General features: G+C 35.9%; 1 long non-coding RNA gene across 1 annotated transcript; it reads left to right on the top strand.

The window, feature by feature from the left end:
* Positions 1-62,441: 62,441 nt before the first annotated feature.
* On the top strand, positions 62,442-66,126 carry LOC111552612. Its single transcript, XR_002734682.2, has 3 exons — positions 62,442-62,527; positions 62,632-62,683; positions 64,848-66,126. It is a non-coding gene; the product is annotated as an uncharacterized LOC111552612 (long non-coding RNA).
* The last annotated feature ends 5,963 nt before the right edge of the window (positions 66,127-72,089 follow it).

Raw genomic sequence — 72,089 nt, 5'->3', positions numbered from 1 at the left:
AAAGCTTGGGAGTGAAAATAAAACATGGATTTCTCTTGAAGTTTCATTCTCCATATGTCCATACTGCACTTTTTCTGTTCCCCTAACCCCTCACTTGGGGACTAGTCTTGAGAGAAAAAAGAAAACTGAAATGCTCACCTCCAACCAGGTCACATCTCTGTTTTGACATATTTCCATCGTCTACTTGCTTCTGTTTTCTTTCCGTGCTTCCAGGTATCTGTTTTTGCATTTTGTCCAGCAGTTTTAGTTCTAATCAGCAAAAGTTATGGGCTTATGCCATCACATAATATCTGCGGAACTCAGAAACTAATATTTAATGAAAATTAAGTGATATTGCAGCAGATGAGATATAGTAATTGTGTCAACCAATAAAGTGAGGAAGTGTTGTGAAGCACTACTTTAGAGTAACTTACAAGCATCTTTTTATATCAATAACTACTAGATATCTAGTTATGCCTGTCATATCTTCATTGCTGTATGCCAGTTTGGGGTACTGAATAAACTACAGTCTTTACTGCAAATGGAGTCATATTAATATAATTTTTTTTTGTTTTTTTGAGATGGAATCTCACTCTTGTTGCCCAGGCTGGAGTGCAGTGGTGAGATCTCTGCTTACTGTAACTTCTGCCTCCTAAATTCAAACTATTCTCCTGCCTCAGCCTCCCTAGTAGCTGGTATTACAGGCCTGAGCCACCATGCCTGGCTAATTTTTGTATTTTTGGCCAAGCTGGTCTCGAATTCCTGACCTCAGGCCTTGGCTTCTCATAGTGCTGAGATTACAAGCTTGAGCCACCACACCCAGCCTATATATATATTTTTTCAAATTTAGATCTAAGTGAAATAAGAGACACTGAGAATATTTTTAAGTACAATCATCACAGCTCACTCAGTCAGTTGCTTATTAAATATCCATCTGCTTATCCTTTCCTGGCTTTAATTGTTTCCAAGATTGGAGTTTTTCTTTTCCTTTTTTTTTTTTTTTTTTTTTTTTTTTTTTTGAGGTGGAGTCTCACTCTTATTGCCCAGTCTGGAGTGCAATGGCGCGATCTCGGCTCACTGCATCCTCCACCTCCTGGGTTCAAACAATTCTCCCACCTTAGCGTCCTAGTAGCTGGGATTACAGGCATGCATCACCACACCTGGCTAATTTTTGTATTTTTAATAGAAACTAGGTTTCACCATATTGGTCAGGCTGGTCTCGAACTCCTAACCTCAGGTTGATCCACCCGCCTTGGCCTCCCAAAGTACTGGGATTACAGGTATGAGCCACCATGGCAGGCCCTGAGATTGGAATTTTAAATTCCAAGTAATAAATCTCTATTGACTTAAATGAATAATGATTATAATAAATACAGATTTATACAGATACCAAGACTGAAAACATACAATTGAAATACTGGGACTCAAAAAGAATATTACAATTAATTACAGCTCCAGAAATTTTTCTTATTTATTGAGACTTCTGTAGAAAGAATATGCTATATCCTCATCAAAGCCTTAAATTTTTGGTTTTCTAAAAACTAATTCTTTTTTCTTATTTAAACATTAATTACAAAAATCATGTTTATGTTATTTTCCTTTATTTTTACTGTTAAGAAAGAAAATAAATTAGACCTTATGCTTAAAATATCTCAATCTACATTGGTAGATTTTACAACAACGTAGTAAAAGTTACCATTCTTGCTTTGAATTCAAGTTCCAATCAAGTACAGGGACATAAATTTTATTGCCCTGGAAATATTCTGTTTGGCTTTCTAGGTTTTTCCATGCTTCTCCACCATACTCTTGTCTGCATTCTATCAGCACATTCTCAGGACTTCCATTTTCCAGTTGGCTTTGATCAAAGTTTCCCATCAATTCTAACTGGAAACCATAGTAAAAGGATGAGTCAGGTTGAAGTATTCATTCTCCTGACTTTTTTGTCTGTAAGGATCTTCCTTATAAAATAAATATGCACATAGTATATATTTAGTCTGGAAATATGAGTAGATTAACAAATGGGCACATGTTATAGAGGAAGGTAGAAAGTAGTTCCTGAGAAAGGCAAAGAAAAACTCACTGCCAAGGAATCAATGTGGAGATATGTAAGTTTCTAACACATTCAAAAATGATCAAGATTTTGCTCTAGTTGTAGCTTAAACTGTGTCATTGTCTAGACAAATAATTAAACTCTCACTCATGGAAGAGTCTTTTCTACCATAATCAGGCAAATGGATTTTACCCATCTAAGGTTAAGAGATTAAAAAGTGCAGTTACATTGTGAGACTGGTGTAACAGAAATTACACTTTGGCAGAAAGCTAGAGAATGTGTTTGAAGAGAGTGAGAACTGTTAGAGGATTATTGAAATAGCTATGGTGAGAGATGCTGAGCATCCAAATCACGTCAATAGCAATAGATGTATTTATTTCATTCTTTCTTATAATAGGAACAAAATCTGTCTAAAGTATATCACTAAGAAAATGCATGTAAGCATTCCTTATATTCATAACAACAAGAAAAAATTAAAAAAAGAACCTTTCTTTTTAAATGTAACACTGAATAGTATTATGTTTAGATAGGATATCTACACATTTTTTGATGACGAAAAGTCATAATAAAAGGTAATTACTGGGTTATAATATGTTTTCTGATAATTTCATCCATTTTATTTTATAATATTAAAAATAGCTGTCCAAGCAAATGAGAGGGGAACAATATTATAAATGCGGGAATCAATTAGTTTTGTTTTCTCTAAAAAATAAGCAGATATTCAATGGTATATTTATCATTTCATAATTAACTGCACATTACAGGCAATTCTGAGCAAATGCTGAATTGCTTTATTAAATTGGCAAGTGGGCAGAAGATTCCTGTAAATGCAGATTGAAAAATAATATGGATGCAAGCACAAGGGAATGAAAAGAAAGTGGCAGGGTTGATCCTTAGTGGTATATAGACACTTTTATGTGTTTAGGAAACAGAGTTCAAACTTACAGAATGTTATTGTAGATCAGTTAAGATGACAACTAAAAACATGCTATGGAAAATGTCTTTTTGTTCTCCTAAGTTTTAATTTGTAAATTGCCTATATTGACATTGTGTTAAAATGATACCACAATAGAACTAGCTTCACTGTGTTATCCTTGTGTTGTCCTGCCAAGTAAATGTAGAAACCAGAGGAGCCATCCAGCATAAATGTGTACCCATGTCAAGAAGCACACATTTATCACATGCAACTCTACACATGATTAATATGAGAGCTCTCCTGACTGCCTCCTTCCATTTCCTTATCCCACTATACACCCAGGAAAAGAGAAACTCTTCTTAGGTAACTGAAAAGGGAACATGTGGGATACTTTTCTTCACATGCATCCATGTGAAGAGACCACCAAACAGGCTTTGTGTGAGCAATAACACTTTTTGATCACCTGGGTGCGGGCAGGCTGAGTCTGAAAAGAGAATCAGTGAAGGGAGATGGGAGTGGGGCCATTTTATAGGATTTGGGTAGGCAAAGGAAAATTAAAGTCAAAGGGGGTTGTTCTCAGGTGGGCAGGGGTGGGGGGTCACAGGGCACTCAGTGGGGGAGGTTTTTGAGCCAGGATGAGCCGTAGAAGGAATTTCACAAGGTAATATCATCAGTCAAACAAGGACTGGCCATTTTCACTTCTTTTGTGGTGGAATGTCATCAGTTAAGACAGGAACAGGCCATTTAAATTTCATTTCTTTTGTGATTCTTCAGTTACTTCAGGCTATCTGGATGTATATGTGCAGGTCACAGGGGATATGATGGTTTAGCTTGGGCTCAGAGGCCTGACACTTTTAATCATAAAATAGTTCTTAATTATAATAAATAATAAAGCCAGAAAAGAGAAAGCCAATGCTGTTAGAATACATTAGGGTTAGGAACTTTCTTCAAGCTATTCTCTATTTAAACAAGCAAACAAAATTCTAGATACAAAAGACAGTAGAACTTTGTCTTTTCAGATTAATGTTTTAGGTTCAACTAGTTGTTGGAAGACGGTCAAAGAATGTTCCACAAACACATTTGCAATTTTACTGAGGCATATATTTGAATTAAGATTCCTGTGAAGGTAGCTTGTTGGATCATATTGTTTAGCTGGAGGGTAAGCCTGGCAGATCTTTTTATCATCTGCCTCTGTGTAGCTTTGCTGATTTCTACACATACATATTATCACTCATGAAAATGTAGCAAATATTTATCTTTGTGAGAAATGACCATTAGATGAATATAAAAAATTTAGTATAAAGTGGAAATGCAAATATCTTGTCATGTGAGACCATGCAGAAAAAGAAATAGCTCTGGACTGAAATGTGATTAAGGGCTTATTCAAAGGACCCTATGTTCTTAAATTTGAACATAAAATAAGTGCTCATAATCAAATTTATGTTCATAAATTTGAGCATTTGGGTTTTGAGATGGGCTTTTCAAAACCCAATGTCAAGATTGACTTTCATTAGCTGATGAAATTTAACTAGATACATAGAGGTTAACAAGGAAAATTTGTAATACTAGAGATCACAGTCTCTGGGCATGTTTATCCAATTCCTTTTCATGTTGTTTCTTTTGTGTCACACCCACCTGTCTCCTAGAAGTCGACATACTAACAGATTGCTTTTATTTTGAGAGTGGAAGTAGACAATTAATAGAACTTAATGATGCATCAGTGCAATACAGAGCACACATAGGGAAGTTCAGATTTGGCAAGAAGGTTACTTAGGGCTGTTTCTCATAAATATCTTAACTGTAAAGCATGAATATCTCAAAGCATGAATATCTTCACTGTAATTGTCATTTGAATGTCTTCATTCCAGATACCTCTTTGTGTGTGTGTGTGTGTGTGTGCGCACAAGTATGTGCATATGCTAATAATTTTTAACGTTTTAATTTAGAGTGATTATAGGTTTTTAGAAAAGTTGCAAAAGTTGTGTAGAATGTTTCCGTATATCCTACACTCAGTTTCTCCTATTGTTAACAGGTTATATTCAACAGCGCTTTTGCTATAAAATCGCACCAACCAATGTTGTTACATTACCACTAATTAAACTCCATTGTTTATTTGCATTTCACTAGTGTTTTCCCTACTTTACTTTTTCTGTTCTGGAACTTCATCCCAGATACAGTATTTCATTTAATTTGGTGTGTCTTTAACCTTTTTTGGTCTTCAAAGTTCCTTAGACTTTCCTTTTTTTTCATGGCTTTGATAGATTTGAGGAGTATTGGTTAGGTGTTCTGTAGAATATTCCTCAAGATGTGTTTGTATCATGTTTGACTCATGTTTAAACTGGTATTATAGATTTTGAGGAGAAAGACTACACAGTTGAACTGCCATTCTTAACATTTCATATCAAGGATACACGCTATTGGTATGACACGACACATCACTAATCATGTTAACCTTGACCACCTAGCTGGGGTTGTGCCTGCCAAGTTTTTCTGCTCTGTGGTCCCTCCTCCATTTTCATACCGTACTCTTTGGAAGCAGTCCTTAAACACAACTCAGAAAGGATGGCAAGTTAAGCTTCACCTCCTTGAGGGGGAATATCTTCATATCTTCATAAATAATTTGGAATATTCCTGTACAAGGGATCTGTCTATTCTACCTCATTTATTAGTACATTCAATCACTTATGTATATTAGTATAAATAAATACTGGATGTTTATTTTATTCTCGCTAATACTACATTGATTACTTAATGAAGTAACAATCAGATTACTTAATCAAATACTATATTTTTTTCTTCTCAAATTATTCCAGTTTTGGCCATTGGGTGCTCTTGCAGTTTTGCTTCATGTTCCTTTGCCATAATCATATCCAGATAACTTTTTAAACAAGGTAAGGAAGGTCCTGTTGCTGAGGACTTTGTGAATGCAATTAAAATGACTTCCTGAAAGTGACTAAACTCATACAATTAAACTAATGGAGATTGATGGTAAACAAAGTGCTCCTCCATCGTTTTAGATAAATCCACAATATCTCATTTGGTGGTAACTATTATTCTGTTCAGTGACGAAAGAAAAGACCTGGGTAGCCACTCCTATTGTTACACATCTTTTCTTGCTTGAAATGAGCCTCCTGTGTGCCTGTGCCTTTAAATTTATCAGTAATGTTCGATACTACCTAAAATATCGGTTCATGGGAGTGTTATTTGACATTCTGATTCTTCTTCTTGTTAACTTAATGGTTAAAGACTTGCAGTAAGTATTTCTCCATAGTTTGGCGGATGGTTATCATCCCAGCCACTCTATTATACTTAAACAAGTTATAAAGCACATATAAAATCTATAACAATCCATACTTTCTCTGGGGGAAAGGTCCTAACTTTTTTTTTCCAGAATGACAGTCACATATGAAGACTTAAAACCTTAAATAGTCCCATTTGATTTAATATGAGAAATATATTTATATGCCAATAAAACAGAGAAAGAAGACTCACCCAAAAAGGATGTGTCTGAGATAAATGTTTTATACTTAAGAAGACATTTAGGCATCTGACAAAAAGTATAAACAAAGCATTCCACAATGTAGAAAAACTCTATAAATCGTATTTTATAGGTACAAACATGATTTTCTTATATTCTAATTAATCATTAGAAAGGCAGATAGAATATGTCCTAGTATTTGATAGTACAGTAGGGAAATTGTAGTTAATAATGATTTATTGCATATTTCAGATAACTAGAGGAAAAAATTTGTAATATTCCCAACACAAAGAAAAGATAAATGTTTGAGGTGATAAATATCTCAACTGCCCTTATTTGATCATTATACATTGTATACATGAATCAAAATATCGCATGTATCCCCCAAATATGTATAACAATTCTATATCAGTTAAAAATTAATTAGTTACTTAATTTTTAAAAGGACACTATCCCTTCTGTCACCAAACTTATTTCCAAGAAAACTGTGGAGACTTGTCAGAAGCCCATCTCCCCAAGCTTACCTTCTTTCTGTTTCATTCAGGTTTGCCATAAGTGTTCTTGTTGCGAATGGGATGAGAATGGATTTGGGTGTATGTGTGGTTGCAGACAGTCTTCAGGCTGTGAACAAAGGTGGGAAGTCACACAGGGAGAAGGGGCGGGGCGGGAGGCACTGTTCTGGAAACAGAAGGCAGAGCAAAGACTCCAAAACCATTCAGGGGATAGGTGTTTCAGTGGTGTTGTATGGATGAGAAGCAGGACCACCTTGAGTGACTACTATTTGGATAGCTACAGATTAAATAAAGGTTCAGGTGAGGAAGAAGTGTCATGAGAAGTCTTGGGCAATTGAGGCTTTCTGGGTAGAAGGGGCTGTGGAAGGAAAGGAAAGAGGTGAGTGTTCACTATCCTTAGACCAAAGCATCTTCTAGACCTTCCATTGGAGACTGAGGGATAAGAGTAAGGCAGCAACTGCTAGTAGGTACCACCGAATTATCCATCACATTTTCTTATGTAAAGGGCTGCCTCTACTTTCAAATGTGTGGTCTTCCAAACCTCATTTTGTGAAGATGTTCACTTATTTCAAAATTACAATATTTATTTAAAACATTTGAATAAGGATGTAGCAAATGGAAAATGCCATTTTATGCTTCACAAAACAAGTTATCATATAACTTGATAATCACATCTTATTCATGTATATCTTTTAGAAATATTTCCACAGGAAATTTTAAAGTTAGAAGATATTTCAGAATTACACTAAAAACTCAGGCTTATGTTCTTGGAGAGTTTAAGTTTTTTGCTACTGTTCATAAAAATGTTTTTTCTTTCACCTAACTCTCCTGCCCTTGGTAATATAACTCTTCAAACTACACGAAATATTTTCAGAAACGATACCATACTTCTCGGAGACTTAACTGGTCTTTTGATTGGCCTCGTTTTAGTAACATGCTTTATCCTTTTTGGTCTATTTCATAAAACCTTTATCTTTTTAAATTTATACAAAAGATAATTTATTTGCATCTCACAGGATTTTAAATCCAGTGTCTAAAAATATATTTTTGAGCCAAATGCAAATTTAGGTACCTTTAATAAAATTACAAAATGATTTTTGAAATCTGAATTTTTTGTTTGCTGCCATCTTGGATTTTTTTTTTTTTTTTTACATTAATAGCTGTTTTTCCTGTCACTTTGATCAGCTATAGTGTGAGTCCATGATTAGCCAGACATTGCATTAGGGCTTTATAAATCCAGACATCAAAACCTAGACATCAAAAGGGAGGCCACAAATTGCAATTTTTAATCTTCTTCACATCTCTGATGAAGATTAGTCCTTTCCAGCTATAATGAGATCAAGAATACGAGAAAAAAAATGCTGAAAAGGTGAGTGTAGCATAATTTGAAGAAACTTTCTTCTAAAGCCAGTGGAATTTTAAGGGAGCAAGTTACTTGACTCTCTCTAAATTAAAGAACTTTCAGTCAGCGGTGAAAAGTATGGCTTTGACATGAGTAATTTATAAACAGGGAAGTCAGGGTAGAGACATTTCATCCTAGATTACTAAATAATGACAAATACCTGAATTAGAAAAGTTGTGCTAAAAATCAACAAGAGGTAATACTTTTAAAACAATAAATTCTTAAGAATGTATTAAGAAATGAAACTGAAGAGGCTTTAGATAGTGGTGTGAGAGAAAGGGAGATTGCAAAGATTATTTTGGGGGTTTTAGACCTTGTGTGGTTATTTTCAATATGACTTTTACAGTTGTCTTTAAGACTGACCTTAAAAACAACATCCTCCTTTGCTGTTTAATGAGTATAAAGTTTCAATTATGCAAAATAAATAAGATCTAGAGATCTGTTGTGCAATATTGTACCTCTAGTTAGCAATATCGTATGCATGATACACGTAAAAACTTAAGACAATAGATCTCATGTTAAGTGTTCTTACCACAATTACAAGAAAAATCCAAATGTGTCTTCTCTTTCAACGTCATCACTCTGGGAGGCTAGGGTTGTAATACTACTATTGAGAATCCCTCTTTGTACATTGCCATTGATGTCAGTTTGCTGGCCTTGTTATCACAGTCAGCAAACACCTTACCCAAAACAGGCAATCAGATTATTGAATTGCTGATTTGTCAATTTATTGATTGTTTCATTGAAGATTTGTCGATAGGTTGATTAGTTTGTATGGAATTAATACAAGACTCTAATTTCTCATAACATCTGTTATCTTAGTAAAAATTGCATATGATAAGCAGTGGGAAGGGAAGCAAGAAAGGAGCTGGTAATTGCATTAATGTAACAAACCATAATGTACCTACTCTACTTTTCATGGATTCATTTTTTATCTTTTCTGCCTTTCTCCATCCCAGTCTCAGTTCCTACTCTGCCATGACATTCTTGTGCCTTTGATAATAGTAAAACCCTTGTTCTTACCCTGTCTCTTACAGAGAAGCACATTCTTTTTGCTTTTAAATGATGTAGGAGCTCTTTGTTTCACTAGCAACTCATTGTAGCTTATTATGAAAGGCTATGTTACATGACAGTTCTGAAAAATAAAACTTGTTAGCTCTAACAATACGATCCTTTCAATTCAGGTATTTCATTCTTTCAATAATAATAGAATGGTTTATTTTTATAATGAAGAGTACATATTTAAAGTGTAATATGTTAATGATTCTAATGGAAATTACCATGTAAATAAATGTCATGACCTTGAAGCTTTTTCCTGAAATAGACCTTTTAGTGATTTCTGTTTTAGTTATATTTCAACTTTGAGCCATCCATCGAGTCTGTGATAAAACACATTAAAATCACATATTTTAGATTACATGTATTATATATTCAATTTTAAACTGGCAAATGATGATTTAAACAGTACAGAGGGGATTTAAGTTTAATAAAAATAAAGCTCAAATGCAAGCATAGATAGTCAATAATAAGCAAGCCAGAAATTCCATTTACAAATGCCTGGACTCCTACTAGGCATTTCCTGCACATTCAGAGCTCATCACAAAAATCTTCAATTAGCACCAGAGGACATTGAAAAAGGAAAAAAGAGTGTTAGTGTGCACTTGGATGCAGATGCTGCTACCGAAGAAAGGCGTAATTGCGTGCCAGCCTACACAGACAGCAACCTTGTTTTATGTGAGAAATTTACATATTAAGAAAGGACTTAGGGTATTAGCAACACACTTTTCAGTATTCATTAAAAGGAAAAAAAGTCACTTATTTTTTTCCGTAATAATTTTTGTAACTCTTACATTTTTACACGATTGTATCATATCAAGTTCTAAATGTCAGGAAGTCACTTATTTCATTTAGATCTAGTAAAATATTGAAACTTAATAACTGAATAATGCCAAAAATAATTTATGAAAGAATTTTGAGTTTATGTTGGTGAGAGTGAATTATTTCACTGAATACACAAATGAGACATTCATTATTTTATAAGGCCATTTACTGTCATCTGGAATAACTTCCTCTTAATTCTATAAAAGGTTGTTAACTTTAATTAATGCCAAAAAGAAAGGTAAAACTACAATGTTTATATATATATAGTGTTGGCTAATACTATTACATCATTTAATGTATGTTTTGCTTGAAATATATTTTGATGTTTTCCACTTGAATTTGTAGCTATTTAAATTTTAATAAAAGTCATATATCTTTTTACAGATCAACATTTAAGCCACTCAATTCAATTACTCAAGAAAATAATTCATTACATATATAGGCTTGTCATAACATTATGTTTATTAGTGTTCTTATGCAAATAAGATATTGCTATTGACAAACTAAATCTAAATTAATTAAATAATAAGGTAATAAATTTCTATACTGTCACTTTTTTTATTGTTTTTATAGAGATGTTTTTCACATAAAATCTCTGAAAACATGTGTTTTCAGCCTGGTACTCCAATTCTCATGAAGTAATTGTTAACAATAGTAAGTTGGGCTACTTCAGACATAGCTTCAATATACATGCTGAAACTTATTCAAAATATCGTGCTGTAGAACCTGATCTGCTCAAATTTAAAAAAAAAAATTTTTTATTTACCTGGTATATTAGGTTTGTAAAATTAATTCATGTTTTTCCAGCTTATGTGAGCTCATTGGCTCAACAGGAAATTTTAATTTCTGAGTGTTTTATTTCCTTGTGAGGAATATGCAGCAAAGGTCTTGAAGTATTCGAGAGTGCTCCAGTCACTCAAAGGAACTGCAAAGGAACCTACAAGAGGTAACTCATAAGAAGGTTGGTTGATTTAGATTAGAGTCAAGAGAGTTTATAACTTTGTAGGAAGAACAAGTGGAAGTAGCATTAAGTAACTCTTTTCTGTTGGAAGAACACTGTTTCATTAGAGTTGGTAGCTAACTATGGTGGTGCACCACAGCATTGCCACGTGTTCCTTGATTCACATCTAAAGGTGCTTCAGAACTTCACAGTGACCAGTAGTCCAGGGCAGGAGTCAATTTTAGGTCACACCTCCTAGAATTGGACAAAGCAATATTGCCATTTCACTCAAGGAGTATGTATTAAATACAATTAGGGATGTAATTTCTCCCAGTGGATAGAAATTTGTTTTGTGTATGATGGTGTCCACTTTTCCTGTGAGAATAAATAAGCAGAGGTATGGTACACACTCGTTCCTATGAAGTGTCTATTGAGTCGACTGATTGTCAGGAACTTGTAAAGAACCTAACAGTCATCACAGAAATGAAGTTTGGGGTCAATTCAAGTGCTTGAGTGAAATGGAACATAGAATGGAGAAAGCAATATATTAAATAAATATAATTATGGTTTCATCAACAATTATAGAGGTGACATTGGGATAGTTACATATCTCTTCTTCATTGTTCTTCTATCATTATCTATCTATCTATCTATCTTCTATCTCTCAATTGATCTATTCAGCTAGCTTGCTAACTCACGATCTAATCGATCATTTCCAATATCCTCTTCTCAGATGCCTTTCTCCTAATATTTTGTATAAGGTATATTTTTAAACTGTATGTATAATTGTTTTCATTGATACAGAAAAGTGTAAATAGACTTGATCTAGTAGAGAAATAATTATCTCCCCGACATGAGTGCAGTGACCACTGGGGCTTTGGGGTTCCCATTTTTGGAAGAGGATAAATATGTTTTCCATGATATTAGAGTAACAGAGTAGTTGCATTATGTTGGACAAGAGCATGCTACTTTTATTGATTAGAACTTTCACAATGCCTAAAAGTGGTTCCAGCAGACAAAATGAATTGGTACAGAACATTATTTTCACCTTTCTTCAAGTGGCCCTACATGTACTACAGCAAATCATCAGCTAAAACTATAGTTTTTATGCCCCCCTGCATACAGGTCCTAGATAGGGTATAGGATTAAGCTATCAGACATATTTGGGTGACATCTGGAAGGCAGAAATAAGATGAGCAACCATGTATTAGTTGTTCCTACCTTTTGTCCAAGAAGTCTCTGGTTTTTCTGAAACAAGTTTGTAATCTGCTTCATATCTTGTTTATGGCAATTTTCATTATTTCAGTGTCCCCACCCCGGATATGATAGTTTTATATTGTGAGCATTTAAAAAATTGTTGCTGCCTTCCTATCAATGTAGAGAGGTGAGAATTTGAAGGGAACAACAGTGGAAACAACTTTCAGGCTAGGAAATGTTAAGCTGAGAAAAAATGGATAAGTACAAGAAAGTCCCCCCAAAATCATAATTCATAATTTGGAATTAATTGCAGTATTATACCTTCCTTCCCAGCACTCCTGTAACACTGATAAAATAAAATTGTACATATACTAACATATAGACATTATGAAATGTAGAAGCAGTTCATATAACTTCCTCCAATCACAATTTAATACAATTTTACTAACAATATGAGGATATGAACGGTTTGGGCTGATATAACAGAAACACCATAGACTGGGTGGCTTAACCAATAGAAATTTATTTCTCAAAGTTCTTGAGGCTGGGAAGTCCAAGATCAAAATGCCAGCATATCCAATGTGTAATGAGGGCCCAATTTCTTGGTTTGCAGATGGCCTTTTCATTGTTTCCTCACATGGGTGAAGAGCAGAGAGAGTGAGAGCAAGTTCTCATGCCGTTTCTTATAAGAGCACTAATTCCCATTCACGAGGACTCACCTTCATGACCTTGCTATTTTACAAAGGCCCTACCTCCTCATACCACCACATTGGGGGTTAGGATTTTAACAAGTGAATTTGGAGGGAGACAAACATTCAGTTCATATAATACCCTTATGCCTGGAAAAAACCTAAAACTTATATTAAGCAAAAATCAAATTACCTTTAGAATTTGGCACATTCTAAGTATAAAATATTGATTGATGTATATATGATAATAAAATCTCCAGGATAAAAATAAAGCATTACTCAAAGAAATGCTCATAGTCTTAATAGTTTTAAGAAAAAAAGGATAATAAGCAAACTCTACATTCTATTCACAAAGTTAAAAAATATAGTCAAAATATCCATAAAAGAAAGGAGGATTTTAGGTAGAATGTGCACAAGAGATGTTTGCACAAAATGAGAAAAGATAATAGATGGAACATTATCTAAATAATTAAAGAAAAAGAATATTAATTCACAAAAAAATGATAATAATCCTGAAACTGAAATAATTACAGACATAGAGGTCATACAACTATTCAACTCTCTCCCTCTTTCTTTCTCTCTTATTTTTTAACTAAGTCTATTTCATTTGCTTTTACTGAATTACAAGTGTTATGGTTTTAGTCCTGAATAAACAAATTTTAATTTATGTCTTCTGTTCTTTATGGTTATTTGGTTTATATCTAGCATATTACAGTCTGATTTTACTTTCCTTGTGTGTGTGCTGTGAGGTTGTGGGTGTCATGCAATGAAAGAAAATACATAATTATAATAAATTCAGTTGTAATAGTTATAACATCATTTATGCTATTTTATTTAGCCTACCTATTGGATTCTCACTAAGCACAAGGGCAAATTTAATATCTTTCTGATTGCTTTAAATTTATTTCCCACTCTATCCTCTATCGCATAATTTAAAAGCAATTGTTATTATTTGTTAGTAGTTTTTCTAGTGTTAATTCAGATCTTTTGAGAAGCAGCTGCTTAAATGGGATAAATGTATGACATTTAGAGGGGAAACACTTTGAAGAATAGAGAGGAGGCAGCAAGAGAAAAGTAGGGGTGAACTAAGCCGTTAGATCACGAGGTATGTCTGACTCCTGTGAAGGAGAGAAGGAAGATGTGACAAGAAATGTCTTAGAATGCAGAGGAGCTCTAATGAAGTTTTAGTCAGAGCAAGGGGAAATTTTGGGACAGGCCCTCCTTAAGGGAGTCCCACATTTTGCAGGAAAAGGGACTTCATTTTTACCCTACAGTGTTCAGGTATTTGCTGGAACATCCTGGAGGAAGCATGAACTTAGAGTGGATGCAGGATACAGAGCAACCACAGCTAAGGCCATCAGCTGCTTCCTATAGCAGGAGACCTGAGTGGCATCTTTTCTTGGCCACTACATGCTCAAATAAATACACTTAAATCTTTATCTCAGTAATATCTTAACTTTAAATTATACTTGTTGACGGATAATGTGATTATAAAAGATACGCTACCTTCTACTTCTTGTTAAAATTTAGCTATTTTATGTTGTGATTTTTGTTTTTATTTTTAATTCAGTCTTGAGATCTCTCTAGAAATGTGACCATAAGCCAGGATAGCCACATTCTAGAAGAGCTCTGACCAGAGGAAAGTGAGGTTCAGGTGCAGGTGTCAGATGAGACACAATGAGGAGGTGAAAGAAAAAGACATGAAACAAGAAATGTATTACTCACAGGTCCAGAGAGGTTATGGGAAGTCCAGAAGTGACAGGGAGCTCAACCCGTGGGTGGAGAGTGAGGAAAAGAGAGGGCCTGTGGGACGATGCCTTTATCAAGGTTTGTAGGTATTATCCTTTAGGCTTTGTATCTGAGGCTGTGGATTGGCTAGTTTAAAGAAAACCACATGAAGAGGAGACTCATTTAAATGACTCTGGTGTGGACCATTAGGTTTCATCGCAGTCAGCAGCTGAAAGGTGGGTTGGGTTTGGGGGTCAGTGGAATGAAAAACAATGCCATAAACAATCACATAGGAAGTTTCAATGAGGCCAAAGGTGATGGGATATAAATGGGTTTGAAACAACTTATGTAAGGCCTAAAAATAGATACTAAGGCAGCAACCACGTTAAACAAATGTATGACATATTGCTGCCAAGTTTTCATTTTTTCATTCTACTTTTACAAATTTTAACCACTTGGTCCTATGGTTAAATAAATTGAATGCTCATGCTCATATATGTGTCATAGTCATAGTGTCATGTTTCATGGCTTGTTGCCTGCAGTTCATGCTCTCTATTCCAAGAAGACTTATGAGATTCCACCTTACTGTGAAGAAAAATGCCATTTTTATACATAATAAAATTAAAATTTAGCTGCATCTAGAATTGTTTTGTCAGAAATTATTTCCAAGGCTAATCTGTAGCCAGTCATTTGCTGTCTTTTAGAATAGAGGTCTACAGTGGTCAATCTTGAGGTCAAGCTATTTTTGTTCTTTTTATTAACAAGTGACTGGTCAGTATTTCTAAAAGTTTCTGTATCTTCAAAATCTAGGAACTTTGTTAGGATTTAGGTTAGTTTAGCCATCTAAATCTAATTTTTACTAGGAAACAATCTGCCCTTTATATTTTTGGTTTCAAAGCTAATAATATTTGTGAAAATATATTCTTTACGTGTTTGAACCCTTCTATCTCAGTTATTTAGATCTCTTATTCAGGGATACTGACTTTCTGTAAATTGATTCCTTTTTGTGTCTCTTCCATATCTGTAATCTTCCAAACCATTTTATTTTTGTTTATCTATATTTTTATATAGTTCTATTTTTCTCATATTTGTGCCTTTTGTTTATTCCTATGTTTTCAGTAACATATTCTCCTTTGCATAGTTTTCAATGTGGCTTTAATTTCTGTGATGATTTTGTTTTTCTTCATTTTCCTGAGCTATGCCAGCTCGTTTCAACACATCTGCTGTTTCACTGATACTTCCTGATTACTAATTTAAGCTTTTCTTTAAAAAATTAGCAAATGAATCACTAGATTTTTGTTTTAATTTAGAAATATATTTGTTCATGTTTTTCATCTGCTTCATGACAGTATTATCCTACTCAATAGTTTTTATTTGCCATTTGTGTTTTATTCTTTTACTTTTCTGTTCTCCTTTTAATAAAAAAGCGTAGATCGTATGCTGGCTTCTTTTAAAAAATACACTCATTTTTGAAAGCGGTAACTTCTTTTGGAGACCACCATTTATAAGAGGTTTGTGTGATAGAAGCGCAATAGTAGTGCTGCGTGCTCCCCGGAATCCTTGAGAGTTCCCAGGGAATTGCAGAGAAAACCATTGTGTATGGATGTGTCCTTCAGACTGCTTCTTCCCAGAAAACAGAAGTCACCTCTGCAGTGCTGCCTTCAATTCATCTGTTCTTCTCCACACTACTGTTCTAATAGTAGACATTCTACAATGATGACATGTCTGTTTCCCCATGTAACCCTGCCTCCTCTCCTTTTTCTATTACCCGAAACACCAGGGTAATGCCTACCAGCAGTATATTTGGACGCTTCTATTTCTGATTAGGAGTTCACATCTGCTGAGCTGCACACTGCTGCTTTGTCTAAACACAGCACCAATGGTGTCCTCGCCTGGTATCTTGCCACACTCTTGTCACATTTTCACACCCTTGGCAGCTTTTCCTTATATATGCTGTTTTGTGGTTGCAGATATCTCCTGCATTGTTGTGTTCTATTTATTGTTTTACTTATTAAGTTTGGATGAGTTCTGAGTGGAGAAGAGGCCAGAAACATAGGTAGTTACTACCTTACCACCATCATATTACTGATGACAGTCTTTTCTCTTGATGACCAAAATTAGAACTTCTCAGACTAGTCTACAATATGACATTTGAGATTGCACAACTGCAAATAAAAGTCATTTTTCTTGTATTTTATGATGACATTCAGACACATTTTTGTCCAATTCCACAATATATGCTGTGTTCGTATATACTCTATCAAATTACTAATTATACATTGTTATTTAAAAGCAAAAATTGTTGTTTCACTTGTGACGTTACTCTTCCTTCTCAAAATTGTCACCTATCTCAAAATAACATAGTTTGAAGAAACTGAAACTGCATGGCAACATCCTTATCTCATATATTAGTGTATTTCTCCAGCAAAACAGTTAATACTGTGTTGCTTCTGAAAAATTTACTGTAAACAGCTAATCTTGTATGAGGACATCAAGAGTGGAAGAGCTGAAGGATTAGTATTGCCAACATGCCCGTGAGGATAGTTTCAGCAAAGTACTCAGGAATCATACCTCTTTAGTATAGCTAGAAATTATTACGGAACTATAGAGAAGACACACACAGACACACACACACACACACACACACACACGTGCATAGTGCCACAGCTAGAAAATCCTAGAGCAAAATTTATATGTTTTATCTTTCTATGTCCTTTTAGTAAGCTGAATTTCCTTCAACCTTTACTCCAGGAGATTTTCTGTTTGCCACATCACTGTTAACCCATGTAAAAGTTATCTGAAACCATTACATTTCTTAAGATTACATCCAAGTAAACTTTGATAGGTTCATTTTGGGGGTTTATAAGTTTTTCCAATGCTTTTTACCTATTTCAACCAGTAAAAAGAAAATTTCAATTTTTTTTTCTAAATTGAGAATATTCTTATTAGAATTACTTAGGTATTGCCATTTTTTATTTGTAGAATATAACTCAATATCTTTTTTCCACTTTTCCCTTTCTGCATTTTATTTTTAAGGGTACCTTTTAAACTCCTTGAATCAATTGTATTTTCCTATATTTGTCTGATTTTCAATTTCATGTTTATTACAACAACATAATGTTCTTGTATACTTCTTAATCTCAGTGGAAGTCAGCTCTTGGCAACATCTCTTAGCAATATAAAAATAAATGACAGAGGAAGGAAGACAGGAGACAGGTATGTGGATGACATATTTTAACACAGCTTCTCTAACTAAACAAAAGTGTATGTATTTCTCAGCAAATACATGTTAATATCCATTTTTAAGACACCAGTCTAGCGGACTGCAATGGACAAATATATATGATATGTCTCTATCATCAAGACATAATTGAAAAGTTGACATAATATGAATATTATCCAGGCTAATTAGCAACATTATATAGACTTTGATGTAGTTCAAATTTATTCTATGACAGTAACCAGAGTGTGTGACCAAGTGTATTAAAAATGCTTTAGAATTGTTCCCAGGGTATTACTGTATATAATAACAATGCCTCTTTTTCCACTTTAAGAATCTTTACCTTTCTCAGAACCCAAGATACAGTATCTTAATAATCCCAGATTATTTTTGACACCATCTCTACCCATCTAAGGTCTTCCTTCTATTACAGAGCCATGCTCAAGAGTGCCAGACTAGATTCTACCAAGTAGAAGCTCTTAGCTGAGATCTGGAAGAAAGAATGAAAACATTACCCATTCTTTTATCAGAACTGAACAAATTACATGTTCCTAGGCAAACATAGTACTTCACAAAGATCTTTCAGCCTTTTGCTAGAAATCGCTTACCTGAATATAGAAGGCAGGAGAGGTTGTTGCCAGCAGTTTCCCAAATTGCTAGTAGTTTCTATAAGTTTCTGATTTTCTAAAAGTTAGCAGCAGATCTGAGAGCTAGAAGCAGCTCTCACAGACCTTCAGGCTTAAGTCTGTCACACGGTTTTGTAGCTATCTAATAATAATAAATGTTTTACTTACTGAAATATTTTTGTAACTCCTCTTTTATTAACTGAACTCTGACTGATAGACTAACTAGAGTTCCATTATAACTATCTATTTATTTGCTACCCAATGGAAAATTTGTATTAATATTTCTGATGCAGTATCTTGACATAATGACATGACAATTGATCGCTCCACTTGTTTAAGAATTTTCAATAGCTTATATTATACCGAGATGAGTTTTTAAAATCCCTCATTTTTTATAGATTTTGTATGAATTAGAGGAAAGTTTTATTTAAAAGCACATGCAGCCAGTAACTAGTGGCAATACGCAGAACAGTATAGTATTAAATGACCTAAGTCAGACAAAGTCAATTGCTTGTGTGTGTGTGCGTGCATGCATGCACAAATTATGAGTAATTGCTCACCAAGCCCCTCTATATCTAATGTCTCTTACACCCACTTCTATGAGGTATGGGAGGGTAAGCCAGCATGATATACCTCAAAGTACTTTATTTTCCTAGCTGAGTTAGAAACAAGTATATTTCTCTGGCTATTTTAGTTGTTCACTGTAAAAATTATTAACCACTTCAAAACTATCCATTTTATAGTCTTAAATTCTCCCGCATCCTTTCTTGGATCTTACGTAAAGTTATGACCCTAAGTAAGAGCTAGATCTCTCCACAATCCCATTTCCACCTACACAATTCATGTCCTCCCTGAACAAAACAGACTTTTGTGGTACAAACAACCCACTCACCTCCCATTTCTGTGAACTCCGCTAGTACTTATAATCATTAACAGTGATCCTTTATTTAACAGCCAATGTTGAACAATATATAAATTATAGTTTTGAAAAAGTGCACTTAATGTTATCTATGACACCTGTTATAAAATATTTTTCATCTGAGCATATTTGGTTTTTGTTCCACATGACAAATGAAATAATCTTTTTTTTTTTTTTGGAATTTTCTCATTTTATTTTTTTTCTCATTTAAGTCTGTATACTAGAGATTTTTGGAGCAATAACAGTGAAGTATCTCTTTGACCCAGCATTTGTGAGGCTCCTCTGCACTTTCTCTCTACTGGAACTTGACCTTGACTCCTAGCCTTGCTAGGCCTGTATAGCTCCGTTTTAGAAAGATTCCTATTTTAGTCAATTTAGAGAAAATCTGCCACTCTTGATATGTGATTATTCTCAATATTTGGTCAAATTCCTCATCCCACACCCTGGATATCTGATCACCCTGCCCTGTCTTTAGCAAGGATCAACCTACCCTTGGCGTATTTTCTTAGTAATTTTCCATCCACTGACACCTTCACTCTTCTCATTGGCTATGAATCTCCACCTGTTTTTGCTGTATTCAGAATTGAGCCTGATCTCTTTCACCTGTTGTGCTAGTCTTGACACCCATCAGAATAATCCTGAATAAAGTCTTCCTTCCTATTTTAACAAGTGTCAGAATCATTTTTTCTTTAGCAATAGCTTTGTTGTAAAAGCATCAAGTAATATGTCAATCAGCATATATACTATGTATGCTTTTTCCTGTCATCAGAATATATGATATGCAGTCCATCAATGTCCTTTTTCAAGATATCAGTAACAACATATGGTGAAATATATTATTAATATGTGATAAAATACACTATTATGAACAGAACTCAACTTATGTCTTTCTTACTGAAATTGATCTTTTTTAGTACTTATTAAGTAGAGTTAATCACTAGTTAGTTAAACTAATCCTATAGCCTCTCCTCTTTCCTTACTTGTAACTCCTTTCTCTGGCAGTGAGAAATATGCCCACATCATGCACAATATTGGTGTAATGTAGTTTGAGATTTGCTTGCTCATATTCTCATAAAAAATGCTAACTAGGTTATAAAACTTGTGTACAGGTTTGTTTTTCTTTTTGTCTTTAGCCTTACAATATGAAAATCTAGATACTGTTTACCAAAGTCATTAAAGTTAGTCCTTTTGGTCTCCATTTCTCTCATAATTGTTATGTAATTTGTTTGTGATACAGTTAGTCTTAATTTTACTGTTTGCATTCTACATTCATTTCTCTCCACATCTCAATTTATGTGACAATTTAGGGGGAGGTGTGAGAGGGTATGTGAAAAATTACCACAGTTCTAAGAGTCAAAACCATATCAATAAAAAGTTAAACCAAAAGAAGTTTTACTCGCACTTATCCCCGCTACACTGTTCACATTTCCTATTTTTTATTTTTATTTTATTTATTTATTTATTTATTTATTTATTTATTTATTTATTTATCTATTTATTTTGACAAGGTCTCTCTCTGCCACCCAGATGGCATACAATGGTGCCATCATAGCTAATTGCAGCCTTGATATCCTGGGCTCAAGGGATCCTCCCTCCTCAGCCTTTTGAGTAGCTGGGATTTCAGGTATGCACCATCACTCCCACCTAATTATTTTATTTGTTGTAGAGATGGAGCCTCTTCATGTTATCTACTCTGGCCTCAAACTCCTGGCCTCAAGCAATCCTTCCACTTCAGCCTCCCAAAGTGCTGGGATTACAGATATGAGCCACCACCCTTGGCTTCACATTTCCTGATTCTTTCAACCCATCTCCCACCCGTAAATGTAAATGAAAGTCATTGCCATTATTTTATGACCTATTATTTTTGGAACTTTTTTTTTCTTTGAGATAGAATCTTGCTCTGTCACCCAGGCTGGAGTGCAATGGTACGATCTTGGCTCACTGTAAACTCCACCTCCCAGATTCAAGTGATTCTCCTGTCTCAACCTCCTGAGTAGCTGGGATTACAAGCGCTCACCAACACACCCAGTTAATTTTTGTATATTTAGTCTAGACGGGGTTTCACCATATTGATCAGGTTTGTCTTGAACTCCTGACCTTGCGATCTGCCCACCTCGGCTTCCCAAAGTGCTGGGATTACAGACGTGAGCCACCACACCTGGCCTGTTTTTGGAACAATTTTAAAAATATATATGCTTATAATTCACATGGTAAGGAGAAATGAAGTGAAATGAAAGGAGAACTGAAAGCTTTCATATATTTTTAAGGGCATATACAAACGTGTAAAAATATGACAAAGCAAATCTGTCAATATATATATCAAAAGTCGTAACAGACAGCCCCCTCTTCTGGCCTTCATCGGTGCTCAGCAGGGATAGGCCTTCTCCAGTTAGTATAGCCTTGGATTTTAGAAGGGCTGCCTGATGATGACTCACGGCAGGCAGAGCTTGTTGTGGATTTTTCTGGTGGCCTTTGTTCTGATGTTGGGTGGGCTTGCTCTCTGGGCCCCACTTTCTGCTGAGGCCACTGGCTGGGCTCTGCCACCAGGTGGAGCTCCTGGCTGGGTACTGTGATGGTTTCTGGTCAGGTGGGTCACTAGATGTGTTTTCCGGCTGAGCAGTTCTGCCATTTGAGATCTGCAGTTAGGTGGACTGCAGGCGGGACCCCGAAGTTAGGCAGAGTCACCGCTCAGGACGGAGGGACCAGATGCTATGCTGTTTAGAAATGTACGATTGAGCTTTGCCTCCCTGTCAGGGGAGAGTTGTGGGGTGGGCTTTTGGCTGAGTTGATAGGCTGTTTAACCTCCCCGGTGAAGCAGGTCTAGCCTCAGAGTCTCTCTGAATGGCAAGTGGACTTTTTGGCTGAGTGGAGCTGCTGCTTGAATTCCCCAGTCAGACAGATCTAGCTGCTGTGCTTCACAGAAATGGGCAGAGGCAGACATCACCCTCCCTGAGCTGAGTTTGTGGGGTGGACTACGAGGCTGGGCATGGAGACTAGTCGTCTAGGGACTCAAGTAGGTTGAACTTCCCACCGTGCTACTGAAAGCGACCTGTTCAACTTTGGGGATGGGCTGGGAAGTTGGCTGGTATCTCCAGTTGGGTGACACACCTGGCAGGAGTTATGGAGGTGCCACCAAGTTCCACAGGCTGGTGAATATGACTTCTGCCTCCCTTCTTCATTTTTACCTGACCCCAGGCGATGGAGCAGTGCGCTTATCCACAGTGTTTCTCTGATTTGAGACTGGAGGGGGCTTCCGGGGAAGTGTCTCAAAATGCTAGGGAAGCTGAGTGACTGCTTCCACTTCTCTCTTCCCCTGTAGAAACCGTAGGTCCCGGGAAATCCTCTCCTGGGGTGGTGCCAATTTGGGGAGTGGCAGGGGCAGCATGGTCAGTGTGACACCGTTCTTACTCTTACTCTTCTAATTTGGTTTTCATTCACTTCTGTAGGCCGTGCAGGTGTCTCAGTCTTGTTTCAAAGTATTTCAAATAGATATTCTGGTCTGTGGATTGTTGTCAGATGAACTTTCTGTGAGGAGGGAAGTGGAGCTTGAGACTTCCTGTTTCACTATCTTGTTCAATGACATAAGTTTTCTTGAAATTATGATTTATATAATATTAATCTATTCAATAAAAAAGAGGAGCTCCGTTATGGTTTTAGTACTATTTTTGAAAAGTATTCTAAAAAGCAATAAGATTTTAAAACATGCAAAAAGCGTTTATATTTCACAGTGCCTATTAATGCAGCACATATAAACAGACAGACCAATCCCAAATAGACTCAACGTTTTATGTGAATGTAGTATATGATAAAGATAACATGGCAATCGTCAGGGGAAAAAAATGGACTTTTAAGCAAATGTTACTAGGAACATTGGAGAATGTATTAATTAGCCTTTTCTGTTAACAAATCAACTTCAAACTTATTTTAAAATGCAGTAGTTTAATTGAAAAAGTATTATTGTTCAAAAGCTCAAGTTTCAAGTGGAAAGCTTTATTGATCAACTAAAGTCAGCTAAGAAAGATCATGGGTCTGCATTCATTTGTGGGTCATTAGAAAATCGTGGAAGGAAATGGCCCCAGTCTCCTATCTGACAGAGAGTGGAAAACTCATAACTATGAGTTTTCAAAATCCATAAAGAATAAAAAAGAGTGACAAACCTAACTGTATGGTTGAAACACAGAAATAATAACATGTTTGAAAATACAACTTTTCACAAGCAACATCAAAAGGTAAATTGAAAACTGGGGAAGTATTGATACATATTTTATAGATAAAGTGCTATCACTTAATATATCTATAAGGTTTTATTAAAAAGCAAGAAGATAAAACCACAATGGAATAGAAAAATGCACAAGAGTTCTGAATAAACTGCTCACAGAAAAGAAAATACAAAGAACATTTGCACTTATAAATTCCGCTCCACTTCACTCCGAAAGAAAATGCAATTTAAAACTATACTTTGCTGCTGTAACTCATATCTTGGATGCTTGGCAAAAATCCAAAACTTTGGAAACATACTCCATCCACAAAGCTGTAGGGAAAAGGACCTCTTACATATTTCTGTACTTTACTTTAGTTAGCCTTCTATTTATTTTAATGTAATATCTTCAATTCTTTTTCTTTTATAAAGAAGTTTACAATAAATAAGTTTATGGACAAATTATTAGTTATTTTTGCAGCGTTTCTTTGGGATAGATTCTTCCACGTGAGAATGCTGAGGTAAAGGTAAATATATATATATAGCTAAATACCACCAATTCAACTTCATAGAGCTTATACAATTTTATATTGCTACCAGCAATGTATTTAAATTGTATACTTTGGATTCAAAAATTTAAAGGGGAGGAGTGCCCTGCAAAATTAACAAGATATAGAAACAAAAATGAACTACATACGAAACTGATACTATATCATACAAAAAAAAATTGTGCCTAATGATTTTGAACACAGCTTCTAAATAAATACCTTACAAGGAGAAAAGCATTGTAAAAACTTAATCTTTACTCAATATTTAATATTTCTTTTTCATTTTTTTGAGATGAAGGCTCATTTTGTTACCCAAGCTGGAGTTCAGTGGTGCGATCTCAGCTCACCGCAACCTCCACTTCCGAGTTCAAGCGATTCTTCTGCTTCAGTCTCCCGAGTGGCTGGGATGACAGGTGCACGCCACCATGCCTGGCTAATTTTTGTATTTTTAGTAGAGATGGGGTTTCACTATGTTAGCCAGGCTGGTCTTGAACTCCTGACCTCATGATCCACCTGTTTCAGCTTCCCAAAGTGCTAGGATTGCAGACATGAGCCTCCACGTATAATAATATTTGGTCGGGTGCAGTGGCTCACTTCTGTGGGAGCCGAGGCAGGCCGATCCCCTGATGTCAGGTGTTTGAGACTAGCCTGACCAACATGGAAACCCCGTCTCTATGAAAAGTGCAAAATGAGCCAGACATGGTGGTGCATGCCTGTAATCCCAGCTACTCTGGAGGCTGAGGAAGGAGAATCGCTTGAACCTGGGTAGTTGGGCTTGCGGTGAGCCAAGATCGCACCACTGCACTCCAGCCTGGTGATAGAGTGAAACTGTGTCTCAAAAAAAAAAAAAAAAAAGTAATATTTGTATTATGATTTTGATGTTATGCTTTTTATATGACTTGATACAACTGGATAAAAAGCAAATAAGTGAATCTGTTTATGCTTATATGAATCAAAAATTTCAACACAGGAGAGATGAGATATAAATATGTGATGTTAATTTGAAAAACTCAAAGTCTTCATTTGGATTGGAATTGTTGCTAAATCTCAAGGATGACAAAATTATTGATTTCTTAATTGAAAGCAAGCTAAACGTCCAACTTATATTTCATAGTTAAGTCTCTTCTAAAAACTCCCCAGAAATTGATTTCTTGTCTCTTTTTGAATTATATCAGTGCCAAGGAAATCATTGTATCATAGATTTGATATTAGTTCTGTGACTAAGTCCTTACTCCATCTTTCCTAGATATGACTTAGAGAATTAGCTTAATCTCTCTAATTCCCTGTTGTATAAAATGGAGATAATGAAAAAAAAAAAAAAAAAAAAACTGCCTGACAGGACTGATTCCTGAAGGGATTGGCCAGACTGTGGAAACAATGATTTCTTACCAGCAAGCTCTTCATGACGTTGTCCAGCCAAAAATCCTCCCATAAGAATCAAATTTATAAGTAGTATTGTGATTTGAGGGTATTCTGGCACATCATCCATTTAGAAAACATTGACCTCGGGAGTAAGAGACTATGTTTTATTAACATTTGCACAGCATGCATAGTGCCTGCCACCAAGTTGTTTCTAGATACCAAAAAGAACATGTGCACATGGTTTGTAAACTGCAAAGCACCATTTGAAGTTGGTTATTAGTAATATTAATGTGAGCCATTTCGATTTTGTATAGTTGTAATTGCTGTAACTCTTCCATGGTTTGACCTGAAGTCTACCTCCCTGTCATTTCTACTTGTTATTTTTTGTTCTCCCTTCTGGAGTCAACTAAAAGATTAATCCTTCTCATTAAAAGGAATAAAAATTAGGTTTTCTCAATTAGAATAATAGAAACAGTAAGCATTCAGTCCTGGCTTTGGTATGAATTATTTTATTAAATAAATCAACTTGTACCCCTTACCCACATGCATACAAGGGCAGCCTTACTTGCTCTTCTTTTCTTTTACTTGTCGTTGGTTTTATCATGAACCGAACTGTCTACTGAAGAGGAACTGTGATTCTAGTTGCTCAGTTACCCCAAGACTTTTCATTCCTGTAACTCTGCTATGTGGTTTCTTCTGCTGAAACTATTTCCCTACACCTGTACTTTCTCTTACCACAGCCCCATCTGATTGAATTGGCTAATATTTACCTAATGAGTTGGAAAATTGATGTTCTAACTAAAAAAATTAATTAAATTTAACAAAACAATCAATTATATGTATATATGTACATATATATTTTTGGCTACATTATTATAAAGATATGCATACGTGTTTGTGTATGTGTTTATGTGTATATAACAATACATGTATTAGGTCAGGGGAACACATACAGCTTCTATTAAAGTCACTTGAATCAAGAGCATACTATAATTATAATGTATTTGTAGCATCCTGAAGAGAGTGTAATGTTAAGTAGATGTATATTTGTGATAGAAAATAAAAAAATAAAGTTACTCTTTGATTTAAGTAGATAAAAGAGGCTTCTTTATTTCTTTTCAATATTTCAAAGATAACTTCATGGAAAAGATTGACAGAGTACCTAATTTAAAAAAATAAAAGCCACAAATCCAAATTAACTCATCCAATGTAAACTATAATATGAAATAATTATTTTATTTTCTTGGGTAAATAATTATTTTATATCTTTTCAGTTTCAAGCCCTTGTGAGGAGTACATATGCAGAAAGAAAAAAGTAATAAAATATAATTCTGGCTCTTTAGGAATTCATGGTTTTTTTTTTTTTCTTTTTTTGAGACAGAGTCTTGCTCAGTCACCCAGGCTGGAGTACAGTGGCACAATCTCGGCTCCCTGCAGGCTCCGCCTCCTGGGTTCACACCATTCTCCTGCCTCAGCCTCCCGAGCAGCTGGGACTACAGACGCCCACCACCACACCTGGCTAATTTTTTGTATTTTTAGCAGAGACAGGTTTTCACCGTGTTAGCCAGGATGGTCTCAATCTCCTGACCTTGTGATCCACACGCCTCAGCCTCCCAAAGTGCTGGGATTACAGGCGTGAGCGACAGCACCTAGCCCATGTTTTCAAATTATTCCAACAGTGTGTCATGAATAAGGTACTGTGGGATCCAGAATGAGAATGCCAGACACTGGCTGGGGAAGTTAAGGATGTCTTTAAAGAAAGTAGGTCATGAGAACTGACCATAAAAGAATGAATAATGGTTTGCAAGATAGATAAAAAGAGGTATGTTGACCTCATCCAAGAAAACAAATTGTATGATCAAAGGCAGAGACATGGGTGACACAGATGTCTTTGGAGACGCTACAAAAAGTTGGAGTCACTGGAGCCAGACAGTGTATGAAGAAGAGAGGATTCTGATACAACTAAAATCACAGAGAAATGGATACCATAAAAGCAAAAAAAAAAAAAAAAAAAAAAACCCCACAGGAATTCATTTTCTCTTGGGATAAAAAATGATTGCAACTTAATGTTGAGCTGCATATTCATGATATGCTAAAATAAGACAATGCTGTTATATAATATGAAGTTCTAGGAGATCAACAGAACAAATTTGAGAACACATCATTTTTTAAAGAAAATGTTTAAAAATTGCATTATATTTGAATGAATGTATTATATATTACCTCTGTATCCACTTACCTGATTAACTGAGTATCTTCAATGTATTTACATTTTTACATTGACTACTAATTCCCAGGGGCCGTGGTCTGATGTGTGACCAGCTACTTCTTGAGCAACAGAATAACAAAGTGATTAAATAGCTTTCTTAGATGTACATTTCTATTGTCCTCTGATACATAGCTTTTTTATTTTAAAAATGTTAGAGAGAAGGCCTCAAGTAGAAAATACTTTGCTTGGAGAATAACATTGACAAGTAAGGTGCTGCAGTCTTTTGTGTAAACTTCAGTGGGATTCAGTAGATACTTGGTCTGACGTGGCCAGGAATAAGATAGAAATCTCCTTGTTTTTGTTTCTCAAACAACAAACCACACTGGCAGAGACACCTTTCATGACTCCAGAGATAAATGAGTATTAGGGGATACTGCTGGAAAATGAACAGCTTACCAGCTCTTTGGGACATGACTTCAAATCCTTTCCCAATCTCACACTTTATAATTCATAAAAAATGCCTTTCACTAAGAACAGGCTTGTCTCATGCCTCCTTTTCTAAGACTTCATGGTAGTTTTGTTTTGTCTTTTGAAAGAGACATTATGTTTGTAGTAGATGGATGGGCAGTAGATGGATGGGCACTAGGGTAGGGTACTAAAAAGAATATATATATATATATTTAGAGAGAGAGAGAGGAGCTTATTAGGAGAATTGACTCACACTATCACAAGGTAAAGTCCCATACTAGGCCATCTGCAAGCTGAGGAGCCAGGAAGCCAGTCTGAGTCCCAAAACCTCAAAAGTAGGGAAGGCAAACAGGGCAGCCTTCTGTCTGTGGTCAAAGGCCCAAGAGTACTTGGCAAATCACTGGTGCAAGTTCAAAAGTCAAAAAGCTGAAGAACGTAGAGTCTGGAGGGCAGAGTTGGAGGGCAGGAAGCATCCAGCACGGGAGAAAGATGAAGGCTAGAAGACTCAGCAAGTCTGTTTATTCCACTTTCTCCTGCCTGCTTTATTCTAGCCATGCTGGCAACTGATTAATTATATGGTACCCACCCAGACTGAGGATGGGTCTGCCTCTCCCAGTCCACTGACTGAAATGTTAATCTCTTTGACAACACCCTCACAGACACATCCAGGAACAATAATGTTCACCCTTCCATCCAATAAAGTTGACACTCAATATTAACCATCAAAACAATTTTAGCAGCAATTATTGCATACCAAATATCCATTTTCTTCTATTTGTTTTTCAGTCTTTTTACCTCTAGATTATGTCATAAAATTAGTTATCTGAATCAAATATGAGAAGAGATGTGTTATTTCCTGTCTGAGGCCATTAAAAATGTATGTAACATTGGCTCATCCTCATTCTTTTTCTCATGTATGTGTGTGAAAACAAGTACTGCATGAGGGCGAAGCTTCAAGATGTGTTAGCATGCGTTCTTGCATCTACTTTCAGCAGTTTGTATGAGAAAACCCCAACCTGCATCTTAGTGTGATGTGAATGACACATAAATCTTTGTTTTGTTTAATCCCTGAGATCGTTGCTGCAGTATAGTTTATACTGACTAATATACCAAAAAAAAAAAAAAATCCCAAAATGTTGGAAAAAAGGGCATTCTTATTTGTAACCCCTTGATTCTTCCATTATGAATTCTACCCACAAAGTTGGGCAAGAATTCAATCATTCATTCACTCATTTTTCAGGGAATGAACTGAGCTGAGGCTTATCAAGTTCTTTCTATGTGTCAGTATGCACAATTAATGGTGTGATCAAGGATCCTTATTTATTTAGAACTCTAGGAATAATTTTGAGAAATAAAATATCTGTTTAGGAAATCATTTGTGAATATTACCATAAGGAAATGCAAATGTCTTATTACCATACTAAAACTCTATGAAATCAGTGTATGTATAGGATAAAGGTTTGAGACAAATAAGAGGTGAAAGGCCTTTGAGCCTTTAGGAACCAAGTGAAAATTTTTAAGCAAAGTCACATACTCAATAGATGCCAGTGAATCTCCCTCTATCTGTATGCCACTGGCAGTATAATTAGGTCATTATAGATTCCAATTTCAAAGTCAAACAAAACTAATTTTGAATTTTGACCCTATTACTTATTGCTGTAAGATCCTGAGTAAAGTTCTTAATTTATCTAGCTAACCCTTCTTACTTTTATTTAATGGGTTCACAATAGCTTAATTTAATTTCTAAGGTTGATGTGACAATTCATGAGATGATGTCCAGAAAGTGATTAGGACAGTGCCTGCATATTTAAAATGCAGAATAAATGATATTAGTAATGTTGTCATATTATTATTATGTCTTTTTGAAATAGCCTTATGTATCTCTTTTTATGTGAATCATGAGGGTTGGAAGATAAAACAATTTACTTTTAATGTTGAATTTCTACATAGTGTATAGTTAGTATAGGTACTATAGAAAAGTATTTATGATGTAGGATTTTTCTTCCTGGTCACTTTGTAATCCAGGGTTCCCTGACCACTGACACCCTGCCCAGCCCTTGCTTAGCCATGCTAGTGTGCCCCAGCTGGCCTGTGTTATAGTAAGTACCTGCATTCATCAGTTGCTGGGCTCTTGTATTGCTCCCAAGCACAATGAGGATACACTGGACATTGAATGAAGAGGAGGGCAGAGAAGATTTTTTTTGAGTGACAGAACAGTTCTCAGTGCAGGGGAGATTTGGGGGTAGGTCCCCACCACCACAGTTGGTTTGTTCTCTTCTCTTATTGACTGAGTCTGGGGTCTTTATAGGCACAGGATGGGGAGTGCATGCTGATTGGTTTGTGAGTATGCAAAAAAGGTTAAAGTGAAGACACCACCCCATTAGAATAGGCATAAAGACTGATCTTAACTGCTTCCTGCTGACAGGGTGTGCTGTTTTGGGAAAACCACAGCCAGATTTCCCTCAGAGACCTATCTAGGAGGCCCCAGTAAAAGGGATCCATCATTTGAGGCTCCAGTTGCATGACTGTTTGAAGTTTGATGGCCTGAAGGTGAGAAGAGACAAACCAGGTTATTAGAAGACATGTATCAAAATGAAACAAAGGGGGTAAGAACCGCTTAAAAATCCTGAGGCTGCCAACATACCCAGGTAACTGATGGCTATAGTTATGCCTGCTAGGATTTGGGTGCATGGGACTTGGTTTTGTTCACTCCTTTGGTCTTATTTTCCCAAAAAAACCTCTGAGTTATGGGCACCCTATTTATTCCAATCACCTGACAGGTTTTGCGGGATAATTATCCAGAACTAGAATATTGATCCAGATTTTTACATTACCTATCCCTTTTGTTTCTCTTGAACTGAAGGTGGAGATCACTGGTTAGTTCACAGGAATAAGCAGGGTTAGTCTAAAATGTAGGCAAAAACTTAGAAAGAACTAATGAGTCTAGAATTTAATGACAAGTGTATGATAAGTTTTGAAACACAATTTTTCTCTCTCCAGTCCTCATTTTGGTTAAAAACAAATCATGATAGGACTGTGTTGTTTGCAAAATACACTTTAATCTTATACTTGGCCTGATAATTTGCATAAATTGCAGCAAGAATAATCATCTTTTACATTAGCTTTTTAAATTGGCTTTGGTGGGACTCCATTCAACAAGGAACCTTAGATAAAACTTTTTAAAGCCGAGCCCAGCTATGAGTTTGTACCCTCAAATACCTATGAGTTGGGTAAATTCCTCTCTTCTTGAAGCCCCAATGACAAAGGGGTCCTGGGCCTATTAGAAAGTGACATTCATTACTCACCACAGGTTAGGAAACCTGTACAGGGACTGTATAGACAAGGTACCTGGATGGTTTCCCCAAGGAGGTTTTATTGGCTCTGCAAGTCAAGCTTGATTCCCTAAAGGAAAGCAAACCATTCTAGGCATTGGTAAAACAACCAGCTTCTCCAATTGTTTCCTGTTGCAAAAGAAAACGATTCTCATTGCACTGATACAAGTAACTATTGCTTAAGTTAAAAGTACTCACAAATAGTTTCCAGATTCTATAAAAACCAGGCAGACATAAACAAATATGCTCCACATTTTGTTCACAGGAGTGTACCTTACTCAATTGTTAAAAGCTGTAGATAGCTCGAAAGAAAAGTTTCATTGACTCTGAAAAGCAAAACAAGAAACAGAAATGTTTTAAGAAAAAGCTTAAAAAGATTACTTCAGTTTTCTATTAGTTCAGTCCATTCTGTTAGTTCTTGATCTTCTTGATATTAATGAACATTTCAGCTCTTCATGAGTCCCGTGTTTTCCTCTATACCAATGTCACAGTCTTCAAAGTTATCAGAAACCTGCATTTGAGAGTACCTGTCAAAGTCCAATAGCTGATTATAAACCATCTTTTGAAATGGATCAAAACAAGACAACAATTGTCTGTGAATGACAAAATGTCTTTGGGTCTTGCTCTGTCGCCCAGGCTGGAGTGCAGTGGCGTGATCTTGGCTCACTGCAAGCTGTGCCTCTTGGATTCATGTCATTCTGCTGCCTCAGCCTCCCAAGTGGCTGGGACTACAGACACCCCCCACCACAACTCGCTAATTTTTTGTATTTTTAGTAGAGATGGAGTTGCACCATGTTAGCCAGGATGGTCTCAGTCTCCAGACCTCGTGATCTGCCCACTTTGGCCTCCCAAAGTGCAGGGATTACAGGCATGAGCCACCACGCCTGACCTAAATCTGTTTTCAGTAGTCTCAGTAACGTGTTATAATGGTAATACTTAGCAATTTTAAATTTTAATGTAATGCCTGGTAAGTTATTTTAGTTATGTACTAGGTACAGCTAAGGTCTGATTCTTTCCAACACAGTTATGGGCATGGTTAATTCTATGTGTCTTCAAGCCTTACCAAATTGTAAAGCAGGCCAGTTAAACAGTTCTCAAAAGCCAACGAAATAGTTTATAACATTTACCAAACCTGGTATCTGACCTGCATAATCTAGACTACATATTTACATTTTGAAGACATTTGCATTTTACCAATAATCTTTCAAATTGCTTTTATTTTTCAGAGATTAAAGTCACATTCATTAAAACGCATTAAAGCTTTTACTTTTCCTTCAAAAAATATTTGATCTAAGTGCTTATTTTTGGTTAGACCAATTAAATAGAGCTCTTTTTAATAATCACATACCTAACACATATATGATTACATAGCCAGACAGAAGAAAATCCAATAGTTCTAAGATTTTTCATTTGTCAATCACCTAATTGGATTACTGGCCTCAGGGTGGAGCCCTTCAAGAAGCAAGGCTAAGAAAGCATGCAATTTCCAGGGTCTAACAAACAGGCATAGATGGAAGACAAAAACATATTTTGAGAAGAATCTATTCACTTTTAATTGTGGTTGTTCCATGAGGAAAACAGAGGTATTTTTTTTTTTTTCCTAAAATGGGGTTCATGGTGCCTTCTCCGTTTTTATCAAAGAGTCCCATGCTTTCAGAAGTTATCTTAGGGCCTCTCATGTGTGCACTAAGAGTGGCAAGACAAAAATGGAGAAAAATAATTCAGTCTATGGAGAAAAAATCTTTTCCAGAGAAACAAGGTCCAAGAAAAGGAAAATCCATAAACTCTTTTAATTATACCTATAGCTTGGATATCCACTTTTAATTATGCTGACTTTTAGCCACAGTGCCCTTTAAGAAAATCATTTTAAATCCCATGTCACACTACTTTAGCTATACTAAGTGGCCAATATTTCTGACTTTTGAACTTCACCAAAAGTAATCACATTAGGCGAAACCAACAAGCCTCAACAAAGGTTACGACTTAACTGCAAGTGTATAAGATATTTTCAAAGAGGTGGTAAGCAGTTTTTACAAAGTCTACACTCTTTAAAAGTAACTCAGAGAAAGGAAGATTTAAGAAAGGAAACTAGAAGTTGTTCATGGAGGGGAAGAGATTCAGCAAATGAAAAAAGTAACATAGATATTAACCAGAAAGTACTAATTTTCTAAGCTAGAATTGAACACGAACTGCCATTGTAAAATGGCAGAGACCAAAAGAAAATATTGCCCTGTTGTTACAAGGTCAAGCTCGAAGCATGTAATACAAGATGGAGACTTGCGGCAAAGTTTGTTACTAACCAGTTTGCTAGTCTGGTTTGAACAGTGGGCATATGGGGTCCTTGACCCATGTTCTATCCTAAGTTATTTTTCCTTATGACAGAACCATGCAGAAAGACACACAAAGTACAACAGATTCAATACAGCTTAAGACTAGCCTTACAAATATTTTTTTTCCATTAATTACAACTTTACAGAGAATATAAACAGTGATCTTTATCATTCCTTTTACCAGTTTGCACAGGGAAAGGGAGAACACAAGTCGGACTGGTTAAAAACTTTTACCCTTTTGCTGGCATGTCTGGCTTCTGGATTCCCTTCCCATGAACTCAATTTAAAGCCAAGTCATTTAAGGATTAGGGAAATAAACTTTTCCCAGCTTGGGGATGCATCCGAGGGGAGTGTCAGGTGGTACAGTGATGCAATTGCCCATGCACGAAGGGGACAGAGGAGCAAAAAGAGAAAAGAAGGGTTTTGTTGTTGTGTTGTTGTTTCTTCAAAGGAGTCCCAGTGATTCAGGAGGCATTTGAGAGAAGTAAAGATTGAAGATGATTGGTTACCCATCTGGAAAGATGTCAAAAAAGATGTCTCTTAGTTCCTTTCTCTTTCCAGTGAATACCCAGGGTACATGAAGAAGAGGAAGAAATGATGTCCCCTTCCTTCTTCTGTCCTTGTATCTCCAAGTCCTGGCAACCTTGACAGAGTGCCACCCATGGGTACCAATGTGGCTTTCATCCATGTTTACAGGGGGCCTAGAGGGTGGGAATTGTCCACACTCACCCACATACTGCCTTTCCCCATGCTGTCAGTAACCTTTGAGTTTCCCACACCTCATTTATGCCATGGATACCAGTATGACCTTTATTCATGAAATTGGGGAGAGGGCTATTTGACAGGAATTAGTCATGCTCACCTGCACTGTGCCACTTGACTTCCATTGTTGCCTGTCTTTGGATCCACCAGATCTAGTTTTCTTTTTTAGGGCTTCAGCCCAAAGCTTGAAATTGAGTTTGGGACAAAAAGGTGTCTCAGAAGGGTGTGTGGATTCATTAAGTTAGGGAGTTTCATGAATTGAAGTCCTGGTTTAGAGAGATGCCTTTCAAAGGGAAAACCAATAACAATCACAACAACAACAACAACAACAACAACAAAACTCTTGCATAGAAAAGCATTCTGTATTTGCAGGGCTATGTGAACTCCTGACATGGTGTAGAAAATAAAAACAGTTTAAGTACAGGGCAGGAAAGGTGCCTGAGAAGAAAATGCTGAAGCTTTATGCAAATGTGTTCCTCTAACAGAGAGAGAAAAACTTGTAATCTCTGCTTCCTCTTTGCCTCTAAGAATAGATGGAAACCACATTGTCCTGAATTGCATATCTGATGGCTGAGCCAAATGCTCACTCCGCCCAGTAATATCTCTGTAGCTTGCAACAACGCTTTTAACATTGTAAAAGAAGACATAGGTGCCATGACAGCCCAGAAATAAAATAAAGAAAATGCCATAGAAAAGACTGGATTGGAACAAAGCTGACATTCTCAACCACCGAGAGTGATGGTGTTGGGGTGGGGGGAAGTGTTAGGGTCCTCTCCAGGATCCTGTCCTCTGTAGCTGGGCCACTCGTTTTTAATTGGCTCACCAGAGGTTTGGTGCTTCTAGAGCCTTCAGAAATGTCTGAGGACAATAGGCCTTGAAAAAAAGTGAAGAGTCTAGATCTGCATTTGTTCCCCCTTCAGGTATCCTGGGTGAGCCCCCAAAATGATGCAGGATTTTTCTTTTCAGTCACTTTGCAAGCCAGGGACCCCTGGCTGGTGATGCCTGACTCGAGTCTCATTCAGCAATACTGGCATGCCCCAGCTCACCTATGGTATTGCTTGTGCCCACATTCAGCGATTCCTGAGTTCTTATACCATGACCAAGAAGAATGAGAATATACTGGACATTGAAGGGTGAGGAGGGAGGAGAATAATTTTATTGAGTGATGAAATAGCTCTCAGTGCAGAGGGGATTTGGGGGGTGGTTCTCTTCTCTTATCGACTGAGTCTGGTTTCTTTATAGAAACAGGGTGGAAAGTGTGTGCTGATTGATTTGTGAGTATGCAAAAAAGGTTAAAGCAAAGGCACCACTCAAAGGTGGGCATGACAGTGTAGATAACCAATTAGGAAAAGGTAGGTATATATGAAATAGGTGAATGGTGGGGATAAATCAGTGGACAGCACACTAAACAGGAAGACAAGTTCTCAATTTGGTCCAAGGATTAACATGTAGCTTGGGTATCAGGCTTTGAACTCTTGTCAGCTAGGAGGTGGGGATTCACAGGGTACTCACCCCTATCTACCTAGGCATTTGTCTGCCTCCTGTTACTATTATTTATGATTGCCATGCTAGAAAAAGAAATGAAATATCTTAGAAGATTTTGGTAACTATTAAATTATGTAATTCAGCCAGGCACGGTGGCTCACACCTGTAATCCAAGCACTTTGGGAGGCTGAGGTGGGTGGATCACGAGGTCAGGAGTTCAAGACCAGCCTATCCAAAATGGTGAAACCTCGTCTGTACCTAAAATACAAAAATTAGCTGGGTGTGGTGGCAGGCACCTGTAATCGCAGCTACTTTGGAGGCTGAGGCAGATAATTGATTGAACCTGGGAGGCAGAGGTGGCAGTGAGCCAAGATCACGTCACTGCACTCCAGCCTGCGTGACAGAGTGAGAGTCCGTCTCAAAAAAAAAAAAAAATTAAATCATATAATTCATAATAATTACTAAATTACCTAGCACATAAAATCCACTTACCAAAACTGTCCCTACCATTTAATTTAACTCTGATTCATTCACAGAACCTTTATTGAGCCCCTACTTTGTTTGCGACTAGGGATATAAAAGTAAATGAGACACAAACACCTTGAAATACAATTGTTATATTAGTCCTAATGATCCAACCTTTCCTTTATTATATCAGGCATTTTTACAGCTCTGTGCCTTTGTTTAAAAGGAACAATTATTTTTCCTTTTTTCACTTTGTTAACATTTTACTAAACCCCAATTCTATAAGTGCAAGCCTACGTATCATTTTTAGAATTGGAATACTCTGAACTCAACTCAACCATATTTTACTTACCTTTTATTCACAATATATAGCATGCCTTTTCTCATTCAATAAATGACTATTTAACAAACGAATGAATGAGCAAATATTTAAGTCAATAAATGAACACAGTGTATTAACTCTTGTAGATGTAATTCTAGTAGGCAACTAATACAACAGGCTCATACATATGTGCTCTAGTAAGACTTTAGAGAGCAAAAAGTTACAGTTCACTAATGTATGGTCCCAAATAATGTTTGTTTCTGTTTGAAAACTTTCTTTATTCTCCAGAACCTACCAAGTTAAGAATATTCTTCATGGATATTCACATTTTTGCCCTACCTAACTTTTTCTAAACAATTGTATAACTCCCTTAAATTTATACCATACTCTATTTATATGGTACTAAATAACATTTCCCTCAATTTGAAACCAACCAAATATTCTCATAAACAGCCTTTTTTTTTGAGATGGAGTCTCACTCTGTACCCCAGGCTGGAGTGCAGTGGTGCGATCTTGGCTCACTGCAAGCTCCACCTCCCGGGTTCATGCCATTCTCCTGCCTCAGTCTCCTGAGTAGCTGGGACTACAGGCACCCGTCACCACGCCTGGCTAATTTTTTGTATTTTTAGTAGAGACAAGTTTTCACTGTGTTAGCCAGGTATGGTCTTGATCTCCTGACCTTGTGATCCGCCCGCCTCGGCTTCCCAAAGTTCTGGGATTACAGGCATGAGCCACCGTGCCCAGCCATAAACAGCTTTTTTTTTTTTTTTTTTTTTTTTAGATAAACATAGAAATTGATTATTTTGGTCTAAAAGCTTGAAACTTATATTGGTTTTGTCTGAGTTCCTTCCTCAGGAAAGGACCCAAGTCCTCTCAAAAAGTATCAAAGAACTGAGGCTCATCAGATTATAGCATCCAGACAATGAGAAGCTGAGCCTCATTCATCATGATGACTTCTTTCCCCACCATCCCATTTTTGTTTTCCCATGCTAGTTACATTCCTTTCCTTGCTATATAAACCCCTAATATTAGTCAGTCAGGGAGATGGACTTGAAGCTGATCTTCCATATCTTGGGCTTCAGCACCCAGTTAAAGCCTTCCTCTTGGGGAATACTCCTTGTCTCAATCATTAGCTTTATGTGTGGCAAGCAGCAGGATCTAGACCAAACAGCTGGTGTTTCAGAAACAAATTCAGGTATTTACGTATTTCTGCCTCCAAGGATGTGTTCATGAAATAGAATTAAGAAGGCATATAGTGATGCTTTAAGGAGCTATTCATTTTCTCCATAGCCAAAATAAACCCTAGGGAGGAACTTAGTCCTCAGACACAAGGCTTTTGGGATTGAAAAGACAGAAAAATGATCTTAGAGGACTGGAAAAGAGCCTGTTTGTAACATATGGTGACAATCATTTATTCTTCTTTGATACATGGCGGATTCTTTGGAAAGAGCATAGTCACATGACAATGAAAGTGAGGCTCGTTCCATGCTCCTCAATCTTTACCAAATGGGCTTTTGCAAATTTCTTTGTTGTTATTTTTACCAGCCAACCCTGAATGTAAGTGACATTAACAGTTATGAGACAATGGCAGAGCTGGAAGCACTATGAGAGTAAATCTCATCCAACATTCTCTTTCCAAATAGGTTATGACATGCATGGCTTTTATGTGGTACAGGCCTGTTATTAAAACCTCATCATCAATATCACTGTCTTTGTTTTGTTCCTATTTAGCTGTTGATGTATTTCTTCCCAAAATGTTTTATACTGAAACAAATTTTGAAGAAGTCATGCCAAGACCCTCAACCTCCCACTTCTCTTTAGGTAAGTTGACTCTTGTAGTGATATTTGGAGCTTGAAGGATATCCAAATTTGATTGAAACATTCCAGTTTAGACAATGCTATGTTTCAATAGCACCAATCAAAGATATCCTGTGGAGTCTATTTTATCGTTTTACCAATAAATAATTTTCTTGGCATTTAATTCTATTTGTGTTGAATTATAGAAACAGTGATTTGCCATACTTTAGAATCCTCTTTTCCAATGAAAATAGATATATGGTATTTTCAAAAATAGTTGTATTAGTGAAATCAATGAAATTAGCACAGATTATGTTTACTTAGGAGATCATATCTCAAATCACCATATTAGCCTCAGAGGCTAAAATACCATGGGGAGAAAAGTGTTTAGATGAGAACATGAGGATGAATGCTTCCAAAATGGGAGCAAAAATTTTATTGGTAGATTTTTATTGTGTTGGGGAAATGCTTAGAGCAGAGGCAATTGTGAAACACTTTGCACTGTGGACAGCCATGCACATTTCTGTATATGTGGAAATGTTTATTCATTTTTTTGAGTTCAGTTTTAGGTAGCAAATAGCCTACTGCAGTGATACAAGCCATTGTCCTTATGAGAAATGTATGGCATAAGTAGTATGCTTACTGGTAATTTTTTTTCTAATTTCCTGTTATAAAATAAGATGTAGTACCTTATTCTTGAATACTATAAAGAAAATTTGAGGTCAGCAATTTTCAGATATTTTGATCTCAGGAAACTTTTACAAGTTTAAAAATCATTGAGTGTCACAGAAAGCTTTTGTTTGGGTGAATTATATTTATTACTGATTGAAAAATAAATCTGAGAAACTTTTAAAACACAAGAATGCAGAAGCACACACTGTAATGGGTATTAGGATAATGATGTCATCAATCTCCAGATATTCTCTAGAAAACTGAATTGAGCAATCATAAGAGAATAAGAGGAAAAATGACAAATAATGTATTAATATTATTATATAAATAGTTTTGAAATTCAGCCTCCTTTGGAGAAGTCATGGGGACTCCTGGGGAGTCCCTGAATCAAACTTTAGAAATAATTATTTTAGATGAGTATATTTTAAAATATGTTAAAAATCCATTGAGAATTAGTATATTTTAAAAGTATATTAAAAATTGATTTAGAATTGTGACATGTTTTGGCAATGAAATTAAATGACAAGAAAATACAGAATGAAATGAATTATGAGGTACATTTGTGTAAGTAAGAAAAGAAGTGGTCAGGCATGGTGGCTCACTCCTGTAATCCCAGCACTTTGGGAGGCCAAGGGTTTGGGTTTTTAGTGTTCCCATCACCTGAATAGTGAACATTCTACTCAGTAGTAGTTTCTTAACTCTCACAGTCTTCCCACCTTTTATAGTTTTTGTGTATAGTATATATTGATCTATTATTCCACTATTATTCTACTATTCCATGTGTACCCATTGTTTAGCTCCCACTTGTAAGTGAATACATGCAGTATTTGACTTTCAGTTTCTGAGTTAGTTCACTTAGGATAATGGCCTTAAACTCTATCCATGTTGCTGCAAAAGACATGATTTCATTCTTTTTCTGTTTGTGTAGTATTCCATGGATATATATATATAACGTTTTCTTTATCCAGGCCTCTGTCAGTGGACACTTAGATTGATTCCAAATCTTTGCTATTGCAAGTAGTGCTGAGATAAACATACAAGTGAAGGCATCTTTTTAAATATGATTTCTTTCCCTTTGGGTATGTATCCCGTAATTGGATTACTTAATCAAATGGTAGTTCTATTTTCAGTTCTTTGAGAAGCCTCTATATTGTTTTCCATAAAGGTTGTACTAATTTATATTCCCACCAGCAGTGTATAAGCATTCCCTTTGCATTGCATCCTCATAAATTTCATTTATTTCTGCTTTGATTTTTATTCTTTCCTTCTACTAATTTGGGGTTTGCTTTGTTCTTGGTTTTATAGTTCCTTGAGGCGCATTTTTAGGTTGTTTATGTGAAGTCTTCCTCCTTTCTTGAAATAGGTGTTTATTTCTATAAACTTCCCTGTTACTACTCTTTTGCTGTACCCATACATTTTGGTATGTAATATTTCCATTTTAATTTGTTTCAAGAAGTTTTAAAATGTCCTGCTTAATTTCTTTATTGACCCATTGGTCATTCAGAGGCATGTTGTTTAATTTCCATGTGTTTTGTAGTTTATGAAGTTGCTCTTGTTACTGATTTCAACTTTAATCTATTGTGGTTATGAAAGATATTTGATATGATTTCTACTTTTCTGAATTTGTTGAGACTTGTTTTATGGCCTAAGATACATTATCTTCTGGAGAATATTCCAGTTCCTAATGAAAAGAATGTGCATTCTGTGGCAGTTGAGTGAAATGTTCTGTAAATTTCAGTTAGCCCTCTCTGGTTTAGTGTGCAGTTTTACTCCAGCATTTCTTTGTTGATTTTGTGTCTAGAGGGTCTGTCCATTACTGAGAGTAGGGTGTTAAAGTCCCCGACTATTATTTTATTGTAGTCTGTCTCTCCCTATTAAATATCTTATAATATTTGCTTTATATATCTTGGTCATCTGATGTTACATGCATATATATTTAGAATTACTATATCTGATTGGTCAATTGATTCCTTTGTCATTATATAGTGCCCTTCTTTGTGTCTTTTTACAGTCTTCGATTGGTAATCTATTTTTATCTGATACAGGTATAGAATTCCCTGCTCTTTTTCAGTTTCCAGTTGTGTGGAATATCTTTCCACCTCTTCACTTTCAGTCTGTGTGTGTTCTTATAAGAGAACTGAATTCTGTGTAGTCAGCATCTACTTGGCTATTATCTCTTCACTCAAGCAGGCACTCTGTGCCTTTTAATTAGATAATCAAATTCATGTATGTTCAGTGTTTTTTATTGATAAGTAAGGACTTACTACTACTGCCACTTTGTTGTTTGTTTTGTAAATCTTCTCTATTGTTTTCTCCCCTACTTATTGTTTTCCTTTGTGGTTATGTGATTTCTTTGGTAGTATGTTTAAATTTATTGCTTTATATTTTTATGAATAGGTTGTAGGTTTTTACATTGTGGTTACTATGAAGTTTACAAATATTATATTATACTTATAACAAGTTATTTTAAAGAGCTGAAAACTTAGATCACAATGAAAAGGACAAAAACAAAAAAATAAAACATTCTACACCTCAAGTCCATCTCCCCCACATTTTCATTTTTAACTGTCTCAATTTACATATTTTGTCATTACCTGTCTCTTGCCAAGTTACTTGATAAATTTGTCTCTTGGACTTCATACTAGAGTTATAAGTAGATCGTACTCCGCAATTACAGTATTAGAGTATTCTGGGTTTTTCTGTGTTCACCTCGATTTCACTTTTTCCAGTGTAGAATTTATGAGTTGACCAGAGATTTTCCACACATTTAGTGCTAGGAAGAATAATGGGGTCAGTAGTCTCTTATGCTCTGCTTGAATGTTTTTTTTTATTATTATTTCTGTGTGACCCCAGGACCAGTCTCATCCTCATATTTGAGTGCCACATTATTGTTGATGATAATCTTGGCTCTATGATTTGTTTTTCGACTTCTGTGAAAAGAAGTGAAACCAACCTTCTATATCACCACTTCTACTTTTGTGGTTAATCTCTCCTCCTATGTCCTCATTTCTATCAATTTTACTTTGCAGTTTATTAACTTCATAGTTTCTACTGTCACTTCCTTGTAGTCTGCATTCTTCTCTCTATTTAAGCTATTCAATATAGTACTTAAAGATATATATACTTTCAGACAGACTAATATTTGCTTATGAGTGTCAAAGTTCTTAAAAATGCATACTGCATCAAGAAATGAAACAATGTATCTTTCTGAAGATTTATATTTAAAAATATCAGTGGACCAGGTGCAATGGCTCATGCCTGTAATCCCAGAACTTTGGGAGGCCAAGGTGGGTAATCACCTGAGGTCAGGAGTTTGAGAACAGCCTGGCCAACAAGGTGAAACCCCGTCTCTACTAAACATACAAAAATCAGCCGGGTATGATGGTGCGCACCTGTAGTCCCAGCTACTCAGGAGGCTGAGGCAGAATTGCTTGAACCTGGGAGGCAGAGGTTGCAGCCAGCCGAGATCTTGCTACTGCACTCCAGCCTGGGTGACAGAGCAAGACTTTCTATCAGAGAAAAAAAAAAAAAAAAAGCTTTTGACCAAGCGATATAACTTCTAAGTATCTGTCCTGAATGTACACTTCTAAAAATATAAAAATACATATTCAGACTGCAATTTCAGCACTTTGTGAGGCTAAGGCGAGTGGATCACTTGAGGTGAGGGGTTCAAGACCAGCCTGGTCAGCATGGTGAAACCATGTCTCTACTGAAAATACAAAAGTTAGCTGAGCATGATGGCGGGTGTCTGCAATCCCAGCTCCTCGGGAGGCTGAGGCAGGAGAATTGCTTGAACCTGGAGGTGAAGGTTTCAGTGAGCTGAGGTTGCATACTGTAGCCTGGGCAACAGAGCAAGACTCTGTCTCAGAAAAAAAATAAATAATTGAAACAAAAACACCCCAAGGCTATTCATTTTAACATTGTGCATCATTGCAAAGTATTGAAAAACCTGTAATGTTCATACATGGGGAGTGGGTCTCTCACCTATGATACATCCACCGTGAAGTACTATAAAGCTATTACAAAAAATAATGAAACAGTCTATTACTTGATATGGGGTGAACTCGAAGATATATTTGGAAAAGAATGCCAAGCAATATCACTTCTATGCTATTCCATTATATAAGAAAGAAAGGGATAAAAGAAAATAGATATGTACACATTTGTACAAAACACATGCAGAAAATATAAACCAGACACTAACAGATTAGTTACAGGAGTGCAAGAGAATAAAGTGGAACAAATTGAGAAATAAGAATGGACTTATGAGGATGACCGTTAACCACACTTCTCTGAATATACATTTTTTTATAATTCTTTCACTTACAACCAAGGTAATGTTTTACATATCAAGAGCTAAAGAAATAACAGAAATTGACAGAATATGTGGAGAATTTAAAAAAGAACATAAGCAGTAACAAATGAACTGAATTATGAATAAGTAATATGAACAAGCTGTGATGATGAAAAAAGTGCTAACCTTAGCAACTTTGGAAAATAATATTTGAATGTGAATTTGAAAAATAATATTTGGGGGAGAATGCTAAGGATAAGAAGAACTGCACTTTGATACTGTATTTTGATTCATAAATGTGTTTTAAACAGGGGTTTACTTAGCAATTCTGAAACTATTTTATGTGTTTACCAAGACTGAGCAAACAAGTATATATTTATTGTGGATGTTGAGCGTCAGATTTATCACAGTGAGAGAAAGAATTTGTAAATAAGGAAAGAAAGAAGACTAGAATGGACCCTGTGGTGTTGAATTAGAATTTGAAATGCCAGAATGAATTCATGGTTTTAATTACATATACAGATAACGGATAGACTGCTATGAAAATACATATAGATTTATCAATAGGTTTGTGTAAATATCCATAGTTTGTTTCCTAGCTCAGTTTGCTGACAGGGCTTAGAAACAATGACAGAATAATAGCAATGAGCATGTTTAGCCTCCAATCTTGGTTTGGAGAAATTGCTGATTCTGGGGCTGGGACAGTGAACATATAAGACAGGTCCAGAATATTTTGATATCAGAGTAAGGAAATGTTCCAAACATGATAGAGAATTATTGAAATGGCACAGAAGTCACTTGGACTAACTCCCAATGGGATAAAGCTGGGATAATTTTGGCAACAAAATGGATATCATGTTAGTATTGTATTATAACCAATAAAATAATATCCATGAATTTGTATTCATGGATATTTATGAGTCCATAAGTAAATAATTCAATGCATCAGTAAAGGAGAAGGAAACTTCTTACAGAAGAATTTCAGTAAGTAAATGTAAAAGGAATGATGGAAGTAGAAGATCACCATTAGGCAAATACCTCAATAATATTTTTGCAGGCAAGAAGAATCAGTGGATGCAAAAAAATTATTAGATTAAAGTATGATGAGAAATAGCATACATGCAGTGTCAAAAATGTCTATAAACGATACTCATTTGTGACAAAGAGAACATGGTGTTTTTACAATGCAGAAATCTGGCAGAAATCACTACTGTGGTATTCTTTCCCCATATGCACAAACTCAATGTAATAATAAGAAAACATAAAAACAATTGAAATTAAGTTGAAGTCTACCAAATAACTTACTAGCACTTTTTAAAGTGTCAGTGTCACAAAAAACTGAAGAATATTGAGGAATCGTCATAAAGTGGCGGAGAGTAAAAAGTCATGGCCACATATACAGTGTGGAATTCTCTATTGGTTCTGCACCGTAAGACGGCCATCAGTGGGACAAATGTTAAAATTTGAATAAGAATTGAAGGCTAATGTTATATCAATGTCAGTTTTTGTTTTTGGATATTGTTGTATTATTAAGATTTAAAATTAGGGTAGTTTGGGTGAAAGATTTATGGAAAAACTGAACTACATTTTATTTTGGGGGAAGTCTAAAATTCTTTCAAAATAAAATGTTAAAAAAATTAATTTCTCAGTTTAGTGACAATGTTGGCAAAGAAGTATGTATGCTAGAGTTTATTTTAATATTTAAAATAACACAATATCATAAATATCATTTCTGTCAAAAATAGGATTTTGATATTGCCACATAATAGTATATTTCACAGCAATTAAATACATTTTTAACATGAATAATTTTTGGCAATAAACATGCAAATGATTTGTCAAGTAAAAAATACCACCAAAGGGTTACATATGATCATTTTAGTATGAAAATATGCACATTGATACATATAAAAACTAAATAAGATTACCCAGTAAAATGTTTATTTGGCTATATCTTCTGTTTTACTTGGTATTAATGATATTTCCCCTTCTTCTTTTTCTTTCTTTCTTCTTTTTTTTTTCTTGGTTTGTGTGGTTTATTGGTTTCTTGGATTTGTTTTGCTTTGTTTTGTGTTGTTGTAACAAGCAGAGGCCTATAAAACTTAAACATAATGCCATAAGCTTTGCTGAAGAAGAAACTCTAACAAAGATAAGTTAATAGAGGTGAAAATTCACTCTGGTCATAGTTATACTAAGACAGATTAAATATTATAGCCTGTAACAGGAAGAACACATAGTTCTAGCTTTAAAAGAACACCCTTTAACACAAAAGTTTATACCTGACTTTAAATGTTCCTGGGGAACAACTGAAGCCCGTCCCCAATGATAAAAAGATGGTTATTTTGACCAATAAAATTTGCTGTGTATTTCAAAGCTTATCTGTAATACTGACTTCTTTTCCTAGTAAGTCCCTTAGAGACATTTGTACTTTGAATAGATCTCTGCTGTCTGTGATGGGATCCCTTAAATTGTGTGCTTCCTAATAATGTTTTAGCAGAGTTCAATTTTTATAGCATTATTTAATGCAGCAGTTGGTTCCTTATATGGTTTGGCTGTGTCCCCATGAAAATCTTACCTTGAATTGTAGTTCCCATAATCCTTATGTGTGGTAGGAGGGACCTGATGGGAGGTAATTGAATGATAGGGGCAGTTTCCCCCATGCTATTCTTGTGATAGTACATTCTCACGAGATCTGACAGTTTTATAAGCGGCTTCCCCCTTTGCTCAGTTCTCATTCTTCTCTCTCCTGCTGCCATGTGAAGAAGGACCTAGTTGCTTCCCCTTCTACCATGATTGTAAGTTTCCTGAGGCTTCCCAAGCCTTGTGGAACTGTCAGTCAATGAAACCTCTTTCCTTTATAAATTACCCAGTCTCTGGTATGTCTTTATTAGCAGTGTGAGAATGGAATAATACAGTCAATTGGTGCCACAGAGAGTGGGGTACTGTTACAAAGATACCTGAAAATGTGGAAGTGACTTTGGAACTAGGTAGCAGGTATAGATTGGAAGAGTTTGGAGGGCTCAGAAGAAGATAGGAAAATGTGGGAAAGTTTGGAACTTCCTAGAGACTTGTTGAATGGCTTTGACACAAATGCTGATAGTGATACGAACAATAAAGTCCAGGCTGAGGTAGTGTCAGATGAAGATGAGGAACTTCTTGAGAACTGGAATAAGGATGATTCTTTCTATGATTTAGCAATGAGACTGGGGGCATTTTGCCCCTGCCCTAGAGATCTGTGGAAATTTGAACTTGAGAGAGAGAATTCAGGGTATGTGACAGAAGAAATTTCTAAGCGATAAAGAGTTCAAGAGGAAGCAAAGCATAAAAGTTTGGAAAACTTGCAGCCTGACAATGCAGTAGAAAAGGAAAACCCATTTTCTGGGAAGAAATTCAAGTCTGCTGCAGAAATTTCCATAAGTAACAAGGAGTTGAATGTTAATCACCCAGACAATGGGGAAAATTTCTCCAGGTCAGGCCAGAGACCTTCATGGCAACCCCTCCCATCATAGACCCCGAGGCCTAGGAGGGAAAAATTGTTTCATGGGCCAGGCCCAGAACCCCAACACTCTGTGCAGCCTAAGGACATGGTGCCCTGAGTCCCAGATGCCTCAGTTCCAACTATGGCTAAAATAGGTCAACATACAGCTCAGGCAGTTACTTCAGAGGGTGTAAGCCCCAAACCTTGGTGTCTTTCACATAGTTTTGGGCCTGTTGTTACACAGATGTCAAGAATTGAGGTTTGATTTCAGAGGATGTATGGAGACGCCTGGATGTCCAGGCAGAGGTGTGCTCTGGGGGTAGGACCCTCATGGGGAACCTCTGCTAGGGCAGTGTGGAAGAGAAATGTGGAGTTGGAGGCCCCACACAGAGTCCCCATTGGGCACTGTCTAGTGGAGTTGTGAGAAGAGGGCCACGGTCCTCCAGACCCCAGAATGGCAGATCCACTCACAACTTGCGCCATATGCCTGGAAAAGTCGCAGACCCTCAACACCAGCCTGTGAAAGCAACTAAGAGGGGGACTGTGCTCTGCAAAACCATAGGGCCGGAGCTGCCCAAGACTGTGGGAGTCTCCCTCTTGCATCATCGTGACCTGGATGTGAGACATGGAATCAAATAAGATCATATTGGAATTTTAAGGTTTGACTGCCCTGTTGGATTTCAGATTTGCATGGAACCTGCAGCCCTTTTGTTTTGGCCTATTTCTCCCATTTCGAACAGGTGTAATTACCCAATGCCTGTACCCCCATTGCATCTAGGAAGTAACCAACTTGCTTTTGATTTTACTGGCTCATAGGTGGAAGAGACATGCCTTGTCTCAGATGAGACTTTTAACTTGGACTTTTGGGTTAATGTTAGAATGAGTTAAGACTTTGGGGGACTGTTGGAAGGGCATGATTGTGTTTTAAAATGTGAGGACATGAGATTTGGGAGGGGTTGGGGTGGAATGATATGGTCTGGTTGTGTTCCTACCCAAGTTTAATCACCACATGTGATGGTAGGGACCTGGTGGAAGGTAACTGAATCATGGTAGGGGGGTGGGTTTCCCCATGCTATTCCTGTGATAGTAAGTTCTCAGGAGATCTGATGATTTATAAGATGCTTCCCCTTTTGCTTGGCTCTCATTCTTCTGTCTCTTGCCACCAGGTGAAGAAGGATGTGTTCACTTCCCCTTTGGCCATGACTGTAAGTTTCCTGAGGCCTCCCCAATCCTGTGGAACTGTGAGTCAATTTAAACCTCTTTTCTTTATAAATTACCCAGTGTTGGGTATGTCTTTTATCAGCAGTGTGAGAACAGACTAATAGAGTTTCTCATGTTTTTTCTTGGAACCTCCATAGAACAACTCTACACACTTTATTTTAAAAAAATAAAACAAAACAGTGTTTACAACTCGAAAACTTAGACTTCGATCTAGACATTGCCTTCACCCAAATTATTATGCTACTGTAAACACTTGGTTGCAAAATCCTTCCAACAACATAATTTTTGGTGTTTCAAAATGCAATTTTTCATTTATTTAATATGTTTTATATGTGTCTTTTGCAATTTGAATATTAATATATGTATTTCCTTTTATCCACATGTTAAAGAAAGGTTTTCTAATTCCATCTTAGAAATGCCTTACTAATTTTCTTATAGTTACTTTTATAAGATTAAAGCTGGTCAAAAACTTAATATGGTGTCTTATAAAATCTCAGTTTTATATTTTGATAGCAGGAACAAAGAAAATAGAATGTCTTTATTGCCATCATTCAAAGTCAAGAAAGGAAGAATTTGTTCTGGTAGATGCAGTTTTGACAACTAAAGTAGTGGGTTTGGATACTTGTCTCTAACTTAATTTGGTTTCCTGAGCAATGTGTCTCCAGTTGGCAAAAGAGCTGAAGAGTTTTTCTGAACATATGTTTATGTAGGATGTTAAACTTGTGGTTGTGTGTAAAATAATGAAATAGCCTTCAGTGAACTATTTCTTGACATTTACCCCAGCTGTGAGATTCATCAATAGAAAAAAATGTCATATTTTAAAATATTTTCTTCACTGCTAAGATAATTTTACTCAAATATTTTGGTCAGTTATAATCTAAAGTGAAATTTTTATTTTTCTAACTGAGAAATATTTGGAAATATAAATATAACAAACTTAACTTGATGCTTGAGAGATTCTATGAAAGATTTAATAATTGAGATGGAAAATGTTTTAGATGTGAACTGATAACCTTTGTTAAAATATTGCAATAAAAAATGAATTCTGCAGTCCTTTCAGGGTTAACTGATTCAAAATTAAGCTTCAGGATATCAGATGGTTGCTAAGCAGCTTATAAGTTGCTGCATTTATAATTTTCAGCTTTTGTAACTCATTTTATTGTTAACAGAATTGCCTATTGGTTCTTAGAAGGCAAAGACATTTGTTCGGGGCAGAAACACAAAATAGTAAATTATAAAATTAAATAATTACTGTAAGCATAAGCCTACTTGAAGGCTACATTTGCTATACATGAGTGATCAGTGAAGAAATTCAATTTATGTAGGGAATGAAAGTCATTTTAGAAAATTAATATTTAATATGTTAATACATATTTGAAATTAATAGTGCCTATTGGAATGAAATGTTGATAGTATCCTTATAGCCGTCTTTTCCAGTAACCTTGTTCCTCTCCCCACTGTAAGTCTTCTCTTTTTTATTAAGGCAAGTCTCACTGTTTTGTTTTCAATTATACAACAAAATTGTTGAGGCCTGTTAATAAAGAATGCATATTCCCACTCATGGTCTTTTCCTTCTGTGAATGAAGTTCAGTTAGTGTAACGCCAGACTTGCTTCATCTCCTTCATCTCCTTCACATTGTATGTTTACAGCGATCCCCCCAGGTCCTATATTTCCTGTGACTGAGTGATATGTCATTCTCATTTAAGAGTTAATGAGGCCTTCTGCCTGTGTACATCTGTATCCAACAACTTGAACTTTTCTGGTAATAAAGATAATTATTTTGACCTTGTTTTTTATCTTAGTTTTATTTTTCAATTTCTTCATAACTAGGTAGTGAAGAGGAGTGTTATTTTGGGTATTCCATTTGGAGAATCTAATACATATGAACTTTTTAACAACTATTGTGTTAAAGATAAGGAATGTAAACCTGAATAAGACACAGTGTGCTAACAGAGGGGTGAAACCAACAGAAATATAAACAGATGATTACAAATGATGGCAAAACTCTGTATTAAATGTATTATTATGAAAGAGGAGGCATGGATAACAATGGAAGAATGGATGAGAAGGATCTCACTCAGCTTTAGGCTGTCACTATACTTGTGCATGGAACATGGTAACCCTTCAATACATGTGAATTTCCTCTTTACATACTTTCCTACTTTGGCTTATTTATTACAAATAGACATTTATTTCTAGAGGAGAAAAAAATGGAAAGAAAAGGAAAAAACAAACACTGGGCCACATTAATTTGAGTTTAAAGCCACAACTTTGTGATAATGCTTTATTATTACATGTCCTGTAAGAAATTGAATTCCATAAAAGCCCAAACCTGCAAATGCAAAAAGATGTAGATGACTCAGAGAAGATACAAAAGTAAAGGAATGCTCTATTGTTTTGTAGTATTTATCTTAACAATCTGTTCTTTTCTCGCTTGCTATAATATTCACAATCTTTCATATGTGGGACAATATGTTGATTATTTTTTCTTTCTTTTCAAAATTTTGGGTAAAGCTATTCTTATATAGTACAAACTATCCATAACACCTTTAGTTTCCAGCGTTTTACAGAAATATAATCAAATTAGCCTAGAATAGAATTTATTCATTAATCAATATTGTTTAATTTTTAGGACACTTTAGAATTACTTGTGATTTTTCAAACAAATACCTAAGACTGGGCAGCACCTTCAAAATATGATTTAGTTGAGGTGGATCTTAAACATTGGAGTATTTTAAAAATCCCTCTCTTCCACCATTGTTGCTATGGGGAATTATAATGTGTATCTCTGGAGACCCCCTTTCCTAATGGCGCATTGGAAAGACTTTGCCTTATAATCTATAAGGAAAAAATAGCCTTAATTTCATGTACAATGTTTACTCCAATTACTAAGCATTTCCCATTCCTGGACTGAGCCACTAATACTGAATTATGTTAATAATAAACAATTAATTAGGCTGATATGGATTAAAAATAAAACACTCCAGTTAGTTAAATCTGATTTAGCTATCACATAGTATACAACAGTCATTACGTGGAATCAATATAATCTTTCTTGTGTTACAATTAGTAAGTTCAGCTTTTTATATCTGAAAAAAGAAACCACTCTATCTCCTCCCTTGCCCTATGGTATTCCCTTTTATCTTCTTTCTGTTGAATCAATAAATATTGAAGAAAATATTGGAGCTGCCATATGTTTTCTGACATGATATAAAGTTAAACAACTGCAGTCTCTGAAATGTAAAAAGACTCTGCCATTCTGTTTTTATTCAAAGTATTAAAATCATCAGTGCATTACCAGTACACTGAGGACTAGAGATAATTTTGTTACCTTCATTTATTATTAAATCTTAACAGATAGTAATTCTGATGATGAATTGAAGAAATTACCATTTAATGAAGGAAATGTAACTGCTTATGTTTGAAATCTTGTAAGCTTGGAGTATTTGCCTACTCATAACTGTGGTATATGGAGCAGTTATGACTTTCATTTATGCAGATCTTAGCCCAGTTATATTATTCTTCAAAGCATCCCAGTGAAAACTTTGTCAGCAAAGTTAATGAATTTTTAAAAGTACATTATGAGTGAAGAACTTTGCATCTTTGAAGCATTAGCCAAAAAAGGTTGCTTTAGCATTTCAAAATTTGCACTTAAATTTAATGATATTAATATCAGAATCACATGGTTGTCAAGGGCTCCTTTCCCCCAATCATATTTATTTCAAATACTGAGATAGATTAATGATGTTAAAACAGTAGATCAGGTTAGTAGTAAGAAAGATCGTTTTTTCAAAAAAAAAAGTTGAAATACTTATTCATGTGTAATTTCCACTTTATTAATGGTTCTTTTGGCAAACTTAAAAAGTTGACAGTGTGTTAGCGTGTTTCTCAAATTGAATATTTTGAAATTGTATAATAAATATTCCTTGTAAAACAGCATCTAAAATTATGTGATGGAAATAGAGGTTACCTCAATCCTATTTGTTTTTTTAAAGTTAAACCTTATAATACGTATACGAAGTATAAACAATATTTAAGAATTGTTAGTAGATCAACTATAATGGATACATTCACCTGTATTTTTACTTAGTCTTCAGAAGATGTCAAACAAGAAAGAAAAATCTCAGGCTCACAAGATCTTTTCAATACAATATCTTAAATCTACATGGAGAAAATGTTAACTAGATCGTTTGGAGAAATATTATTACTATTATGTGTAAGATATTATAATTTTTCAACATCCCTTAAAATCTATGATAATCTTTCAATCAACATAAGATTATTTTTTTCTGATACGGACTTTTTGAAAATATGGAACTTCATTTGACATGCTGAATCACAGTGTTTGGTTGAAATTGGAGGCACATTTTGCAGATGTACTTAACAGTATTAGTGATATTTTGAGCACAGTAAGCCAGTATTCCCAGGGGTTTTATATCTCTAATTTATAATTTATAAAATATAAATCATGTTTGAATTGAATTTATATCACTTGCCAAGTATTAATGCTAAATGATAATAAATGAAAGTCTTCTGAAGGTGACCTTATGTGAAAACCTAAATTTCAAAAATAGAAAGTAGGGATGAAAGTTCAATGTGTTGATAAGATACTACTTGCTTCCCAAAAGCCTATATATATATATATATATATATATATATATATCCTTTAATATATATACACACACACACATATATATAATTCTTGCTTATTTGTATTTAATTTTATAAAGCACATCCATTGTAATTCTAGTCACTAAAATTCAGGATGACATTGATAATAGTAATTAGCATTTACCATCACCATCATATATATGTCAAGAAATGACTAGCTGCTTTCATATATTTCTTTCAATCAAAGATATGAGTTAGCTATTTTAGTTATAAGGAAACAGTGAATTAGAGAAATTAAGCAAATTTTCCCTGGTCAGAGATAGAACATTGCTGAGCCAACAAACATGATTCTGTCCAAAGTCTGTGCTCTACCCAATGATATTTCTATAATGAGCGAATGTCAGAGTCTTGTGCTGCCAAACATAAACTAATATTAAAATACATGGTGAAAATCTTTAAAGCTTAAAACTTTGCTTCCTACTTCAAGGAAGAGAAGAAGCATTTAATTATACTTGCATGTAAGGGTAAGAATGTCTTTACCTAAGGTACGTGTTTTCTGATGTTAATTGTAAGAAGCATTAGAAATGTAAATTTTGCACAAATGTATTCGCTTATATAAATTCTAACAAATAAAAACCATAAAAGTTAGAGTTCTGTATCAAGTACTTCTTATTATCAATATGTTTCTGTTTATTGGTATTTTATGGTATGGGAATCTTTTATTTAAATCAACACTTCATAAAAACATAACAAAACAAAAAGATGCAGCATTTAAAATGTCTTATTCTCTACCAGGACTTCTGATTTCTACAAATTTCCATCATTTGAATGCACACAACATCCTGAAAGGTATCACATAGCCCTTAAAAATAGACCACCTATTTATTTCACACATAGAAGCAAGAATTTGAAGTTAGAAAGTGACTAAATGAAATCTATGAGTCATAAAAGATTTATCCTTCTTGAAAAAGAGAATCTTTCTTCACATAAAGCTTTTGCCGACTAATAGGCTGCTAAAAACAATTATGTGGGATGCTGTTCCTTCTGATGCCAAGAGATTGACAGCTGATATTAAAACATTTTGTGAGAGTTTTTATAATTAAACCATATTGGAGGAAGCTGAGAAATCTTATCCTCTACCAGCTTTAAAGGGAGTGGTAATTCTGCTTAATCACTTACTTATATTTACATGGCGAGAGTTGTGTAATAAGTGTGTGATGTGTGTGTGTACATGGGTGTGTTTGTGAGAAGTTGCAGTTCATTGATTCATCAGATTATGCGTATTTTTTCCCAACTCAATAGCTTATAAAGCAAGCTAAGATGCTTCTGTGTCTGGATACTTCTATTTCTCTCTACTCATATGTATGCATAGCTCTCTTGGGCATAAAATGTGAATTGTAAGTACCAGAACCAGGAAAGATGTCTTATTCAGTGTTCAGCATGAATTAATGGATTAATTGAAATATATTTCAGTGGTATCTCTGGCTCTTCAGGACCTTCTCTGAGACGCATTTCTTGTACCCTACATGCTTCTGCAACAACCCAGAGAATCAGTTCACTCTATGAGCAATTCTGCATGTTCCAGGAGGGCTCTTTTCTCCAGTTAACCAAAGTCTGCATGTAAGTGGAGTCTTCAGAGTGGTCTGGATTCACTTCAACTGTGAAAGCCATGCTATCTTTCCCACATTAGACAAGGGTAAGCTAAAAGCATGAGCAGTATGTGGCACTCCTCCATGATCTGAGTGGCATTTTGTAGCAAGTACATATCTTGACATGCAATACAAGATTAGGAAGGAAACATTACCTGCAGCTATGTGACCTATATTCTCGCTTTACCAACATACCCCCCTTCCACAAAAAAAAAAAAAAAAAGAAAAAAGAAAACGCACAGCAAATTCCCTTTTAAGCATGCACTCCAGACTTTCTGGTAAACATTTTAATAATATTTATTAGTGAAAGAGATAAAATGGAGGCAATGGAAAAGTCTTATCAGGAAAAGGTTTTACCAGGATATACCCGTGTAATAAACTTCAAGTTTATGAACTTACAGGCATAGTTCACAATAAAATATCACATATGCTATGTAATAAGTAAGTGGGGTGCAAAAGAGAGATGCTCCAGTTTTGACCTGACTTCATTCATACCTGTATTAGTCTTAGTGCTTCAGAGAAATAGAACCAATAGGATATAAATAAATAAGTAGATAGAGATTTATTATAAGGAATTGGTTCTTGTAGTTATGGAGGCTAAGAAGTCCCAAGATCTGTAGTTGGCAAACTGGAGACCCAAGAGAACCCAAGTCAAGAATAAATGGATGTCCCTGTCAAAGGCAATGAGGCAGGAGGAATTTTCTCTTACTCACAAGAAGGTCAGCACATCTGTTCTATTCAGGCCTTCAGATAATTGGATGAGACCCACCCACATTAAGGAGGACCATCTTCTTTACTCAGTCTACCAATTCAATTGGTAATTTATTTCAGTACATCCTCCCAGAAACACCCAGAATAATGTTTAATCCAATATTTGAGCACCACATGGCCCAGTCAAGTTCACATATAAAAAAAATTATAATATTCTTCAAGTGTCTTTTGCTGCCACATGTATCTCTTGCAACTTTATGATAGACTAAATTTGGAACAAAATGCATCTTATTGTGAGGAGAAAGAAACAGGGAGCTTTGTTGATGATTTCAGATTACTCTATGCTTTACCTGTGCCTTATGGTTGCCAGTATCCTGTGCATTATTAATAGAATTGAGTATGGGTTAAAATCTCTGATTCCTGAGAGTCTGACTTGGCAATCTGACACTATGTTATTTCTAAAGAGTTAGAAGCTGTTTTCAAAAATTCATTCAACTGCACTGTGTGAAATGACTCAATTTGTCCATATTTTAATAAAATGAATTTTTAAAGAAGCATAGCAAAAACTTCTTGGCAGATAAAATTGAAATATCATTGTGACTCCTTCCTACCCTAATTGTGCAAATAAGTCTAAGACTATTCTGTGTACCTGTTTCAATCATAAGAGATTTTAAATTTCTTCCTTATATTGCAACTGTGGAGACTGGACGCCAGAGAAGCTCCTACCACCTGAAAGGGTCTCCTTTGGCTTAGGGCACATGACACTACTTCTCACTTCTTAGACACTTTCTTATACCCTTCCTTTTCTCTAATTGTAAACTGTTCTGTCCTGGCTTTTAGAAGTTTTTTTTTTTTTCTCTTTTAGCCCTCTTCCTCAGAGGGGAGAGACAAAAAAAAATGACTTTGCTTTTCTTTTTATTCTGAGAATGAGAGTCAAAGAAAAGAAAATAACACACATACATTTAAATTAATCCATCAACAGACTAGAAAATCCTATGTGGTAGCAGTTTAGCATCAGAGATGTCAAGAAAAAAAACAAAATGTAGATTTTGTGTTTTTGATAACGCTGAAGGAATAAAGGGATCTTTAAGATATCCAAGATTACATTCTAATACTTCTTGTATTGGGTTTAAATTATACCCAACAGCATTGTTAATCTCCCAAAGATATCTAACAACTTTCTTCTACCTTAGACATTTATTTAGGACAACAAAAACAGCAGCCAAAACATCTAACTATATTCAACGATCTTATAACTCAAACTCCTGTGCAATCCCATAGCTGTTGGTTCTTACCTCTTCAGTCAAACAGGTATTACACTTGATGGCATGGGTGGCTCAAATGGAGACCAAAGGACGGGAACAGACACAGACTGAAAAGAAGACTTTCTCCAAACAGAAGAGAACGGGTTATAGGAGATAGGGAGTGGGAAATAGGGAACTCAGTAAGAAGAAATATATCATTGAAAAAGGTCAGAGGAAATGTGTGCATGATTCCAAAGCCATCTTAATTTAACAAATTAGAGCAAGGTGTGAATGTCTGGGGACAATGACTGTGTCTGTGACAGGTTGCTATCAGCTTAGAGGCTGATAGCACAAGTCCTGGAGACATGTGGCTTTGTTTTAAATTCTAGTTTAACTACCTATCAGCCGTGTAGCTTGGGCAAATTACTTACCCGCTCTGTGCTACGATTTCTTTATTCACATAATGGTAGTGGTAATATTTGTTTACTACTGCTGTGACAAATAGTAAATATGTTAATATTGGTAAACCAATATGAAATATTTAAGTATTAACTGATACTATAGTGCTAATAATACAGATTATATTAATATTTATATTAGTATTAATATCTAATACTAATTAAAATTAAAGCAATCCCTGGCACACTAGTGTTTGAAAACTAAATAATTTAACACAAATGAATATAGCATTTTGCCATTAATGCAACTTTATTCTTGGTCTTCTCAACTTCTCTGCCTTTTGGCTGAGAACTACCAGAATGAGGAAGGCTTCTCTCTGTTATTACAAAGTGATTTCCAACAGTTCCTATCACCAGGGTGAAGAAGGACACATGGGGAATTTGAGAATCTCCTACACAGTCAGGAAGGCAACAATAGCATCTACCTCCCAAGTACGTAGGGAGGAAAGTTTCAAACAGAATTGCTGGCCGGGCACAGAGGCTCACACCTGTAATCCCAGCACGTTGAGAGGCCGAGGTGGGCAGATCATTTGAGGTCAGGAGTTCAAGACCAGCCTGGCCAATATAGTGAAACCCTGTCTCTACTAAAAATACAAAAAATTAGCCAGGCACGGTGGTGGGTGCCTGTAATCCCAGCTACTCGGGAGACTGAAGCAGGAGAATTGCTTGAACCCAGGAGGCAGATGTTGCAGTGAGCCGAGATCATACCACTGCACACCAGCCTGGGCGACAGAGGCAGACTCCATCTCAGAAAAGAAACAAAAACAAAAAACAGAATTTCTTGCACAACGCATTTCTCCCAGGTCAACATTGAAAGAATCCCAACAGGACTGAAGCACAAGCCTGTGCCAATGCTTAGAGATTTGAAAAATTACTTTAGAAGAAATAATTCCATGAGCTTCTCTTGCTACAAACCAAAAGACACGTTGAAATTATTCATTTTGTCAGTATTCAGGAAGCCATTGAATCCTCACTTCATGCTGATAAAACCCTTGACGTACTATGTCGACAAACAAAGGAGGTTTTATTTGAAAAATAATTCCAAGTATACCAGAATGAAAAGCAAGGAAGGTTACTGTTGAGGAAGAAACAAGATATGGGTAAAACTAAAAGGGATTTGGAGTAATGTTGGAGGCAGTTCAGCAACAAGAGGGTGCATTATCTATAAAAAGCTTAAACATAATAATGTCCATTAAAAGTTGGCCTTTTTACCATCACAATGCACTAGCAATCCTAAACAACATCAGTGATGTAATATGCTTCCCCAAAAGGCTTTTTGTTGTTCTAAATTATAAATAATTTAGACACACATGAACTGACCTGTACACATTTGCTTTGAGAATAAGCTCCTAATCACTTTGAAGCAACTGGATTATTTTTGGGTGGAGCTTATGTCTCTACTCCTGCACTAAGACACATTCCTATGTTTACACAGTAGATGTGAGATAAACAGTAGCATACTCATCCTAAAGAAGAAGAGACAGAACTTTAATTTGGCATTCTTGGCGCAAAAATGTCTCTGAGCCATACAGGGTTTTCTCTTTTTGGGAGCATTTCTTTATGCAACTCTCCATGCTTTTTATTTTCTCAAAATACACATTGACATGGTTAAAATATTAATTCATTGCTTTTGTATTTTTATTTCATTTTAATTACTGGCTACACACACACACACATACATACATTTCAAGAAAAGAAAATTTCCTTTCTGCATTTCCTGTCTGGATAAAAGTATTACTATGTTTTTCCATGACTAGTTTTCTAGGGCTACCATAACAAAATACCACAGACTGGATGGTATTTAACAACAGAGAATAATTTTCTCACAGTTCTAGAGGCTAGAAGTCCAAGATCAAGATGTCAGTAGGGTTTGTTTTATTCTGCGGCCTCTCTCCTTGGCTTGCAGATGGCCACCTTCTGTCGGTGTCCTCACATGGTCTTCCTTCTGTGTGTGTCTGTGTTCTAGTTACCTCTTCTAAGAACACTATTAAGATGAAATTAGGACCTATCTGACCTATATGACCTCATTTTACATTAGTTACCTCTTTAAAATACCCATCTTTGAATATAGTCACATTCTGAGATGAGGGAGGTTAAGACTTCAACATATGAATTTTGGTGGGGACACAATTCAGCATATAACAAAGGGAGAGTACAAAAAAAGATCTAACCCAGTTATGAAATATGGCAGGTATGCCACCAGTAGATTTCAAAGGAAAGTTTCTTGAGCTTACTCTTTCCTCAGAAATGATTTTCCTCAAAGCCAACATTCATTCTTTTAGTCAATTTGTTCTTAATATACTGTGCCATGAAAATGCAAAATTATGTTTGTCTCAGTGTGGAATCAGAGCAGTGGAGCTCCAGGCCATTTAAGCAGGTGAGCAATTGATCCCCCTGAGTGCAGGAAGTGTGATGGAGCAGCTGAGACTTTAGAGCCAGGCAGCATCTTCCTAGCTGTATAAGCTTGGGTAAACTAGGCAATCCCTCTTCGCCTCAGATTCCTCATCGACAAAATGAAAATTCATTCATTTAGGAAATATTTAGCAACAGTAAGCCATATGCTAGGCACTGTTCTAGGGTCTTGGGGTATATCAATGCACTAAACATGGATCCTTACTTCCTTACTTAAAAGGGATGCTAGGATGCCACTAAGCTGTAAGGCAAAAAGCAAAAGAGCAAGGTACAGGAAACGGAATGGGAGAGTGGCAGCTTGGAACAGAATGATCAGGTAAGGCTCCTTTGAAAAGTGAAATGAGCAAATGGCCTGGTAAAAGTTGCTTAAAATGTGAGCCAAATAAAAAAGTGGTCTACCCAACTAAATAAGAAGGCAGATATATGTTCTAAATCTTTTGCATGCTCCCGTGATCCTAATGGTGAAGAGAAGGAATATGTGCCAGTGATTATTAATTAATTGTTTGGAATTTGTCAAAAAATCCCAGAAAAAAAATGATTAAACAGGTGGAGAATTAAAGCCTATCTGGAGGTTATTGTTTGGTTTGTTTCCCAAAATGTTATGTTTAATAAATGCTGGCAGATGGAGAAATGAAATAAAGGATAAGTGAGCTGCTCCCATAGTACGTGTGTGTATTTATTGTTATTTTAAAGAGTATCTATTCATGTATTCTGGTGTGGAAAGCATGTGCTAGATAAGAGAGAAGGCATACACACTCCAGCGATTATATATGCATGAGCCAAATATCAATTCACTATAACTTATAGTAAAAGAGCTCTGTAATTAGAAACAGATGAGAAAGGTGCTAAATTGTTTTAGGACTAATTCTTAGGTTCACTGAACTGAAAAGAAAAATACCATTTTGAACTAACAAATCTCTACATTTTAAAAATAAAGCTTTGCTTTTTGATATGAATTATGCATTGCCTACAGGACTTGATTTGGCATGTCATGCATTTGCTCCTTCCAGACATTTCCATAAGACCTTATCCAAATGAAAGATGGTAGGCTTTGCAAAGAAAAAAGCGAATAAGAAATAATCCACTAAACATTTCACAAGAGAAAGAAAACTCTTTCTCTTGCATATTAATTATGGGAATAATTAATATTCACATGTTATATTTTGAACTTTGAGCATTTTATCAGCTAAGCTGAAGTGTTTTTATTTAATAATTTGTATAAGTGTAACTAGGCATCAGAAATATCTATAACATTCATTGGGGTCCAGTGAAAAAAAGAGAAATATCTGTAACACACTTAATATAAGAACTCTTTTCTGTCAGCAACAAATGATTGTGAAATAAAAACAATGATGACAGTAAATCAGAGTTTTTTTAATTAACCACATGGTTGTGTTTTTAAGTGTTTTAGTATTTAATTTAATTTTATTTATTATAATATAAATCATTTGGAGTTTCTAACAAATCCAAAAACTATACAGGACAAAATCATAAATGTATATATTTTAGGTATGTTATAGTTATATTGTAAATTCATAATATATTTAAAATTTCCCTGAAAGATCCTTCTTCATATCCTCTTTTTTCCCCATCCTGTTTCTTCTGCCTGCAGAAATCATTAAGCTATACGTTAGGTGGAAGAAATATCTTTAAGTTAAAGAAAGTATATGTGTCTTATGTCATCTATCTTAAATATTCATGCTTGTCTTCTCTTCTGGTAATTTTTAGAAGCATTGCTTTTTTACAAAATTTGGAACATTATTAGAGCTGTCTAACTAGACTTCATAGCTGATAAATGACTGTGCCATTTAGAAGCATACAGAGAAATAAATCAAATGATAGATTCTGTTTGTCAATAGATTTGAACATTACATACAGGAAAAGGGCTCTGGCTCTATACATTTGCAATGGACAAGATTATCCCTTCTTAACTATATGCTGCAGGCTCCAACTCAGGAAGAAAGATCCTATTTCCACCTCTAAAAGGTTAACTACCACCTTTCACTAAGAAATGTGCCTCCGTCAAGAGAGTGCCAAGGAATGACATGAGTGCTGGTATCCACAGCTGTAGGGGGTTATGCAGAACCAGAAAAGACTGACTGGAGGGAGACTCTGCATATAAATGGCCAGATTGTGTCTAGAGAATTCTACAATTAGGTTGACTTTTTGTTTGGTCATGTTTAGAGAGTGTCCAGTGGTATTTACTAGTCAGCTGCAATCCAGAGTTTACCGAGATGCCAATACCCAAAGCTCTGGGTATTGAAATGCCAAATCACGGAAATAGTGGGAATTTTGGACTATATTGCCTATACCCAACAAGCAATAATAACTGACCCACCTGTTGTCAAAATATTCAGAAGTATGAGATGATATTTATCTCATTTGTTATCTAAGTAGAATTTCACCATATAAAATATCACTGGTGTGGATGTTGATAATGGAGACTATGCGTGTGTGAGGGCAGTGGGTACAGGGGAATCTCTGTACCTTCGACGCAATTTCCTGTGAACATAAACTGTTCTGAAAATATAAATGTATTAAAAAAGATAATTTCCCTCTGGTATCTTGGAAGTTGTAATAAATGAACTCAAAAGCTATAATTATTCATGTTATTCTTCTAAATCCTTGCAAAAATGCTATTCTGTTTTTTGTACACCCTAAGATTCATATGCATGCATGTATATATGTGTATGCACGTGCATGTTCATGCATGTGTCTAGAAAAACTTCCCATTTCAAAAAAAAAATTAAGATCCGAAAGAAAAAGCCATTGAGAGGTAGCACGGTGTAACTGCTACATTTGAAGTATTAGAAAAAATAGAATTTGGTTGAATTCCATGTCTGCCTTTTGCTGATAACATTACCTTGAGGATATCTCTTAGCCTAAGCTGTACTTCACTGTAATGAAACCTGAGAATGCCATGTGCCTCATGGAGCTGTCATAAGGAATCAATTGATTAATGTATATAACCTGCTTGTGTTCTGTTGCTGCTTCTTTTATTTCATCTATTTCATTTCCCCTAAAGTTTTTTTCATACTTCTTACATCCTCCTCATTTCTGTAAAGTGAGAATTCTACACTCCAGTGATAGCAGAGACAGATAACACAAATGACATTCGTAAGCATCTCTCAAAAAGCCATTACGGGACCTGTGTGTATGAGAGTGGGGGATGAGGAAAAGGGTTTGGTGTAGAAGTGGGTTTGTATTGTGTTTTCTATAGTGTTTGATTCCTTTTTTAAGAACAAGCATGCAACATATATTATTTGAGTAATTTTGAATAGATTCACATTTAGGATAAAAATAAGATTTATTAAAATTACTTAAACTATCCTTTGAACAACTTGCAATGGAAATAATATCGCTAACAGAAAATATTATGAAATTTTCAAACTAAGTATAGGATTGTGCTTTGTTTTCCTGATAAGTTATGTATACATATTATACAAATGTAACTAAATTATTTTTGCAGTCTTCCTTATTCATTTAAGATAATCAAAATACCTGCTGAAGCCAGTTTCCGTTCTGTGTTCCTTATTGCTTACACATAGTTTTGTCATTTGTTCATTGAGCAAATAACAGGTCTAGGGAATGTCTTTATTTAGGAAACAATGAAATGGCAAAACAACGAAATGAAACAGCGAAGTGGGAACTTGAAAAGTCATTTAAATTATCAGATACTAGTCGGTTCTGACGGTATACTAGGATTGCCAGGTTTGTACTATCAGGAGAGATCTTTTACTATTAACTTCTAGGTAGTGTATTTTTAAAAAATCTTCATTGAATGTCCTTGCTTTTCCCCCGACAAGAGCACTAAGCAAGACAAAAATCATTCTTTTTTCTTTAAATCGTCTAAAAGGAGCATGCCTGTAAATAGCATACAAATAAACTGAGGGACAAATAAAAAATTAGATGCCTGTGACAACTAAACAACAAAAACCAAAGCACTAGTCATGCCTTCTGAGTACTTCCGTCGAGTCAGATGCTATAGTACGTGCATTGCATAGCTTATTTTGAAAATAACAACAGCTCTAGAATGAAACTGCTTTTTGGTATTATCCATTATTCATAAAGTAGGGAAATAGAGTTTTGAGAAGTTTAGGCACTTCACTGAGTTTACATGACAAATAAGTGGCAAAGCCAATACTAGAACCTAGGAGTGTCTGATGCCAAAATAAATGGATAGATAAATTTAGTAAATAAAATAAATGTCATGTTTGAATTGATCCTGGTGATTAAAAAAAGCTATAGAAAATCATTCCCTTGAAACCAATAAGCTACCAGAAATTTTCAATAAAAAATAGAACATAGATTACAGAACAAGGTTAAACAACAAGGAAATAGAATTAGATGCCAAAACCTTGGGTTATTTCACATTTAGGTTATATATTTTTAAATTATAATCACTTGACAGTTAAATATTTAAACAAATATTGCAACAGTTATATAGAGCAGTCAATTTATTTTCAATATCATTGTACTTCAGTAAATATTTAGCTTTTAGTTTTTATTTGGATCAACTGTCAGACGATAGCTGCCTACCTTACTTAAGTATTGATGGCAGTAGAGGCCCATCTGGACAGGCCACTGACATGATGCTAGCTGCAGTGGGGAAGGCACTTCTGGGGCTGGCTGCCCACTCCACAGAGCTAGCCGGAACCCCACTCCCTTCTGAGTCCGCAGGGTAGGAACTTGGCGCTCCCCAGGTGCAGCTGCAGCTGCAGACCTAGGTGTCCCTGTGCTCTTGAGGGCTGGCAGCAGGCAGGGGCGCCACCTTCCTGTGCACAGCTGCAGCCACCCAAGCCCTGGCTAGGGACCTGGGCATCTCTACAGTCTTGGGGGCCCTGGAAGGTCCCTTGCTCCCGCAGGCTGGGAGGTGTCTGCGCCCGCTGCTGACCTCTCCCTGCTCCCAGAGTCCCCTCTGATCTTGGAGCAAGGTTGGGACCAAGCTCAGGCACTGTCACAGCCCGGCTGGGTATGGGCATGCTTGGGGCAGGGCCAACATGCCAGCCCCTTGCTGTCTTGTCCCCCTACGGACTTTGGGCACTGACAAGCATGGGAGGGAAGCTGAGGCGGAGATGAGGGAAGCTTGGTGCTGGTCTGCAGGCACCCCTTGTCAGGAACAGCCTGGGTACCATGAAGGGTGGCAGGAGGCAGACAGGCACCTAGGCAGAAGTGGGCAGGTCCTCAGTGAAGTCTCACCTTCAGGCTGGGAAGGCCTGAAGCCTGGAGTTCAGACTGCCAATTGCACAACCAGGGTGGAAGCTTATGCTGCTTTTTCCAGGCCCACCCATGGTTGCCCATGGACCAATTGGCAAGTGCTTCCTCCCCTCTGAAGCCCATAGAACCCCCCTAGACTCAACCAGACTCAAGGAGATGATGGGACTACCAGCTGCGGAAAGGAGCTACCCACTCCAAGGTCTCCCCTCTACTGAGAGCTGAACACTCGTCAAGACACCCTGCCTGCAGGGAGGAGTTACCCAACGTAGGTCTCCTCTGAGCTGTTCCATTCCTCAATAAAACCCCTCTTTGCCTTGCTGACCCTCCACTTGTCTGTCTACCTCATTCTTCCTGGAAGCAGGACAAGAACTCGGGACCTGTAAAAGAGCTGTAACACCAACAGGGCTGAAACACATCCCTTGCTCGCCATGTTATGGGTGACAAGAAGGAGAGAAAAGAGAAGGAGAGAAGAGCTGCAGCCCTTCTAGGAGCCCAGACCTAGGAGGTCCGTGAGCCAGGGCTATTACACCCTCTTTGGGCCTCTACGGTTCCCGGTGTCTCCAAGCTTCCGGACACCACTGCATTCCTCAGTGCCAGCCGCGGAAGCTACTTGTGGTACATTTGGTCCAGCTACAGCCTTGCAGGGAGCTGGCACCCATGCTAGTGCCTATAGATCCCCACCCCACCACCAGCTGGCTTGCCTGGCTGTACACAGTGGCAAGACTTCATGCTCACTCAGGCATCCATCACTACTCCGCACCTGGCCCACCCTTGGCAGGTACGGGATTCAGGGATCCAGTCCCAGCCAACTGCAGACTGCCAGGCCCAGTGGATGGGATGAGTCCTGTGGGACCAAGCAAAACTCAGGCAAAGACACCACTGGCCACAGAGGTTTCCAGCTGAAGTGACACCCCGAGAATCCCATGACATTATCATACACTCTTCTTAAAAACTGAACCTGAGGGAAAAAATGATGATACCCTTGAACAGTAAGGCATAATGAAAGTTTATTTAATGATTCTTATATTTATTACTACTGTTTTACTGCCTGGAGCAGGTATTACAATGTACTGATTGATTAGGCTGTAGATAGAAAACAATTGCTTCTTTACACATTATAAATGTAACCTGGCATTATATTTAAGCTAACAACATGCGTGTTTTTAACACTTGAATTTCAACTCGAGAAAAAAAATAATGTTCATAATATGTTCTATGTTACACTACTTTGATGGATTTTTTAATTAATAAATATTAATATTTAGGGTAATTTGAGGTAAAACAAAAAATACAAAGTTCATGCAGTAATCAAAGCATCTACTTTGGGTTGTTAAAAATAAAAATATCTTGGTAATTCTTTTGTTATTCTTTAACACTAAAGAGTTTTACCTCAGGTTTTTAAATAAAACCTTCAACAGAAATATTAGCAATGTGAGTATCAGAGCACTGGCAGAGAAAAAAGGAAAAAGCCTATGGCATTTTTCAGACCATATTATCAGTAGCTCTGTTACTATTTATATGATAACTAATTTATATGATTATTAATTATATGATAACATATTTTGCTATTAATGTCCCAAATACAAATACATGTTTGCATATATAAATGCAGACATAGAGATATGAAAGGAAAGATGAAGTGTTTTTACTGTAAGATTTTATAGTAAGTATGCAAATAATGATTTCATGCCATGAAACATAACTGATGTATGAGGAAATGAGGCAGAAATGCAAAAGAAAAAATGCCTGGGTGAATTCAACAAAAGTCAACAGAAATAATAAAAAACCCTAACATTTGAATATTGGAGATATCAGATAAAAATATGAATTGCTGAGGATAAGAGCATCATATCTGAGATCACACAATCAAGAGTTCAAAACTAGTGGAAGGTATGGTTGGAGTCCAAAGAATTTGGGAACTAGCAAAGGAGAGTAGTGATCATTGAGATAAATCCTAAGAAACAAACCCCTAGCTACACAACTGTAGACCAGCATGGAGTTCATGTGGTTAGAGGTGACTTCAAGCATTTGAGTCAAAAGAGGAGAGACACAATTAGAACCTGGTGGGGTGGAAGGTGGGGTGAACTGAGGTGGGTGGCTGGCTGGGTGGAAGGAAAAAAATCACTTGTAGTTGCAGTGCTTCCTGCATGGTGGGTGCAATCTAAGTTGTTGCTTGAAAGGCCACTTTAGAGGGAAATAGCAGAGGGCAAAACTGACAGATCAAGGAGTGGCCAGGGCAAGGAGAGCAATGTGCTATCTGTACATATGTCAGAATAATACTGTAGTCTGGTTAAGGCTTAGCATGTACTGTAAGGGATTTTGGACTCTAAGGCTAAAATTGTGGTTTGTGACTAACTTGTACAAAGATTCTTTCTACAAATATGTCTTCAAATGTGTAGTTAATAAGTGTGATTTAATGGAGTGTAATGCTGGAGGTTATGGACAAACTCATTTGGTAATGGTATTGAATTTGGTAATGGTATTGAATCAGTGGCTCTGTCATTTTACTCAAATTACATTAGGCAGCTAAAATTTGATACTTACATTTTCTCTTCAAATTGACACTTTAGCAAAGCCAGAATTAGACATTACTTAGTATCATGACTTGAATCGTTTACTATAACTTTTTCTTACATTTTGAAAATGATTTATGATATAACCTTAACTTTTCTTACAGATTCAGAGACATTGGAGAAATTAGAGAGACTTATCTATTTCAGATCACTAATTTTACATGTAAAGAGAGTAGATTTATCAGAGAGAAAATGAAGTGAACTGCCAAAGTAACAGAGCTAACTAATAAAAGAGGTAAGAAACTAACCAAACAGGTTTCTAGAGTTCCAGTCCTGCACTCTTTGAATGGATTTTAGGAGAAAATAAAACAATGATGAATGAATCTGCAGTTCATTGATTTAGACAAGCTTTGGACAAATATATGTTTGAGGAAAGGAATGAAAAACCGGAAACAGGCAATGAGTGTGATGCTGTGATGTATATCTTGCTTATGCTTTGAGCTTCAAAATCTAACCAGGTTCTGAGTTATTTTCCTTTTGAAACAAGTAGCTAAAATGGTAATCCTGGCAGTCAATTTGTTTTCTATGATTGCTTATTTATGTCCCTCAACCAGAAACTTTGAATCCAAGATCCAATGCCCAGATTGTGCAAATAGCTTCTTTTGGGTCTGAACCCTGGGAGAATTGATGAGGCATGAGGATGGGCACCTCCACTCAGTGCTTCAAAACTGACTTCACAGTGTTTGCCACAGTCTTCAGTTTGATAGGCCCATTTGGGTGGTTAGGGGCAATTTATTTTCTATAAACTATTGACCTATTTAGATGTACCAGCTAATTCTGGAAAGCCATCTACAACCCCTTGGAATCTCAAATTCTTCATATACTATACCCATGTTTTTATACCTATCTCAAGAAGCTCTTGATTAACAAGAGGGCTAATTCACATAAAAAGTTTTGCAAATAGGAAAAAAAAACTATGAAGATGTATTTTCTATTTAATATTTTATATAGTCCTAATTACTATTAGTGCCTTATTGTGTTTTTAACATTATAAAACATGAAAAATATATGTTTTACCTATTAAACATACTTCTAATCATTAATAAACTTATGTAAGGATTCCATGAGGATTTTAAAATATTTATCATAAAAATATAGAATTTGTTTTGAGAATTTTAAAGCTGATTGACATGAACAAATATTTATCGCTTAAATGGACTCTAATAAAGTTAAAATATATTTAATCCACATCCCCAGTAAGACACCTTGCCAGGCACTGGGGCATTATCAATAGAAGGAAACGTAGTACATTTCTTCAAGAAGCACTTGAAGACAGAAAGATCAGTGCATAACGGTGCAAAGGGCTGTGCCCAAGCTACCTTCAGTATTCTTGGGAGAACAAGCAAGAAATACATATTTTCAAAAAGTAATCTAATGGATTGTAACATTTAAGATAATGTCTAAAGACTGCTAAAGAAAATGAGGAACTCAGTAAGACTATAAACGCATTAATTCTTTAATGTAGCTGATTAACCAAAGACCTCTTTCCTACCTTATATATTCCCTCACAATGAATGCCTAATCAGCCTATTCCAAGTAATGCTTGTATGATACCTACTTTCTTTTCTGCCAATCACACCCTGCTCCCAGTTTTGCTTGCTATAGCACAACTTAAATACAGTTAAGCAAGTTGCTGGCCATAGCACAACTAGTTCAGGTCTAACTAGTATATTGCTTAGCATCATTATTTTAGACAGATTTTAGCAAAAGGGTGTTATGCCTCTAAATGCATTATTTTGCTTAAATTAGATTTGCCTTTCAGCAAATCAATGGGATAGATTTTGTGGCGAAACTTTTTTTCTGCTCTCTGCCATAAAATGGTTTGAGATGAAATATTATCTAATAGGTGTTTCTGTAGAAAGTCGGCAATTGACATAAAGCAGCAAACCAACCTGCTATATATGCTCTCTTTGTTGTAAAGGTTCAGTATTTTTTCAAATTACATTTGACTTGGGCTCAAATGTGATACATTATTCAGGTGGTATAATTACTCAGTGTAAAGTACGAAGATAATTCATTTAGAGTATTTGAAAAGTTTCTTCTGTAAAAATTATTTATTTGTCAGGAAGTTCTTTCTTTCTTTAGCAGGAACATGGAAAATGTGGGAGGTGAAGATGCCCAAAATGATTCATTTGTTTGGCAGAAGAAATGATGACCTCAAAATCTGTGCTCTTTCAAAATGATTATGCCACCTTTTTTTTTCTAAAATAAACTTATCTGCAAGAAGATAATTGAAATATTGTGTAGCTATATTTTCATTGGTCCACCACAAGACACTAATCTGTTAAAGTAGAAGATGTCTTTGTGTAACTAACTGCTTTGATATTTTGCCAGTGGGAGGTACAGTTATAAACCCCCGCTGCACTATAATGGAATCAAAAGACCCCATAGCATCATCAACAAGAGCTGAATTTCTGCCTACATTGCCACCAAACAAAGAAAAAGGAAAGAGAAGAAAATCCAGGAAGGACTCAGAAATGAATAAAAGGAATTTAATTTCTTACTTGCAAATGTTAAAAGAGTATTAAACATATCAATCAAAGTCGGGAATCTGGTATAGAATGTACCTTTATTCTATAGACTACTTATTACCCAGATAATAGGATAATTGCTATGTTTTTACACTTGTTGCTACCAGAAAGATAGCAGTTCTTTTGGATGACAGTGCTTTTTTTTTAAACCATGCATGTGTTTTGCCAGTGTGCCAAGAGCTCAGAAACGACATCTGGCCAAACTTAATAGCTAGTTTAAGGTCTTTGGCAAGGATATTTCATGTAGGCTTTAAAACTTCAGACATTTTCTGTAACCTCATCTGTTTGATATACTATGAGAGAGTAACTATCCAATCAGAAAATGTAATTTATTTCCATCTCCTATGATGTGGTTGGTACTATCAACACAGAGGAAAAAATCTACAAGTGTAAAGGAAAGAGAAAATGGAAAAGCAATTGGAAGCAAAGCAAAAAATGAGATGAGCTCCAGGGTGTGAGGAACTGGAATTGGGAGAAATAAAGAAAGGCAAAATACAAGTTAATATCTTAGGATGAAACCTGAACCAATAAGTGAAACGTATTTTAGACCTGCTGCTCATATGCTAATGGAACCTTCATTGAACTTTGAAATGTATACAGGATAACTTCAAAATTCCAAGTTTTTGGTAGAAGTCCAGACAGTAGATTTAATTTGAGTTTTCAGAAATAGATGAAATGGAAAGCCATGGGACACAAAAAAACTGTATAGAAAGAGCGCAGCACACCAACATGGTACATGTATACATATATAACAAACCTGCGCATTGTGCACATGTACCCTAGAACTTAAGGTATAATAATAAAAAAAAATAAACAAATAAAAAGAGTTTAGCTAGAAGAGAGAATCAAGACCGAGCCCTGGGCTTCTCTGAAACATAGAAATGTTGAGGAGGATGAGAAGGAGCTACCAAAATAAAACAAGAAGATGAAGCCAATAATAAAATAAAAGTTAAAAAGAGTAATATGCTAAAGGATATATAAATAAAATATTTAAGAAATTAAGTGTAATACACTCTGTTAAATGCTGCTTGACATATAGAGTAAAGAGATTGAAAATGACCATCGGATGTGGCAATAGAATAACAGATGATTTGGATAAGAGAAGTATCCATGGATGGTAAGTCCTGTGGCCTTTGGCTAGAGAACAGAAAAAAATACATATAATAAAATAGGAAACACTGATAACTGTTTCAAAGTATTTCATTAAAAAGAGATAATAAAATTAGGCAATGCCTGAAGAAGCATTCCATGGTTATAGGATGATATTTAAGATGGAGATATAGCATGCCTGTATAGAGATGAGAATTAGCTAATTAAGGACAAAAATGGTGGGGAGAGTGTCTGAAAACTAGGCAAATATAATAACATTGAATGTGGCACTCTAGGAATCCGGGAGATTAGCAGTTGTACATGTAAATGTAGGCCAATCAGCAGGGTCATGTGCATCACGTTTGGCAGAAGAAATGATGACTTCACACTCTGTGAGGTCACAGATTGTAAACCTCTAGTCTACGGTCAACATTGGTGGAAGGCTGTATGGAATCATGGGTTTGGAGATTTGTTTTCCTGCTGTCCTATTGATTCAACAGTACTTTACAAAATAATCTCAGTGAGAAACAGTCTAACAAAAATTTCATTTTTCATTGTTTAATAGAATTTCCTGAAAATTATGAAAGAGCAAGATTATATATTTATATATTAGCAAGTTTTTATATATAATTATATACAATTTTATTTACATTCATATTTATATTTAAAGTCAAAAGTCACCTAAGATTTCGCTGGCAATGGTCTCAGTCTCTGTGACTTTAGAGGCTACGACTATGGAGAAGATAATTTCCAAATATTTCAGAATTTGTTGAATTATCTAGATGACTGCATTTATAAACTCAATACTCTTGCTTGAGTATTAGATAATTGAGATTTCAATACATTTTTCAGAGATGATTTAATTAGCACATGTCATCTGACAGCTCAGATATTTCTTCTGGAGTCACTTACTCCAAAAATCTTTATTTTTTCTATTGTGAACTTTCATGTTTGTATGAGGTACTTATTTCAATCTTTTCCCATTTTAGAAGCAAGGGAAATCCCTGTGACTATACCTAACTACTCCCTCTGTCTCTCTCTCCTTTCTGTGTTCATGGCAGATAGAGTTTACTTACACTCATATGCATAATGAATACCACAGCCAAATGATTC

Source organism: Piliocolobus tephrosceles, chromosome 3, assembly GCF_002776525.5.
Source record: "Piliocolobus tephrosceles isolate RC106 chromosome 3, ASM277652v3, whole genome shotgun sequence".
In the NCBI taxonomy this organism is placed as follows: domain Eukaryota; kingdom Metazoa; phylum Chordata; class Mammalia; order Primates; family Cercopithecidae; genus Piliocolobus; species Piliocolobus tephrosceles.
This window is presented reverse-complemented; position numbering and strand designations above follow the sequence as displayed.